Source organism: Marmota flaviventris, chromosome 3 (genome assembly GCF_047511675.1).
Source record: "Marmota flaviventris isolate mMarFla1 chromosome 3, mMarFla1.hap1, whole genome shotgun sequence".
In the NCBI taxonomy this organism is placed as follows: domain Eukaryota; kingdom Metazoa; phylum Chordata; class Mammalia; order Rodentia; family Sciuridae; genus Marmota; species Marmota flaviventris.
Window position 1 is genome coordinate 6,967,275 of NC_092500.1, and position 57,038 is coordinate 7,024,312.

At 43.9% G+C, this 57,038-nt stretch overlaps 4 protein-coding genes across 6 annotated transcripts; 2 read left to right on the forward strand and 2 right to left on the reverse strand.

Moving 5' to 3' along the window:
• Window positions 1-16,525: 16,525 nt before the first annotated feature.
• On the forward strand, window positions 16,526-23,322 carry Ndufa6 (NADH:ubiquinone oxidoreductase subunit A6). Its single transcript, XM_027935758.3, has 3 exons — window positions 16,526-16,715; window positions 22,182-22,297; window positions 23,118-23,322. The coding sequence occupies exons 1-3, from the start codon at window positions 16,577-16,579 to the stop codon at window positions 23,247-23,249; spliced, it is 387 nt and encodes a 128-aa protein (XP_027791559.1). The 5' UTR covers window positions 16,526-16,576; the 3' UTR covers window positions 23,250-23,322.
• Window positions 23,323-24,566: 1,244 nt separating this feature from the next.
• Smdt1 (single-pass membrane protein with aspartate rich tail 1) lies at window positions 24,567-28,103 on the reverse strand. The gene is made up of 3 exons (XM_027937884.3): window positions 27,801-28,103; window positions 26,074-26,214; window positions 24,567-24,815 (listed from the first exon to the last, which is right to left on the reverse strand). The coding sequence occupies exons 1-2, from the start codon at window positions 27,984-27,986 to the stop codon at window positions 26,077-26,079; spliced, it is 324 nt and encodes a 107-aa protein (XP_027793685.1). The 5' UTR covers window positions 27,987-28,103; the 3' UTR covers window positions 24,567-24,815; window positions 26,074-26,076.
• A 213-nt stretch (window positions 28,104-28,316) lies between these two features.
• Pheta2 (PH domain containing endocytic trafficking adaptor 2) lies at window positions 28,317-33,427 on the reverse strand. Of its 2 annotated transcripts, none has more exons than XM_027936789.3 (3): window positions 33,249-33,427; window positions 31,484-31,557; window positions 28,317-30,701 (listed from the first exon to the last, which is right to left on the reverse strand). In XM_027936789.3, exon 3 carries the CDS (start codon window positions 30,686-30,688, stop codon window positions 29,921-29,923), a length of 768 nt encoding a protein of 255 aa, XP_027792590.1. In that variant the 5' UTR covers window positions 30,689-30,701; window positions 31,484-31,557; window positions 33,249-33,427; the 3' UTR covers window positions 28,317-29,920. The 2 variants fall into 2 exon arrangements, with proteins under 2 accessions (XP_027792590.1, XP_071465535.1); XM_071609434.1 differs by lacking the exon at window positions 33,249-33,427 and adding an exon at window positions 32,929-33,030.
• A 1,672-nt stretch (window positions 33,428-35,099) lies between these two features.
• Window positions 35,100-42,711, forward strand: Naga (alpha-N-acetylgalactosaminidase). 2 transcript variants are annotated; one of them, XM_027939573.2, is made up of 10 exons: window positions 35,100-35,201; window positions 35,514-35,595; window positions 36,365-36,500; window positions 36,940-37,111; window positions 37,525-37,702; window positions 38,002-38,096; window positions 38,846-39,007; window positions 40,370-40,567; window positions 41,396-41,539; window positions 42,034-42,711. In XM_027939573.2, exons 2-10 carry the CDS (start codon window positions 35,580-35,582, stop codon window positions 42,202-42,204), a joined length of 1,272 nt encoding a protein of 423 aa, XP_027795374.1. In that variant the 5' UTR covers window positions 35,100-35,201; window positions 35,514-35,579; the 3' UTR covers window positions 42,205-42,711. The 2 variants fall into 2 exon arrangements, with proteins under 2 accessions (XP_027795374.1, XP_027796010.1); XM_027940209.2 differs by lacking the exon at window positions 35,100-35,201 and adding an exon at window positions 35,208-35,384.
• The last annotated feature ends 14,327 nt before the right edge of the window (window positions 42,712-57,038 follow it).

The following is a 57,038-nucleotide window of genomic DNA, read 5'->3' on the forward strand; positions in this document are numbered from 1 at the left end:
CCGTGGGTACGAGGTTCTCCCCGTGTTCTAGGCCCTAGAACCTACTCCACCAGGGCACATCCAGTCAACATTTGTAGGTGACCAGAACTCAACTGCAACAGGGCTCCGCTGGGAGCACACAAGGAACCCCTCACACCCTCCCTCCTTTCCCTCCGTCATTCTTTAGGGGATGCATCTGACTGAGCGGGTAAGCCCAACCAGGTGACAGGTCACAGACCGCTGGCCTCGCTGTGTGGTCACTGGCTCATTTGGTGCCGGATTATTAGCTCTTCTCCCCGCAGCTCTGCCTACTCTGAACTGACTCATCCCACAACACACTGGAATAATATTCCATGGCCCAGCTTCCTCTTCTGAGACCCGTCCCCTGCGACAAGCAGAGCATCTTGGCACTACCAGGACGGTGGCTCCCTGGCTGTGCACACACAGACACGTGCACACATGTGCAGGCATGTTCTTCCTGCCAGGCACAGGACCAGGCCCTCCACCCCGAGCTCCAGCTCCTTTCCTGGCCCTGAATCCTACAGACACAATAGTCAGGGGAAGGAGAACTGAGAACCTTATTCTCCCTTCCTCTCAGGCCCAAGTAGGGGGGGGTCCCATCTTTGGCCTTTGGGGAAAGATAACAGGGCCCACATAAACTTTACCCCTCTCTCTGGCAGCATAGACCAAACAACATTTTCAATCTAGGAAGAAAAAATGGGCAACAGTCAGTACACCACGTAGGCCCAGGATCCCAGTGCTTCCCTACCCTACTGCCAGCAGGGACGGCACACCCAGGCAGCGGGGGCAAGAGCAGGAATTCCACCCACAGGGCTTAGCCAGGGGATGGCTGGCCAGTCAGAGAGACCAAAGTCACTAGGCATTTGAAACATGCTCAGGAATTTCTCCCAAGACCTTAGAGCCCCCAAATAAAGCTCATCTTAATGCCCTCAGAGCTGGAGACATAGATCCCAGTGGATCAGGATGGGAAAAGGGGACTGGGATAGGACTACGGAAAAAAGGCACAGTTCTGACAATTGGTAAAAAATGATCCCAGGTGTCTGGGTCAGTGGCATATACCCATAATCCCAGTAACTGGGGAGGCTGAGGCAGGAGGATCACAAGTTTGAGACCAGCCTTGGCAACTTAGCAAGGCTTTAAGCAACTTAATGAGCTCCTGTCTCAAAATAAAAACCAAAAAGCGCTGGGACATGCTCAGTGGTTAAGCGCCCTGGGTTCAATCCCCAGTATAAAAAAAAAAAAGTCCCCAGGTATAGGTAGCTAATTATACTAATAAGTGAAATGGTTAAACACACTTTAAAGTGTTTTCTGTCTTATGCAGCATTTAAAAATAATTTTGGGAGTGGTGAGGGAGATTCCCTAACTTCCTCAAGGTAGCTCTTGTTTGAAATCCCACCGCGCATGTCAGAAGCCCACCCAGACTGACACCAGTGCAAAGTCAAGGTTTCCAGCGTGGGAGGCCCCTTGGCATGGCCCGCAAGCCTGTTTCCCCTATCACTCCCCACTGTCCACAGCGACTATTTCAGGTTCTCTTTAAATCTTCCACCCCACCTCTACCTCGCTCCCTCTCTGCTTGGCAGAGAGCACAAACAAGCCCCTCCCTGACTCACCCCCTGTTTCCCAGGCCCTCTCTGAGGCTTCCCTGCTCCTGTTCTGGGTTCCATCAGCCTTCTCACCGCCTGGGCATTCAGGGACCTCCGGTGTACTCTGCTGCCTCCATTTTTCTTGGATCCTTCCCACCAGCATTTAAACACATCCCTCATCTCTTCCATGAAAAAGGCCTTCCTTGAACCCTTATCCCTTCCCAGTTAGAGTCCTAACTGCCCCGACCTCTCACACCGTCTCTGCAAGAGCTGCCTGGGTGGATGTCTTCAACACTTTCCACCTTGCCCTCGCTCCACAACCCACTTCAATCTGTTTTTGGCCCCATATGCTTCTAAAACCCCTCTCACAAGGTCACCAATATGCTCCAAGTCACCAAATCCAGTGTGCGCTTTCCAGGCTTGGGCTCTCTTCTTCTCTGCTGGGTGCCGCTGTGCCTCCCTCTCATTGAGCCACCTTCTCTGGTCTCTCTCCCACCTCCTGTGCTCCTCTCCCTCTGCCTGGCCTAAGTGTCAGAGCTGCTCCTGGTCCTCCTGGACACTCCTCTCTTCTGGGGTAAGCCTCTCCCAGGGCTCTCATTCACACCCACTCAAGAGGCTGGTTATGACAAAGACTGAACTCCCACCTCACACACTCAGTTCCGGGCTTTTGCACATGCTCTTCTCCATCTAGAATGTGCTTCTCTGCTGTTTCAGGAAGGCTTCCCTGACTCCCTGAGTCAGGTGGAGCAGCTGGCCTTAGTGTTCTTAGAACATTTTACTGTCCCCCAACAAGGGGGCTCTCAGAGGGACCACATTAGGCCTGCCATTGTCAAATCTCTAGTAAATGGGCTCATGCCTGAGACATAGCAAGAGCTCAAGGACTACATGAGTGAAGGATCCTGGGATTCTGGGGCTCACTCCTATTGCTCAGAGCCCTAATCAGAGTCGGAAAGCAAACCTGCTGTATTCTCTTACTGAGAATACTGCTGGCGATGCACTCAGCGGTGAGCTCTGCTGGTCATTTATAACTTGAGTGTGAATAAAGTTATTAGGCTCTTTCTGAGGTTTAGAGGAAAGGAGAGAGAATGAGTCCTAAGGGAGAGCAGGAGGACAGGCAGAAGGGGCATGCCAAGCAGAAGGGGACACACAAAGGGCAGGCGAAACATCACAAAGAATTTCCACCTACTTGGGTGTGCTCAATGATTAAGGGCAGCCTTTCAGGCTTACTTACCAGACACACCAGCCTTGCTGATGTTTAGTGATTATGAAGAGAATCCTTTGACCATATCAGTGTCCAGGCAGCCTACCCACCTCCTCTAAGGCCCAAGGACACACCTGAGAAAAGCACTGTGGCCCAACTTCGTCTGGAGTCCAGTGCACAGGCCCCTCCTTTTTCAGGGAGAGTGGTATCTGTGTGTGACATCATGTCTTGGGAAGGCTTTGTGACAGGACAACCCCTCCATCCTTGGCCAGAGCAGCCTATCTATTGCTCAGGGTGGCTTTCAATTCCCACAAGTCAGAAGCAGCACCTTTGTAGGCATCTCTCTGGTTCAATTCAACATCATCACTGCAACTAAACAGCTACAATGTAGCAAGCTGGGTGAGGTCCTGGGGGGAAAGAAAGACACCAGGGGGTTAAGACTCAGTCTTGACCCCTAACACAAGAAGCACATTTTTTGAATCAAAAACCAAGAACACAGCCTAACAACTTCTAAGTGTCTCTCATTCACCATTCATTCAACCAGGGTCTGGGGCCGGGCAAAATGCCAAGGGGATATAGAAAGGTAAACAGGACACTGCCTGCCCTTGAGTAGCCCAGACATCAAATGGATACAATTCAAGACAGTAACTTCGACCTCCTCCAAATTACTGTAAATGTAACTAAATACTAATTACATATCTATGGATGGTTAAAACTGAGGAATGCCTTAGTTTTACATGCACCAGACATTTATCAAGATAGATCATATTTTGGACTTTAAAATAAGTCTCACTGGGCATGATGGCACGTCTGTAATCCCAGAGGATCAGGAGACTGAGGCAAGAGGATTATGAGTTCAAAGCCAGTCACAGCAAAAGCAAGGCACTAAGCAACTCAGACACTGTCTCTAAATAAAATACAAAATAGGGGTGGGGGATGTGGCTCAGTTGTTGAGTGCCCCTGAGTTCAATCCCCAGTACCCCCCCCCCAAAAAAAAAAGTCTCAATAAATTCTAGAAGATTAAATTCATTTCAAGTATGTTTTTTGATCACAGTGAAATTAAAAATTAAAAATCGTATACAGAAACATTATTTGAAAATCCCACCTAATTAGAATACGTTATATTCCATGTGTGTGTATAATATGTCAAAATACACTCAAGTATATCTACAAAGAATAAATTTTAAAAATTACAAAAAGAAAGAAAATCTCCAAATATTTTGAAAATCAACAACACAGAGAATTGGAATAACAATCAAAAGGAAAGTTAGAAAATATCTTGAACTGAATGAAATTTTAAAAATAAAAATTTATAGGCTGGGGCTGGAGTAGTGGCTCAGTGGTAAAGCACTTGTCTAGCATGTATGAGGCACTAGGTTTGATTCTTAGCACTGCAAATAAATAAATAAATAAATAAAGGTCCATTGACAAATAAAAAATATTTCAAAAAAATTATAGGCTGAAGCTAACATAATACACTAAGTACTATAAGAATGGCCTCAAATTGATGACTTCATTTTGTCCTTTAAGAAACTAGAAATAAAATTACAAGTAGAACCTAAAGTAAACACAAAAAAGGAAATTAAAAAAGTCTATAGTGGAAAAAATGAAATACAGAGCAAGAACAACAGAGAAAATCTCTAAAACCAAGAAAGAGTTTTATGACATCAACACAATGTGTACTTTTCTAGATAGAATGGATCAGGAAAAAAGAAATGACAAAAATGATCAGTATCAAGAACGATAAAAGTAACACTGATGCATATTCTAGAGATACTAAAGTGATAATTAGGAAATATTATGAACAACATTATGCCTCTAGGTTTGATAACACTAATGAAGTAGACAAACTTCCTAGGACGCAAAGTCACAAAGTTCATGCAGAAAGAAATACATAACCTGGATAGTTGAATATCTACTAAAGACATTATATTTGTTTAACTTTCCCACAAAGAAAACTTGAGGCTCCCATGGCTTCATTAATGAGTCCTACCAAACTTTTAAGGAGGAAATAATACCAATTCTATACAGACTCTCCTAGAAAGAGGAGGGACTACCTCACAACTCATTCTAGGAGAGGAGCAATGCTCTGATACCCAAACCAGATAAAGTTCCATATTTCACCCCATAACTGTCACTGCCACATAACAGATGCACCCTGCTTATTTATCCAAAAGTTGGCTTATAACCTTTCATCACTAATCATCACGTGGTATAATTCTGTTCTCACGATGTGTAAAAGGTAAATAGAGCTGCAACGCATTCACCAGTGGCATCTAGATACACAGTTGTCTTCTGGAGCCGCCAGCCTAGAATTCTCAGCACAGGTACTGTCGAACAGCTGCCTTGGGTGGTTTAGAGCACTGCGGTTCTAATGGTGAAACATCTTGAGTGGCGCTGAGCACGGCGAGCCAAATAACAACACATGCACAAAATCTTCAGATACATAAAATTAAATTTTGCAACACTGCAGTAAAATTTCTCAAGTATAATATAATATATAATATATAATGCACAAATCAGTAACAAGTAATGTATTATTTTTTCAGACCAGAAAGACGTTTGCTAAACTGTCAAGAAATGATATGCATCTATCTGAACTATGCAAGTTTAGCATACATTAATGAATATTCTGTGCACCCCAATCTTGCCTCAAGTCAGTTTAGTAAGAAATTATTTTTATGTAATGCTGGCAGATTTTTTTTTCTAAAATATTTTTTAGTTGTCAATGGACCTTTATTTTATTTATTTACATTCAGTGATGAGAATCGAACCCAGTGCCTCACACTTGCTAGGCAAGCACTCTACCACTGAGCCACAACCCCAGCACCCAACTGGCGGATTTAAAAAAAAAAAAAAAAAGTTTTGAGGGCTGGGATTGTGGCTCAGTGGTAGAGCGCTCACCTAGCATGGGCGGGACCCAGGTTCGATCCTCAGCACCACATAAAAATAAGGGCATTGTGTTGTGTCCATCTACACCTAAAAAAATAAATATTAAAAAAAAAATTTTGAGGGGCTGTGGCTGTGGCTCAGTGGTAGAGCCACATACATTTCTAACATGTATGAGGCACTGGATTTTATCCTCAGCACCACATAAAAATAAACAAATAGATTGGAGGCATTCTGTCCATCTACAATTAAAAAAAAAGTTTTGCATCATGGTCACACCCTACTTTTTTTGTTTAAAAAAAATTGGCATAAAATATGTGATGAGGTACCGGGGTTGTGGCTCAGTGGCAGAGTGCTTGTCTGGTATGCATGAGGCACTAGGTTCAATCCCCAGCATCACATAAAAATAAACAATAAAATAAAGGTGTTGTGTCCATCTACAACTAAATATATGTATACACACACATACACACACACAAATCTGTGACAAATATGCTGTGAATACAATTAATAAAAGAAAACTCCAACATCCCTCATAAACACAGGCACAAATATTATTAACCAAACCTTATCAAATTGGAAACAACAACATATGAAAAGGATAATGTACATTATCAATGGAGTTTACCCCCAGAAATGTAATTGATTTAACGTTCAAAAATCAATCATTGAAATTCACCATATTAATAGACTGAAAAAGAATCAAATGATCATCAACAGATGCACAATATATTTGACAAAATCAGTACCTATTCCTGGAAAAATAAAACCAAACCAAATAAAACCTCCCAGCAACTTAGGAGTAGATAGGAATATCTTCAACCTGATGAGTGGTATCTATGAGAAAGAAACCTATGGCTCCCAACACACTCACAGGTAAACTACCGACTGCTTCCCACCAAAGTTCAGGAATAAGAAAAGGCCATCTACCCTCATCAACAACCTAAGTCAAGAAAGAGAAGGAAATGGCAACCAAAATGGAAAGGAAGAATAAAACTATATTTCAGGCAACATAATAATGTGTAAAATCCTATGGTATCATCCAAAAAGTTACTAGTATTTAGCAAGTTTGAAGGATCACTATATAACAACCAGTTATAAATTGGGCGTAGTGGTGCACACCTATAAATCCAGCAGTTTGGGAGGCTGAGGCACATTAAAAAAAAAAAGGGCTGGGGATGTGGCTCAGTGGTTAATTGCTCCTGGGTTCAATCCCCAGTACCAAAAAATATATATATTTCTATATAGTAGCAATTAACGATTAGAAACCAAAAAGAATTTAAACCTCTTATAAAAGCACCCAAAATATAAAATAATAAGAAAAAAATTCTGACAAAAGGTGTGCAAAATCGTACAATAAAAACTACAAAATAGGGCTGGGGCTCAGTGGCAGAGCGCTTGCCTAGCATGTGTGAGGCACTGGGTTCAATCCTTAGCACCATATACAAATAAAATAAAGGAATTCTATCCATCTACAACTACAAAAAAATTTTTTTAAAAAACTACAAAATATTGCTGAGAGAAATTAAAGAAGACCCAAATATATGAAGAGATATACTATGTTGGGGAGGATATTGGCCAAATTATATTATTATATTATATCATAAATATGTACAAATATTTAAAAACAACTCCCATCATTATGTACAACTATAATGCACCAACAAAAAGAAAAAGTGATACACTATGGTATATGAATCAGAAGATTCAACCTTGTCAAGATGTCAGCTCCACCCTGATTAACATGTAAGTTCAGTGTAACTTCAGTCCAAATTCCAGCAAACTTTTTTCATATTGTTTCAAATATTCATATGGAAATGCAAAAGACATAGATAGCAATATTATTTTGAAAAAGAATAAATCAGGACAGGAGTCAAGATAGTATGAGACTGTTGATGTCAAGTCAGACAAATAGATCAGTGGAATAGAAGAGAGTCCAGACATTGACCCCTATATTGTAAGCCAACTTTAGATGGAGGTACAAATATGATGCAGTAGATGAAGTATAGTTCAGGAAGAATAAATGGTCCTAGAACAATTATATATTCATATGGAAAATTGATTTGGATAGATACTTCAAGCCACATACAAAAATTAACTCAAAATTGATCACAGACCTAGATGTGAAACATAAATCTATAAAACTTTTTAGAAAAAAACATAGTTGGGGCCTGGGGATATGGATAGCAGTAGAGCATTTGCTTAGTTCACACTAGGCCCTGAGTTCAATTCCCAAAGAAATTATAACACTTGAGTACCATGTACAAGGCTCATATACCATAGTATATCACTTTTTCTTTTGATCCCCAGTGTTTCAAAAGAAAAAAAGAAGAGCTGAGCGTGACCGCACATGCCTATAATCCTAAAGGCTCAGGAGGGTCGCAAGTTCAAAGCCAGATTCAGCAACTTATGGAGGCCCTAAGCAACTTAATGAGAGAGACCTTGTCCCTAAATAAAATCAAAAAGGGCTGGGGATGTGGCTCAGTGGTTAAGCCCCCCTGGTTCAATCCCTAGTACAAAAAAAAAAAAAAAAAAAGAAGAAGAAGAAGAAAACAAGAGAACATCTTTGTGACCATGAATTAGGTAAAGATATTTCAGCTATATCACCCAAATCATGGGCCCAAATAGAAAAGTATTGATAAACTAGATATAATAAAAATAAAAATCTCATGCTCTTTAAACACACTCAGAATAAAAATACAAGCCTCAGGCAAGTAGAAAACTCAGATTACATATCTAATAATTGTTGTCCAGAAAATTAAAGAACTCTCAAAACTCAGTAAGAAAGCAAACACCCTAATTTTTTAAATGGACATTTTATTTGAATATATCCTCAGTGAAGAAGATAAACAGATGGCAAATAAACACATGAAAATTAGCTTGATATCACTGGTCACTAGTGAGATGCAATTAAAACTATAATAAGAACTCAATATTGAACTGTCTCAAAATAAAAGGCCTAGTACAGTGGTACATGCCTATTAATCCTAGCAACAGGCTGAGGAGGATGGTAACTACAAGGGCAGCCTTGGCAACCTAGTGAGACCCTGACTCAAAATAAAAGATCCAAAGGTCTGGGAATGTAGCTCTGTAGTAAAGATCCCTGAGTTCAATTCCCAGTACTCCAAAACCAAAAACCTGCCCACATCAAGTGCTAATGAGAAGTACAGCAACTAAAACTCAGCCTCTGATAGAGGGAGTAGAAAATGATAAAACAACCACTTGTTAGGGTTTGGAAGTTTCATTTAAAATAACATAAAGCTACCATATTACCTGGCCATTTCACTCCTGAGAAATGAAAGTGTATTTCATACAAAGATTTGTACATAAATATACAGAACAAGTTCAGTTGTAATAGCCAGAAATTGAAAACAACATAAATGTCCATCAACATCAGTTAATAAACAAATGATGGTATACTAATACAGTGGAATATACTCAATAAAAGGAATTAATTACTGTTTTGCACAACATTATATGGATAAATTTTAAAATAATTTCCTGATGGAAAGAAGCCAAATGAAGAATACATACTGTATGATTCTATTTATATAAAATATTATAAAATGCAAATACCTTTGTAACTGATAGCTGATCAATGCTTGCCTGGGGCTGGGGGTGAAGTTAAGAAGAGATGAGAAAGAAAGATGATAAAGAGGACTGAAGAAACTTTTGGGGGTGATATGTTCTTTCTCTGAATTGTGACAAAGATCACAAGTTCAAGATTAGCCTGGGCAACTTAGCAAGACCCCATCTCAAAACAAAAAAATAAAAAGGGTTGGGGATGTAGCTCAGTGGTAAAAGGCCCCTGGGTTCAATCCCTGCTGTTGGAGAAAAAAAGAAAAGAGAATGGAAATGACAAAAAATATAGAGGATAAACCTAGGAGACTGAATAATCATATAATATGAATACCCAGAGGAAGAGAGCCAAGAAGCAATAATAAAAGAAATAGTCCTTGATTCCTTGAAGAAAAGAAAATTGTGACTCTTTAGGTCACATTTTTTGTTGTTGTTTTATGAACCCAAGTCCTAGAACATGTTAAGTAAGCCTTCTACAGCCCCTAGATCACACACTTTTAAATTAACATAATGAGACAAAAATAACACAAAGGATCTCATGTGTCTGTGTGTGTGTGTGTGTGTCCTGGAGAGATTTTTGAATTTTAAAAAGAAAGTATTAAGGCAGAAAAGAAAAAATAGGTTACTCAATGTCCTCTGACATTAAGTATTCTGGATTCATTATTATTTTGTAATAAAGTAGCAGTACAGTGAAGTAATATTCTACAGAGTTTTGAGAGAAAGTCATTGTGACTCAAGAAATCTATGCTGAGCCAAGCCAGCAGTGTCAGGAGCCAGGAAGGTTCTCAGGAGCCACTGAGTCCAGACATCAGTGTACACAGTCTCCTTCTCCTACTCCAAACCAGAGATACAAGAAAGCAGGTCTCAAATACAACTTATTTGGTTGTATTTCTCCCCTTGTTGAACCAGAAGCTCAAGGACTCTAAAAATGGAAGGCAAACAGGATAAGGTTGACAGAGGAAACCAAAGTACAAGACCCAGGCACAGGCAGGCCTCACAGAGAAGGGCAGAGCCTCTGACTATTCCTCAGAGAGCAAATGTGGGAAGAGAACACTATCAGGATGACTGGGTGGGGATTCATGTGAAACCAGAGGTAACTGGCTCTTCTCCCTCTCCCTCTGTGGCAAGCAGACAAAAAGAAGCCCCAGATGGGAGCAACTAGTGTGGGAATACCTGGCAAAAAAAGAGCTGGTGGCCGCGGACACCCAGCATGGAACCACCAGCACTCTGCCTAGCGGTGTTTTCTCGTGACCTACACAGACTGATGGCATGCCACAGTAACTAAAAGCATCATAGGAGGGTCTTTAAAAGAGAACCTCAAATACCGACCCAAGCATTTGTCAAAACTGGAAGAAAACTAACACCAGGAGAGAGAGGCCCAAACTGTATGTTTCAGTCGGCATTGCATCACTGTGACCAAAAGACCCGAAAAGAATGTTTTTGTTTGAGTTTATCTTGGCTCACAGTTTCAGAGATCAGTCTGTAGATGGCCAAGTCCATTGTTCTGGGCCTGAGGTGAGGCAAAGCACCATGGTGCAAGGGCTTAGTGGAGAAAAGCAGCTCCAGACATGGGAATCAGAAAGCAGAGAGCTTCCTGATTCCCCAGAGACCATACCCCATGACCTATAGGTATGGCCCAGGTAATCCATATCAGTAGTTTGATCCACTGATTAGGCTATACCTCTCATGTCTAATCATTTCACTTCTGAACATCTTTACACTGTCTCACCTTCAAGCTTTTGAGGCGGGGATAACTCATATCTAAACCATAACACTGTATAAACAAAAGAGCTAAGGACTAAAGGAAAGAATTAACAGAGCAAATAAAAGGAGGCATTAAATAAATATGATTGATGTTCCCCAAAAGATAAAAGGATATGGCACCAGTGAAATATGAATTAGCCATTTAGGGTGGAAATAAAAATATGGCTGATGAAATCTGAGTTCCACTTAGGCCCTGTGAGGGAGTTTCAGTCGTGAGGGAGTACCTGACTAGAGTTACCCTCTCACAACACACAGACATAAAATCAGGACAAAATATAATATAAAATATTATAAAATATAAATGACATAAATATAATATATATAAAATAACTATAAATGAAGAGCAACCAATGCAGGTTCTCTCTCTCTCTCTCTCTCTCTCTCTCTCTCTCTCTCTCTCTCTCTCTCTCTTTTTGGTACTGGGGGTTGAACTCAGGGGCACTTGGCCACTAAACTACATCTCCATCCCTTTCTTTATATTTTATTTAGAGACAGCGTCTCACTTCATTGCTTACGGCCTCACTAAGTTGCTGAGGCTGGCTTTGAACTCACAATCCTCCTGCCTCCACATCCCAAACTGGTGGGATTACAGGTGTGTGCCACTGTGCCCAGCCCAATGCAGGTTCTTCAGAGATGATCCCTACATTTACCTAGGTGTTTTTCTGAGAGCATTTTCTGAAGTATGGTCTGAGGAGGTAAAACCAAGACAGGGACCAGCAATCTTAATGGTCATGGGAGTCTGAAGGTCATAGCTGCTGATGTGACTGGAATTTGAGAAGAAAGCAAAATGGAGAAAGCCATAGGTCAGGAGCCTGAAAGTCTCCAGAAAAATGCTCCTGAAGTGTTTAGCCACCTGCTAGGCTGCACATGAGCAGCAAATAAGATGTTCTAGCAGATAACAGCTTCTAGAAGGTGAGAGCTGTCAGATAAATTCAGTTGCAAGTTCCGGGGAGGGGAGACATTGGGCCTGGCCAGAATGGAGAAGTCTCGAAGCATTCTCCAGTTATTCAGTGGAGACTCCAGAAAAGCATCATGTTAGGAATAAGGACTACACCTAAGAAGGACAAACGAAACTAAAACAGTTCAAGTGATAGAAGCCTAACTTCAAGCCTCAAAGCCTACTAAAAGTTAATATTCCTTAGAGAAAATAACATAATCTACAACATATTATCCATCTTGTCTAGCTTATAACGAAAAGCTCATAAATGTGAAAAGAAGCAGGAAAAACCGAATGACAATAAATAAAATAGTCAACAGAAGACCCAAGGATAATCCACAGAGTTAGCAGATAAGGACTTTAAAACAACTATGAATCATATGTTGAAGAAAACATTTAAAAGAGAGACAAGAATAAAGTGACTCTACAAGAGAATTATAATCTTTAAAAAAATTAAATAGACACTCTGATAGGCAACCTCTGCTATGGGTCCCTAATAATCCCCACTTCCTGTTTGATGCCCTTATGGAATCCCACCTTTTGAGTGTGGTATGCATTGACAGATTCACTTCAGCATAAAATGTGGCAGAAGTGAGATGTCACTTCCAAAATAACATTAAGACTGTGTTTCCATCTTGGGTGCTCATGCTTATTCTCTGAATGCCTGCCATTGAGTAAGAGGTGCCCTGTCATCAGGTAATTCTGTGGAGACCCACGAATTGTGACACCATGTGGTGAAAAGCAGGACCTGCCACCAATGATGTGGATAAGCTCAGAAGTGGATACCCTTACCACTCCTGCACATGTTCTCCTCCCCACCACAGCTGATCCTTCAATGATACCATGGTGCCAGCTGGCGGCAACTGAAGGACTCATGAGGGACCTTTCACCAGAGGAACCCAGTTAAGCCTCACCTGAGTTTCTGATAGGAACAGTGAGATATTTTTAAAAATTTTTAGTTGTAGATGGACACAATACCTTTACTTTTATGTGGTGCTAAGGATTGAATCCAGTGCCTCACAAGATGTAGGCAAGCAAGCACTCTACCACTGAGCTACAACACCATAATATTTGTTTTGACTGCTAAATTCTGAGGTTTTTTTGTTTAAAGAAATGGGTAATATAGACATTCCAGAACACAAAGCACAATAGCTGATGTTAACTCATTAGGTGGGTTTAACACAATGGACACAGCAGGAAGTAGAACTAATGTGAGGAACAGGTAAAAGATGCTATGGTGGTAATAAGTACTATTCCCTCATACAGAAGTCTTTTAATTTTTACCATTCCTACATACAGACACATGCTATGTATGAAATACACTACCTTGAAAGACTGTTTGAAAGACTCCAGAGTTTAAAGATGTCACTTCTTTTATTAGCACATTAAAGTTATATGTGGTCTTGGGTTCCTTTTGACAAAATCATGCCGCTTGGACTTATTTATTCCACTTTAGTCTCGGTTTCACCTTTTCCCTCTCCTCCACCCTCCCCATTCTCCTTCCTCTACTCTACTGTTCTTTCACTCATTTATTTTTGACTGGTGCTTTCTACATATAAAGGTGGAATTCCTTGTGGTATATTTATATATGCACATAATGTAACTTTGTTAAATTCATTCTGCATTTCCCCCCTTTCTAGTTCCTCCTCTCTCCCTATCTCCTTCTATTCCACTGATCTTTCCTATATCGTTATGATATCTCATCTCCCCCTCTTTTGCTCTGGCTTATTTTGATCCAGCCTCCACATGTGAGAGAAAACATCTGACCCTTGTTTCGGAGTCTGGCTTATTTCACTTAGCATATTCTCCATTTCCATCCACTTACCAGCAAATGCCATAATTTCATTCCCCCCCCCATTCTTCTTTATAGTTGAGTAAAATTCCATTGTGTGTGTGTGTGTGTGTGTGTGTATCACATTTCCTTAATTTGTTCATCTATTGACCTATTGATGGGCATCTGGATTGGTTCCATTATTTGACTATTGTGAATTATGTTGCTATAAACACCATGTGACTGTATCATTATATAGTATGTGATACTATAGTTCTTTTGGATAAATACAAAGGAGTGGGATAGTTGAGTCATATAGTAATTCCACTTGAATTTTTTTTAAGAATTTCCATACTGCTTTCCACCAATTTGTAGTTGTACTAATTTGTAGTTCCACCAACAATGTATGTGTAATTTCCCCCCACATCCTCACCAGCATTTATTATTACTTGTATTTTTGGTAATTGCCATTCTGACTGGAGTGACATGAAATCTTAGTGTAGTTTTGACTTGTTATTTCCCCGATTACTAAAGACAATGAAGATTTTTCATGTATTTGTTGGCCATTTGTGTTTCTTCTTTTGAAAAGTGTCTATTTAGTTGTTTTGCCCATTTTTTGACTGGGTTATTTGGCTTTTTTGTGTTAAGTTTTTGAGTTCTCTATATATTCTGGATATTAATCCCCTGTCAGAGGAGTAGCTGGCAAAGATTTTCTCCCATTCTGTAGGCTCTCTTAAAGATGTTATTTCTTTATTCAAAGTAATCTCAATCAAAATCTTTATAAAATTATTTTTTAAATCGACAAAAAAAAAGTGAATGGAATAGCTGGGGATGTAGCTCAATGTGGTACAGCACTTGCCTGGTATGAGCAAGGACCTTGGTTAGAGCCTCAGTACTGCATTAATAAATAAATAAATAAATAATTTTACTCACTGGGGATATAAAGCAGTGTATAAATCGGAGCTGGGGTTTGATAACAAGCATCAAAAAAGGAGAAAAAAGATTGCCAAAAATATTTGAAAAATAAGACTTGTTTAGGAATATCAAAACATACCTAAATCTTGAGCAATTAAAATTGTTGGTATAAACTAAAGGAGAGAACATCAATGGACAGAAATTGATGCTTGTGTTTATACTCCTTGAATATGATAGAGGTATACCATTTTGATTGTGTGATAAAAAAATTCTCAGTGATTAACATAAAATGGTAATTTTTTTAAAAGTATTAATAAAAAAGAACATATTTGTAATCTTGAGGTAGGAAAGATGTAAGATGTAAAATACTCAGTTTATTATTATTATTATTATTAATTATTATTATTATTATTATTTGCAGGGCTGGGGATCAAACCCAGGTCCTAGCATTCAGTAGGCAAGCACTCGATCACTGAGCTACAACCCCTTCCCCATATATTAATATATAAATTTCTATATTTCGCCAAGTACATTCATTCACTCCTGTAATCCCAGCTACTGAGAAGCCTGAGGCAAAAGAATCAGGAGTTCAAGTCCAGCCTGGGCAACTTAGCTAGATTCTGCCTCATAAACAAATAAATTTCTATAAAACAAAGCCATAAACAAAACTGAAAAGAAAAAAGAAACAGGATATATGAAAGCCGGGACAGTGGCACACGCCTATAATCCCAGCAACTCCAGCAACTCGGGAGCCTGAGGCACGCAGATCCCAAGTCAGCCTCAGCAATTTAGGAAGACCCTCAGTAACTTGGCAAGACCCTGTCTCAGAATAAAAAAGGGATGGGGATGTAGCTCAGGGGCAAAGCGCCCCTCAATTCCTGGTACAAAAATAATAATGAAAAAAAAAAAAAAACCTGAGAAAGATTGGGCGATGCAGGATCCTACCCAAGCCAGTTGGGGTCCCACAGCTAAACTCAGCCCTGTCCTTTCTCCCTTCCCCAGTACTTCCAAGGTGTCAGTTCACTGATTCTTCAGAAAGACGGAGAGACGCCTACCGGGGAGTCGGGCAGGGAGGCAACTTAATGTGGCAGGTGGAAAGTGCACCATCTGTTTCCTCACCAGTAAAATGGGGATGCTCACAGTACCTGTCTGGCCTATGAGGTTAAACTAACTAAAAAAATCCAGTGCACCGCCTGTCATGTTGTTAGCTGTTACTTTTTCCGTTACAGTTCGAGGTTCTCCTTGGTGTTCTGCGAGAAAATGCCAGCAGACAGCTTCCCAAAACGGATGTCTTAAGGTTCTTTCCAGGTTTCTTGCTCAGGTTCCTGGGTTGCTTCTGGGCGAGATCCACGGCTTGGGATGTCAAGTCCTTGTCTAAAATGGGGTGATGCTGTGACCTACCTCCCAGGGCTCAGAAGTGCCCAGAAGCTAAAGCCAGGAGGCGCTCTAACATCTACCGCGCTCCGGAAGAACTGATTTTTAGGAAAATAAATCGGCAAACAACCTGTTGCTGCAGAAAGCCGCCATGGTCCAGGCCAGGGCCACTCAGCCCGGGCGCCTGTATCTACCTCAGACGTCCCCTCACGGTCCTGCTACCCACGCCCAAGCAGTCGACGGGAAACCTGGAGCCCGCGCGCCTAGAAACGCTGCAACTAGGCTGCTGCACTCAGTTCCAGATCCCGAAGCAGTTTCCCGGCGCCCGAGGGCCCTTCGGAACAACAATTCAGCAGCCCAACTGCGGAGCCGCATTTCTGCCAATCAGCGTGCGCCGTTCTCCGAGCCTGGCTACTCCCGCTTAAACAGAGGCTCCCAGCCAATCGGAGAGCCCCGGAGCCGTCCTCCCGCCTACCAGCAGGGGGGCGTGGCGTCTCATTGTAGCCAATGAGGACGACATCCTTCCGGGAGCACGCGCGCGTTGGAGGCGGTGCCTCAGCAAGATGGCGGCGAGCAGCCTGCGCGGGGCTGTTGCAGCGGCCAGCACCTCCGTGAAGCCCATTTTCAGCCGGGACATGAACGAGGCCAAGCGGAGAGTGCGCGAGCTCTACCGCGCCTGGTATCGGGAGGTGCCAAACACTGGTGAGAGGCAGCGGCGCAGGCGGGGCCCCGGATGCAGCTGCCCAAGGTCTCACGACCGAGCCGAGGTCACTAGCTTGGGCAGAGGCGACTGTGGGTGCTTCAGGGGAAGAGGGTCACTCGAGCTAAGGTGGACCCGACCTGAAGGCAGCGCCGAGGTCAGACCAGTCGTTCCTAACATCCTACAGAGGTTCCAGACGCGCTCGGCGCTCTGGTGTCCTGTCTCCTAGTTCTTCCCGAGGCCTAGAGGGAGAGCAGGGACTGTCGGTGACAGACTCATTATGCAGGTGAGGCACCTGACGGCACCGAGAGGCGAAGCGAAGCGTGGCCCGGAACCCAGAGTCAATTCTAGTTCCAAAAGGCAGTTTCAGACACCCATTGGGTTTTATAAACAAAGTGGCCATAGGATTCGGGCAGTCATCCAGTTCCTGACACCACCAAAAAGTGAACCAGAGAAGGGAAGTGACTTTCCTAAGGTCGTCCTGTAAGCCAGCGACTCCTTTTCCAGTCTCTTCAGGCTAGATGGCTTCCTTGCCCTCCAGTCTCCCAAGATTTGCTGGTCTCCCCACTTCTACCGCAGAACCCCTTCCTTCGCCCAGATGGCAGAGATTCAGTCCGTTTAGCTGGAGGATTAGTATGTAAACTCCCTGTGTGCAGAGCTTGTTTTCTTATCTTGATTTTCCCGGCTGCCCACTGTATTGGATAAAATAAAGACTGGGGGAAATCCCACCTAAACTTTCAGAGGTAGTACAACTGTGAGACTGTCCATGCTTTGTTATCTTGTTGTTCTTAGTGTGTTTTAACTTGGACCTTCCCTGCTAGTCTGAGGGGTAAGGCATGTTTGAGTGAGTTGGGAGCATTGTAGCACCTCTCAGAGCTGACACTTCCCTATCTATGAGAAGCAGCAGAATGTGGAGATTAGAATAAGCCTGCACTCATCTCCAGGCTCTGCCCTTTAGTAGCTTTGTGACCTTGGGTAAGTTATTTCATCTATGTTTCAGTTTTCTCATCTATAAAATGGGGGTACTGATAGTATCTTCAGAGAGTTACTGTGTTAGGTAGGTTAATATATCCAAAGTGCTTAGAACAGGGCCTGACACTTGGTTAACACTTATTAAGTTATTGGCTACTGTTGTTTTTATAGGGCTTACCCTAGAAGGAGCTTCCATGTAGAGCCCAGTTCTTTAATGTGGGAACTGTGCTCCACAGTCCCTGTCCTCAGACTGACTTTTTGAGAGATTGCTAGTGACCTTAACTTAAACCCACCTGAAAGAGAGGAACTAAGGAGGACATGACATGGCTGAGTTGAAGATGGAACCCAGGTATTGCAAGTGTCAGGACCCAGCTCTTTCTAGATCATCCCTTCCCAGGATCTTCCTTCAAATGCTGTTTGGAGAGAGAATCCCAGAGTTAGAAGGGACCTGAGAGGGGAAAAAGAAGGTAGGGGTTACAGGAGCCTAGAAAGCAGGGTCAGAATGGGAGGCAGGGAGTGGTCAAGGGAGCAAAGGTCAGACCTATAGGGAAGGTCAGTAATCTGTAGCTGGTCAGTTACTTAGATGCTACACTGTCATGCATCACTGGAACTCCAGCTAAATAATCAAATCAAGGATTGGGAATAAGTAATAGAATTGATGATGATTAACATTTATTGAAATGTTTACATATGGCCCAGAACTATGCTAAAGGCTTTACATTGCCTTATTTTAAGTCAGGCTTTGTTTCCTGCCTTACAGATGAGAAAACTGAGGCACCCAGACTTGTCTGGGGTCACACTATCAATGAGTGGAAGAGCCAGTTTTCAGACCCTGATTATTCAACTCTAATATGTGGCTCTTGGCTCTAGTAGAGTGTGAGCTTAATATGTATGAGGCCCTGGGTTCAATCCCCAGCACCAAAAAAACTGGCTCTGAATGCCTACTGTCGTTTCTCTGAAGCTTCTGGGATCCACTTTGGCATGGGAGCACTAGGACAGAACTGCCTTTGAATCCCTTCTTTGGAAAAAAAAAAAAAACTATGCTGCTTGCTGGCCAGAAGATATCAGGAGGCTTTCTACAGAAAATTCATTGATTTATTCTACATTTCACTGGGCACCTTTTGTACTGTAGGGTCAATACTAGATACCTAGAATGAAACAAACGTGAATAAAACACTTTTTGTTCACCCACAAGGCCTTTAGGGTCTTGTGGTCAAGTGAGGAAGGTAGGCACATAACCAGATAATTTCCTGGTGTATCATGGAAGTGGCAGGGGAAATGCTGAAAAATTTTAACAGCCAACATTTGTTTCATGCTTTACTGTTTACAAAGTGCTGTTCCTTATTCTCTACCATATTCCTATATAGCAATTAGATTAGAGGTTATTTCCTTTCCTATAGAGAACACAGGCAAGAAGGTATACCCCAGACCAAAATTGGAATGTCTCTCTCTAGGAATGTTCATACTGATGTTGAGGCTTTACCCAGCCTGTTTGACCCCTGCCCTTGTGTTCTTTTCCCTTATACCATGCTGCCTCGCATCAAAGGATCACCTGGTGTGAATGATACCAGAATGAACTGCAGCAAAGGCTGACAACTGTATCAGTGTTATCCTCCCTGATCTGTCAGGAACCTCGGAAAAGCCTTATTAAGTTTGGGAAAGCAGACTGGAAAAGTCATCTTTCATCCAAAAGGGATTCTTACTTATCTTTTGAGCCTCTCAAATGGAAATGTTCAATATTTAAAGAATAAGCCAGGAGTCTGTGAGTTGAAAAAGAACAGTTGGAATTGATTTATAACAGGGCTTTCCAACATTTGCACTAGATAGTTTATTGTACAGGGCTGTACTGTGCATTGTAGGCTGTTGAACAATATCCCTGGCATCTACCTATTAGAAGCCAGTAGCATTCTCCCCTTAGTTGTGACAGTCAAAAATGCCTCCAGAAATTACCTACTGTTCTGGGGGGTAAGATCATCCCTGATTTGAGAACCACTGATTTAGACCAAGTTCAGCAGACTAGAGCTAGGCTGTTTTCATTTGATTTCCTTCAGCCTTTCTCACTGGTGAAGGGTTGTGTTCAGTTGGCTGAGATGTGAGGATGGCGCCTGGGACAAAATTGGAATGTCCCTTTCTAGGGAAGAGTTCCCTGGGGGGATGGGCACTGAGGAAGGGGAGCTGATGGGTACCAGCTCCCGTAAGTATCCCTGGAAGCATTGCCTCTTAAGGTTGGCAGGAATTTGATATAAAAGTGTAGGAAAGGCAAGCACTGATAGCAGAGGAAGATTCCTCATATTTCTCCTCTTAAATGAGCACAAGATTGTAAATGAAAAAACAAAGCAACAACAACAAAAAAAAACCACCTGGATTCTAGGCCCATATTTTCCAGGAACACTTGTATATGATTCCCATAGTGCTCGTGCCTGATTTTTCCTGAAAGAGAAATTCTGAATCCCAGGTCCCATACTAGTTTTCATTTGTTTTTGCAACTCTTTGTCATCCTATTGTACTTTTCTGTGCTTTTTTGTGAAATCTCTAATGTGATAAAGGGATGACCAGCTTTCTTGGGGGTGGAGGAGTGCAAAATTTATACACACTACAGTTTACCATTTCCTGTGGTATAAATATTCCCGCCATGGTTGATTATAAGCTACCAAACTGAAGGCAAATTTGGGAAGTGATTACAAAATTGGCTGTCCTTAAGGACCTGCTCCAGGACAACACTGGATACTTCAATGAGTGATCATCTCTGTCATTAACATTAACATTTATTCACCTGTCAAGCTGGGATGCCAGTTTTGTTAGATGTCTGCTATTGCTTATTCTATGGTCAAAGAAACCTTGTTTTCTTTGCAACATGGCATGTTATTTCCTTGGCAGAAGCTTTATTACTCCATGGCTGTCGCTAAGTTATGAGTATGGTGAGATAGCCCTCATAAGTTTTCAGAGTTAGTTGTGATAGTTCTGTAGATCAGGGTGGCCAAGCCCCAGTATTGGCCTCAACACAAGGCATCCTCACCCAGTGAGTATACAGTACTAGTTCTAGCCTGTCAGCCTTGCTTGCTGTCCCACCAACCTACTAGGCGCCTCACCCTGTGTGTATTCCACCTGGCTCACAGGGCCTATTCATACCTGTTATCAGCACTCCACGGAAATTGGCTGAGTGCCAGGGGGTGAGAATACAAGTGACTGAAACCTAATTATCAAAGGACATCCACATGCCTGTGTGCCATACAAACTTGAAGGTCTGTCACTATTTTAGGTGCTAACTTAAGGGATTGGGAATATTATGATTTTATGTTTGCAGTCATGGATGACTGTTCCTATAATCAGAATTTAATACCTAGAGAACTGGAACTATATCTTCTGTCCTTCCAAGAAACCTGCTTGTTGGATTAAAGCCTTCCCTACCTGCAGAAACCCTTAAGCAATCTCTCTCAACTCCCAAGTTCATGTGGTACTAAAGCCCATGCCATATTATTTTACATAAATTTCAACCCTGTCACCATATTGTAAGATTGTTCCATATAAAAATAATGCTAATTCTCAGGTGTGGCTCAGTAGTAGAGCACTTGCCCAGCATGAACAAGGCTCTGAGTTCAACTGTCTGCACCACAAAAAAGAAAGGAAAAGCTGGGTATGGTGGCAGGTGCCTCTAGTCCCAGCTACTCAGGAAGCTGAGGCAAGAGGATCACAGGTTTGAGGGCAGCGTGGGCAATTTAGTGAGACCCTGTAATTAATAATTTTTGTATTTATTTTTTTTAATATTTTTTAGTTTTAGGTGGACACAATATCTTTATTTTATTTTTATGTGGTGCTGAGAATCGAACCCAGTGCCTCACGCATGCTAGGCAAGCTCGCTACCACTTGAGCCACATCCCCAGCCCCTGTATTAATAATTTTAAAAAATATATTTTTTTAGTTATACATGGACACAATATCTTTATTTTGTTTATTTATATTTACTTGGTGCTGAGGATTGAACCCACCGTCTCACACATGCGAGGTGAGTGCTCTACCGCTGAGCCACAATCCCAGCCCTGTATTAATAATTTTGCGAACATTTATTAGGAGTCAACTCCATGTTAGGCACTGCTGTAAACATTTTGTATCTCACAGCATCACAACTCTAGAGTTATGCATCTTATTGTCTTGTTGTCTCACTTCACTGACTCAAGCACAAAGTTGTTAACTTACACAGAATCACGTAGCTGACAACAGCAGCTGGGATTTGAACCCAGGTTGATCACACTCTTCAACTGTGCTACATACTGTTTCTTCAAATGCTGTGGTCTTATCTCCTGAAACAAAATGTAAACTCACTGAACCATGTCTCACACATCCTCACGTCCTCAAGCAACTAGCTGAGGGTTAGGCTGACATTTGGTGCACGGAATGAATGCACAATCTGTGTGTTTTCAGTGAACATCCACTGACTTAAGTTTTTAAAAACTATTTTAGCTGTGTAATTTCTATCCCAAATCTTGTTTTCTCTTTAGTGCACTTATTCCAGCTAGACATCACTGTGAAACAGGGACGGGATAAAGTCCGAGAAATGTTTATGAAGAATGCCCACGTCACAGACCCCAGGGTGGTTGATCTTCTGGTCATTAAGGTAACTGACCTTCCCAGACCAGCTTAAAGGACCGGCCAACTTGTCCCAGGCGTTTTCAGTTTCCCCAGATGAACATTTTGCCTCCAAGTTAAAAAAGTAACTACTGGTTCAGCAACTATTGCTGTTTCAGAGGAGTACTTGAACTTGGAGGTTATCCCCTGATTAAATAGACTAAGATTGATGAAGGGAAAATCTACTGGGGGGTTCCATTTTAAAACCAAGAATCACCATGTAGGAGGCTGAAGCAGGAGAATCACAAATTGAAGGCTGCCTGGGCAACTAAATGAGCTGTCTCAAAAATTTTAAGAAGTGCTGGGGACGTAGCTTAGTGGTAGAGCACCCCTGGGTTCAATTCCAGTACTGCAAAAGCCAACCAACCAAACAAAAAATATATATAGGAGGGAGGTTTGAGCTCTTGTTAACCACCATCCCTGGAAGTTACTGCTTTACCTGGACACCAGCTTAACAGCTGGACAAGGCAGACAAGCTGGGTGTGAGTCCTGTGTAAATGGTAGTCAAATTCTGGGCCTGATTCTATCTTCCTGTTCAGTTATATTGGTATCAATAGGAGCTTCAGTGTGGATCAATAAGTCACCCAGGAGAGATGTTAAGCAGAAACGTAAAGCAGTCAGTTGTAGAGGTGACTATCTGAAAGTCCTCCAAAATTATTTAGTCCCATTTCAGTTTCCACATACAAAAACTACCTCACAGGGTATATATTTGTCCAAGGTCATTCAGGTCAGTGCCAAGCACAGAATAGAATCCAGGACTTCGGAACTGTGTTCCTTCACCTTAACCACCTCTCCTCTTACTTGTGCAGGGAAAGATGGAATTGGAAGAAACAATAAAAGTGTGGAAGCAGCGGACACATGTTATGCGGTTCTTCCATGAAACAGAAGAACCCAGGCCAAAGGATTTCCTGTCCAAATTCTATGTTGGCCACGACCCATGAAGCTACTCAGTGGAAAGGTGCATATTGATATATTTAATTACTATATACAAATAAACATATACAGTTAAACTCATGGTAGAATTCTCTTGGTGAACCAATTTCCTACAGTCTCTCTCACCAAGCCTGAAGAAGTAGGGTGTTGGTACACATACCCCTGTCATTCCCTTTGCTTCAGTTGTGTAGTGTGCTATAAATTAGATTGGATTCTTCCTCAGAGTCTAACATGTCAGTAAACAGGAAGAGATGAAGCCATCTCTTCAGAAACTCACACTGGATATGAGGCTGGATGACTGTAAATTTAGTCATGTTTCCATAGCCTACACAATTGGATGCCTTGGTATTAGGGCACAGATAATCCAAAATTAGCCATTTCTGGCTGTTAGAGAAGGGTCAGAGCAACACTAACGGGCATGGAAAAAGACCTGACACGATGGGCCATTTTCCTCTCTGGTTGCGAAGAAAATTGATGGCCAGAGGCTTAACCCCTGTCTTTCAACAAGCACCAGTCCTCATAGTGAAATTCAGTTCCTACTCTTCAGGCAGGCTGCTAGTGCCCCGCCTATTGGATGCATACACAGAGAACAGAAATGTTCCTGTTGATTTTGCACACTGGTGTAGCTCTAAATATAAGGAGAATAAACATCAGTGGAGGTTAAAGAACTGATTCCTATTTGTTTTGGATGGTATTCTCTGTTCATTCCCTGGAGAGTCCAAATGCTGGAGAAAGGAGTTCAGTATCTATAGGTATAATCACTCAGAGGATTCTTACACTTTTCAGCATAAAGGATTCCTTTATTTTTGCCTAAGGAACCCAAGTTTTAAAAGGTCATTCTTATGAGCTGGGTGTGATGGCACACCTGTAACCCCAGCGGCTCAGGAGACTGAGGCAAGAGGATCACGAGTTCAAAGCCAGCCTCAGCAATGGTGAGGCACTGAGCAACTCAGTGAGACCCTGTCTCTAAATAAAAATACAAAATAGGGCTGGGGATGTGGCTTAGTGGTTGAGTGCCCTGAGTTCATCCCTAGTACCCCCCCCCCAAAAAAAAGATTCTTATGACACTAAACTAGCTGTAAAATAATAAAGCTCCTAATAGGCGCATAGCTAGCCAATGTTACTAACAGACCAAAAAAGCTTGAGGCTTTAGTTAGCCTGTGCAGCTTTGAAGGAAAACTGTTTCTATTGAGCTTTTGTAAATTTAAAAAATAGGTCTCAGGCCTCCTTAATTACCTTTGTGGATCCATAAAGGCCTGGCTATCCTGGGCTACTTCGCAGATAGAGAAAGAAAAGACCAAAATATTGCAACAACTAGAGCCTGCTTTCAGTCACACACAGCTGATATTTATTAATATTATTCATAATTTGACAGCTTGCTTTTTCCGGCGTTCAGTGGACAGCACAACTTGGGGAACCTCCCAGAATGTGGGGATCTGGGCTGTGTTCACAGACCATGCAGGAGGCAGGACTGGGGGGCTTCCCCTGAGCCCTTCTGCTGGTAGGGGAGGAGGGCTGAGCACATCACCATTCCTTCAGCTATGATTTTGTCCTTTCCATACCTCTTCCGTGCCCTGTAAGAAAGGAGAGCAATAGTGAAACTTAAGGCTCTGGTAGAATTTTGGTGTGGATGTGGGTGTTTAAGCACATAATACTGAAATTTTTTAAATTGGTTTTTATTTTTTTGATACTGGGTATTGAACTAAAGGGTATTTCACCGCCACATCCCCATTTCCACCCCAGGATATCACTAAGTTGGTGAGGCAGGCCTCAAACTTGTGATCTTCCAGGGACTGGGGATATAGCTCAGTTGGTGGAACGCTTGCCTAGCATGCACAGGGCCCTGGGTTCAATCCCTGGCACTACCAAAAAAACCCCCACAAAAAACAAACTTGTGATCTTCCAGCCTCAGCTTCCCAAGTTTTCTGGTATTATAGGCGTGTGCCACTCCACTCAAAAATACTGAATGTTGTGAGAAAGGTGAGGGTCACTCAGACAAAGCAGAAGTCACTCTCAGATGAAGGGATAAAGGGAAACTTTATCAAAGACACTGAAGAATGGGTGGAACTAAGACAAAGAGCAGTCTGAGTGACAAGCCAATGCTTGGGGCTAAGAAGGTACTTGAAAAATGATGAATCCTGGGGATAGCTCACCAGAGTAGAACAGAAGGCCTGGTCCTCTCAAGGGCATTTCCTCTTGTGGTTGGGAATATGGAAGATGAGCATGGGATAAGAGGTGTGACTAGATAGATCATGGAAAGTCTTAAATGCAGGCTGAGTCAGGAGTGTCCTTATTTATGACAGCTGTGCTGCCAGAAAAGGACATATCAGAACACAGGAAATCAACACAAGAATGCTGAATGAGAAGAAGGCTGGCACACCTTGGGGAGGGTCTGTGAACAGTATGAACCAGGCAGTTATGCCCATGCTTAGACTGTACTGGTGCAGAGCTGACATGGTGAGGACTTGCCAGTTTCCAAATTTCAGTATGGAGCAGCTGAAATTAAGCTGTTGGTGGTGGGTGTATAAGGCATATTAAATTGACAGGAAATGTATGAGTTGATGAATTAAGAGTACCTCAAGGGCAACTGAATAGATGCCTAAGATCTAGACCTAGTTGAAGAGACAGCAGTGAATTTGTAAGTCAACTGTTATCCCTGTCCAATATAAGAAAAAGGCAAAATAAAATCACTAATCACGAAGTGGATTAATTCATAGAAGTTTCTGACCTGAATGTCAAAATGTTGCTACTGGGCCAAACTGCATCACAGATCACATCAAATGCTCCACCCACTTCCTGCTACTGCCCATTTAAGGGAATAGCAAGTCTTACCTGTTAGTCATCGTCGTCATCATCCTCTGGGACAAAAATGTCATGCTCCTCAAGTAGAGCAGCAAAGTTCTTGCTAATAAGCGTCCCAACATACAGAAAGGGGATCACAATGGAGAACACACGGAGAAGGCCAAAGGACATCTGCAGAGGGTCAGAAGGGTGGCTGTGAGCTCCAGAGCCCAATTTGACAGGAGCATTTGCTCCTGTGGACCTCAACCCCATCCTAAACAACCTGATTTTAATCCCTTGGAAAAACTCGGAGCAAGAAAAATAAAAGAAGATAAAAAAGTGATTGTTGTGATCATGAAAAAAGATACTAGAAAGAAAAGTACACGGCAGTCAGACATCTAAAAACTAGGCACAACCTGCTAATTATTTGTAGATACCCTACAATCAGGTGAGAAAGTACTAAGAGGACTGAACTACGGTCAACACTTCTTAAAGAAGACACTACACACGTGAAAATTAATTACAAGACAATGTATGGCTATGGGATATTCTATACAATCCAGATAACAGGCTCTCTGATACCTAACAAAGTTGATTTCACCACATAAAATTTTAGAAACAGCTTGTTTGAAAAATGGGCAAGTCTTTACAATGGAATAGATGGATCCCAGAAGATCACCAACATTTCCTCTCCTATTTTCCTGGAGTTAAAATCACTTTGAGAAGCTGGAAGCTGTGGCATGCTCCTGTAATCCCAGCTATTCAGGAGGCTAAGGCAGGAAGACAACAATTCAAGGCCAGCCTGGGCAACTTAGACCCCGCCTCAAAATAAAAAAATGTAGATCAGTGATAAGGTGCCCCTCGGATCAATCCCCTATATTGGGGGTGGGGTGGGGTGATGAGGGTGGAGGTGTGCTGGAGATGTAACTCAGTGATACGGCGATTGCCCTGTTGCCAGAGGCCCTGGGTTTGAGCCTCAACCTGAGAGTGCGGTTGGGTGGTGTTCAATTGTCAATTATACCTCTTTGTAAGACAGCAGCACCTTTCTGGTCTTGCTGTGAAACCAGTCTATGGTTAATTGTGTGAATTAGCATGGGCCAGACCAGCTTTCAAGAACTATTTTTTAACTCACACAGCCCTGCAGTCAGAAAGCAAACTTTTGTTTGGTATAAATGGCTACTTCTATTATGCTTAGAAAGACCCAAGGATACTACTAACTCACAGCACTCGGTGGTGGGGAAAAAAAAAAAAAAAAAAAGGATCTGGTCGGGGCTGTACTAAGCAAAAAACATGGACGCGAGGACTTAACTCGGCTGTCAGCCTAGGATATTGGCCACCACCCTGGTTCTTCATATACTAGGTCACGACTAATCGGTCCCGCCCCACGTTCCCCTGATGCAAAACTCCTTCACGACTCGCTCTTTCACCCCATCAACTGCGCGCAGAGACTGCATAATCCGCCTGAACTCGATGCACAAAGCTGTCTTCCGGCCCAGAAAAACGGGCACCGTACTTCTCCCGATAAACTAGTGCAAAATACAGCTTTCACCCTTCAACCTCAGTCTCCAATACCCGATTCAACATGGGGTTTTAAACAACATCTCCCAGCCCCAAACAAAACCGGCAACCCCTCAGCGCAAAAATTTGTCCTTAGCCGCCTTCCAGTCTATAGCGATCCTTTGATTGGCCTCTGTTCCTGCCGATCAGCGTCGGCCCGCACGCACTCCCCACAACGATTGGCTTCAGCCCCTTCGCCCCGCCTCCAGGCAGACACTCACTTTCACAGGTTTGGGCAAAATGGCGCCGCTGCGGGTAACGATGACTGACCTCGACGGTACCAGGCTCCGACCTGAGCTGCCCCGTGTGGCGTAGACATCGCCACCTTTCTTCAAGATCGGCCCACTCCGGGGAACACCGCATCGGACAGGTGCTAACGCCAGCCAGCGAGCTGCTCCGGACGCCATCTCCCAGCCCCGCCTCTTGCCCGGGCACCAGTACCCCACAGTCGGGCCTCGGTGCCGCCCTCACGCAGAACGCCACCCCAATCTCGCGACACTTGAAGAAGAACGCGAGAAGCCCAGCCCTGACACTTGCGCAGTGCCCCCAGTTCCTGTTGCGGTGGAAAGAGGCGTTTGTCTCCCGCCCGACGTGGTGACGTCACGAGAACGATACAGAAGTCCCCCTTTGCCCCTCCCGCGGGGCCCTGGTCGGCTGCAGTGAGTTCTGTGACTTTCTTTGTTCCCGGAGGGGTCAGCCGAGAGTGTGTTGAAATAAGCTTCAGGAACCAAAATGAGTAATAATGAAAAAACTTTACTCATTGAATCTTATAAAAAACACTAACAACGGGCGGGAGTGGGCTGAGGGTCTGGGACACGGGGCTGGGAAACAGGCGGGGCCAAAGTGGACCTGGTGGGAGTTATGCCAGCAACAAACCCGAGTCTCTAACCTAACTCAGCTTCTGCCATCAGATACTGGCTTCGCAACTCCAGCCCTGATTCTTCGTTTCTAAAAACATTGTAATAACCAAAATGAGTAATAACCTTTAAAAAAAACTTTAGTGTTTTAATTGTGTGTATATATATATATATATTTATATTTTTTAAAAAACAGTAACAAAGATAACAAAGGCCTGTAGTATCTGTGTATAAAATAAAGTGCAGGTGGGCCGTAGGGCTCCCGTACAGGGCTGGGAACAAAGCAGGGCAGCAGTGGTCCTGGGCCTAGGGCAGCATCTCAGCCTCCTGAAGTCTGTCTTCGGCCCACTTGGGCTTAGTCCAGCCAAGTGAAAGAGGGAAGCAAGGAAGGGGGTGTCTGTCACCAGGCCCTGCATCTTCCCACCAGTCACTGCCACTATACCTTTAAGGTGACAGGCTGGGCTGGCCTTTGGCTCTGTAGTCCCAGCAGTTTTGCCTTCCAGACAAATAGAAAAACATTTTGCACCACTGCTGGGAAGAGCAGCAATGAGGATTCCTGAAGGTAAAGTCCTGGGAACTGTCACAGAGTTCCCTGGTGGCTTTAGGAGGAGGAGTACCTTTATGGGAGCCCAGCCAGGAGAGTGGGATTTATCACATGGTACTGAGAATCCTAAGCTTCTAGAATACCCAGGACTGAGGACCAAAGAAACAAACTGGCCTTCCCCAGGGGCCACCCTGCCTCCCTGCCTCTTCTTTACTTCCTGCTTGGCAGTACCAAGAGCTAGCTGGCTGCTGAGGACGGAACTCAGGAAAGTTTTTTGCTGACATAAAAGCCCCTCCCAAGGCAAATTTCAGCATTATCTGTGGTGGTTTGGTAGAGGAGGAGTAAGAAGTCACTCTATTTAGCTAAAGGCTGTTTCCTCCAAAGGACCCTGCCCAAACTATGGGGGGAAAGGGGCCCCGTGCCCAGTCTTCCTATCCCTCTCAAGAAAAGCTGGGCCCAGAAATCCCTATAACACAATAAATTCATTTTCACTGACAATGTTAGCCCCTAAGCTGATCTGCAGTCAGCCTCTGGCATTTAAGTGCACATGAGACTCCTGTGTTGGAAATTATGGCTAGAGTCTGGTGTGTAGGTCAAAGGTAGGGCAGCCCCTCTTCCTGCATTTCATTAATATCCCCTGAGAGAGGGGCAGTCCTGTCAGAGTCAGGAGACAGGTTTGCTCTGGGGCTATAGTAAACCACCTTTCCTTTCTGGGTTTCAAAAAGTCAGGGGATTGGAAGCCATAATTCCTCAGTCCCCTCTAGGCACAGGGAGAATGTATAACTTGGAAGGCCTAAAAAAATCAGGAGGGAAGGAACTCCCCTCCCCCCAAAAGCAACCTTGGAAGTGAGTAAACATTTAACTCCTTGAAAAGCACTGGCTGCAGTGTCCTGACCAGCAGGACAGGGCCAGGACTAAAGGCCCAGGCTACGGGCCTATCCTATGGCTTGCATTCTGGCTGGCTCCCCAGGACCCTCTGCTGCCACCCCCGCCTCAGTTCCACAATCTCCTGACCATACCAGTCGTGGAGGGTAGAGAAGCAGGAAGTCTCAGGGGACACAGGGCTCTGCCCCTTGCCTAGGAGGAAGCTGGCAGGGCCCTGCAACTCCCACTCAGCCAAATCCCGCCCTGCTGGCCTGCTGCCCCCTTCTTCACTGGAACCCATGGGGCTGCAGTCGCTGGGGAGAAAGTGTCCATTCTCTGGACTTGGAGACGAGTGGTTGGGAGTCTGTGGCTTACAGCGGCTGCCAGCCACCTTCCGGGTGGCACAGCGGTGCAAGGCCAGGCTCTGGCGGGCTTCCTGCAACTGGCTTTCCAGCTCACGGACCACTAGGCGCATGTAGCCAAAGCTGGCCCTGGACAGCGCCTTTACCCAGGCCTCTTGGGCCGCTTGCCCATCTGCTGCCAGCAGGTGTGGGCGCACTCCTGGGGCGTCAAAGCGGATGGCAAAGGCGAACTCCTCAGGCACCGGAGCCTCGGCCAGTTCCACGGTGCAGCCCTCCAGCACAACCAGGCTCAGCGGGACCCGGCCCTCGCGGCTTTCAAAGGAGAATAGCAGATTGCCCTTAAGGACAAACCAGCATCTTCGGCCCGTGCCACTGGGGGTGGGTGGAGTCCCTGGACCCCCCCAAGTGCGCAAGAAGCCTGTGTGGTCTGCGGGGGAGTCACTCAGTGCGTAGTGGGTCACACTCCTCTTGTTAAGCTTCATGGCTCCACAAAAACTGAGGAGAGGGAGATGGTTGCAGATTAGAGAGGGAGGCAGCCCCAGGGGGAAGGACCTGGCCCTGCCTTGTGGCCCTGCTCACTCACTGCATCCCAAGGCTCTTAGTCTTCATACATGAACTGGGCCGGTCTTCCCTACCTTTCTCTCAAAGGGATGTTGTGAGAGGCCAAAAAGTGGACATCCAATGACTCAGGAGAAAGGATATTGCAATTGTAGAGCAGAGGTGTGGTGGGACATTGACATGGTTTTTTAAAACCCAAAGAAATAGGCCCTAGTGTGGCTGAAACAGACGCCAAGCCCATAGAAACAATTCTGCTTCAGTCACCCCATGACTTGCAGGCCTCTCAACTCCAGTTCTGTGGACAGCCCTCCAGAGTCCCCATTGACTCTCCTGGGCTCTCCTGGCCTCTCACTGTATGAGGTGTATGGCACAGTTGTCCTTCACCGGGAATCTGCAGCCTTCGGGGCCAGATAGGTGCAGGGGGCGGGGAGGCAGGCCTGCTTCACAGTGAAGTTCAGAGAAGATCTATTCTGTAAGCAGGAGTGTGGCCCAAACTCAGGGTCTGGCTGAGAAGGGCCTGCCACAGGGGCTGAATGCTTTTGCCCAAGGATCATATAAGGCACTTAATCCCAGTGCCCTCCTTATTCATGGAAAACTGTGACAGCATTGAAGAGGAACTGACCAAAATCACATGACCAGTGAGAAGCAGCCCTTGCTTTGCCTATTCTCTCACACCTTCTTGGGGGGGGGGGGGGAGTCTCAGGTGGTGATGCACTTACCAAAATAACTCACAAGGGGAGGGCAGTCCCTTCCTGTCTGGCCACACAGCTCAGCCACCTGGTTCCCAGGGGGCCTGCAAAACAGTTCTCAAATGATGAGAATTCCTACTGTGAACTGGGGCAAAGCAAAATGACCATATCCACCAAGAAGCCCTCCCTGCCCCTTGGTAATCCCCACCCATTGACCCAGACCTGGCACACTCAAGGGTCTGGGTCCCACAGTCTTGACCTTCACTGTTCAGACCTCAACTCCCTGCCCTCTGAGACTAGGTCAGAGGTAAGTACCCCCATAGCTTCTTGCTTTCCCTTCTGACACATAGTTTGTGGCCTTTAATTTATGTCACCTAATTAGAGAAGCTTTGCTGGATCACCATACCCAAGGAGGTCCTGATCACCAAGGTGTCTGATAGAAGATTTCCTTCATCCCATAAAGATCCCATTTGCAGGGCTGGCCTTGTGACTCAGTGGGCACTGGGTTCTTTCCCCAGCACCACATAAACAAAAAAACTAAATGCAGCGATTTAAAAAAAAAGTTCCATTTGCATTTTCAGCACTGTCCCCAACCCTAGAATGTCCAGGGCGTATCCAGTGTGGCTCCACTGATGAGCACTGTGCCTGGCTCCTGAAGCCCTGAAGAAGTGGGTTATTTCCAGGCGGGGCAGTGCCCACCTGTAATCCTGCAATCCCAACAACCCGGGAGACTGAAGCAGGAGTGCAGTTTAGCGAGACCCTCAGCAACTAAGCGAGACACTATCTCTAAACAAATTAATTAATTAATTAATTAAAAAGAGGTGGGCAGTAGCTCAATGGTAAAGCGCTCCTGGGTTCGATTTCCAGTAAGGAAAAAAAAGAGGAGGAGGAGGAGGAAGAAGAAAAATGCGTGTTAGATTCAGGGGACTACACCAGTAGGCAAAGCAAAGTCCCCACATTCCAGTGGGGGAGATCCACTGTGAGCAAACAAAAATGAATAATAGCATTATCATTATCATCATCATTATTAAATGGATAATTAAATTATAGTCAATGGGCTAATAAACAAGGGCGGAGTGATAAGGGCTAAGGAGAGAAAGGCCGCCGGGCTGAGGAGGGGCATTTCCAGTCGGGGTGGCCCCGGAAAGGGGAGGAGACCACAGAAGTTGGCCCGAGGAGTGGCCTCAGCGCCCGTCCAGGCCCCAGCGCCGAGCACGGGGAGGGGTCTGCAGCCCGCGGCTCTGGCCACCGCTCGGGCTGCGGACCGGACCCCGCGCCGGCTCTCGGCTGAGGCACCGCGGCATCCCGGTTGCCGGGGCTTGGCCGCTGAAACGGGGGTCGCCGCGATCGGGACCTCCCCGGCGCGGGCCGCAGCCCGGGCTTCCCGATCCGCGCGGCGCGGCCGTTCCCGCCGCGTCCCGCGACCGCACCTTCCCCGCGCCGCCGCTTCCCGCGCCCGCGGGGCCCGCTCTCACCTCCCGCGCTGAGCGCGCGGCCCACTCGGTGGGCTGCGGCCGCGTCCCGGGCGCTCGGGCGCCGGTCCCGCGCCTCCGCCGGGCTGCGAACGTGGCCGCGGGAGCCGGGGACCCCGCCCGGGCGGCTCGGATTACCGCCCTCGCCCCTCCCTGCCCAGAACGCTCCGGGATCCGCCGAGTCGCCTCGGGATCCAGAACGGCGGGAAACTGAGGTCCCGGAGGGTGGGCACCTGCCCGAACCATAGAGCTGGTCAGTGGAACCGCGGCCGCCAAGCCAGGGCTGCCCCTCGGGCTGTCCGCGGGCCTCCCGCCCAGCTCACCCGCTGGGAGAATTCAGAATCCACTTCCCCACGAGGTCCCGCTCGGTCCTCCGGTCCTGCTGAGCCAAGCCGGGCAAGGCCTCCCCGGTGTCTGCTAAAGGCGAACCCCTGCACAGCCTGCCAAGCCCCGCAGGGCTACACCAGGCCCCTGGGGTCTGCTATCTCTGCCTCTGCAGATTATCCATTTCTGCTTCCACCCTCCAGGAGGGTCCCTCCCCTAAACTCCACCCTGAATTGGCCAACGCCTAGGCCTGCAGTGAAGATCGCTGGAACACACAAAGACCGAGGCTGGGGGTTCCCAGAGGCCCTTCCTGGGAGCCGGTGTACTCAAATATCTAACCATGAACTTGAGAGTTCCCACCTCAAAGCCTTTGCATTTGCAGTTCCTGTAGCCTAGGCAGCCCTCCCTTCTCACCCCCACCCTCCCAGCCCTAACCCCAGGACCCCTTCACAGCACTTTTGTCTCAGGTCAGATGTCCCCTCCCTGGCCACACACTACACAGTAGCCTACCCTGAGGTTTTGAGCACATCCCTGGGTGTGTTTTCATTATAGCATGAGCCACTACAGTAATTCCCTATACTCATGCTTTTATTTCTTATTTATAGTGTCTCCCTAAATAAATTTTATTCAATCAATAGTATAAACTATAATAAATGTATAAAAGGTGATAACTGTGTGGAAAAGATAGACTAAGGGAGATTGGGAGTTGGGGTAAGAAGGCAGGGTAGGCCTCACTGAGAAGATGCCATTTGACAAACACTTGAAGGAAATGAGGGTGCCAGCTAGGCCGATATCTAAAGGAAGAGATTTCCAGGCAGAAGTGACAGCTAGTGCAAGGGCCCTGCCCGCTGTTGTGCCTGAGGGACTGCAAGGAGGCCAGTGTGATTGGAACATCCTGAGGAAGGGGCCAGCAAGCACTCGAAAATCTGGGAGGGCCCTAAGGGCACACGGAGGTGAGTAGCCATCACAGGGTTTAGAGGGAGGCTTGACTGGTTTTCAGGGGTTACTCTGGTTGCTGGTGGATGGAAGCAGGAGACTACTGAGAGGCTGCTGAAATACCAGGTAAGATGTGGTTGAGGGCACCAGAACAGTGAGAGATGGCTGGATGTGAGGTGGATTTTAAAGGTAGAGAGTGCAGAATTTACCAAGAGATTGCATGTCAGGGGCAAGGAGATAAGACTGTATGGAGAACACCAGGTTTTGGCTTGAGTAATCAGAAGTGGAGTTGCCACTATCTGAGATGGTGGCGGGTATTGGGGAACCATAATATTTGAAATCCAGTGGCCATCCAAGTGAAGGTGCCCAGAACAGTATTGAGCACTAAGTAGTTGCTCAATAAATTTAACTGAATGAAGGAGACAAGGAATTTTCAGAGTATCTGGCTGAGCAGTCCCAGAGAGTCTCCTGATTACATGAGCTGTGTCCTCCACCGCCTTTGCTCTCTCTCTAACCCATCCTCCCATAGTAGTGCCCATTCATTTTCACTACTTTTAAGCGTCTTACTATCAGCCATGCTTCAGGACATTTCCTCTAAACAACGCTCTTAGAGGGTTTTCACAGCACCGCCACTTCCTGAGAGCCTACCGTGTGGGGGACACTCTACGCCCTCTTGGGTCCCCTAGAAATGACAGAATTGGCTTCGCTGCAAACCTGGTCACCCACGCGCCCGGACCCTAAGCCGCTGTCGGGAGCGCGCAGGGCTGGAACTCAACGGGGCGGGGCATAGGGAGCGCGTGGGGGCGGGGCATGGGGAGCGCGTGGGGGCGGGGCGTCGGGTGGGTGGGGGCCCACAGAGGGCGGGGTACGTTGCTAGGGGGGGTTCTGATAGGTTGTGCCAGAAGGGTAGCCGAGCAGGGGCCCGCCCACTGGAACGCTGGGAGCCAATCAGGCGAGTGGATCTGTCAGAGGCTCGGGAGGCCGAGGTCGGCAGTGGGTCTGAGCGCCTCGGAGGGGTGAGTGAGGCCGCCGGGACGTTGGGAACCGAAGGCTGGAAGCCGAGGATGGAAGTCGGGAGCCCGGACTGGGCTCAGCGCCTCCGTTCTTTCTGGGCGTCCTGAGCCCGTTGCTGCCGTTGTCTGGCCCCAGCCTGGCCTACGGCTGCCCGTAGGCGCCCGGTTTCCCAGCACCGCGGGCGGGTGAGGTCTCAAGTCCGGGGCAGCCTGTCTGATATTTCTTACGGAAGAGCTTAGGCTCGGGGAAGTAAAGGGGTGGCAAGGGGAAGTGGTCGTGAACCCAGAGCTTCTCTACCGTGTCGTGTCTTTCAGAGCCCAAAATATAAAGCTGAAAAGAGCAGAGATTTGGCCCGGTTCTGAGACGCCGAGTCCAAAGCCATGTTACTGAAGACAGGTACCTACACCGACCCCGGGAGCGACAGCACGGGTGGGGGAGGACTGCATGGAGAAAGTTCCAGCCCTCTGGTTTCTGCCCTTCTTCCTTGACGGGTGTGTGGGGAGACGTGTTCCTCCCATTCATGGGGCTGGGCTAGGAAAGGTGAAGAGGATGCTCCCCACCCAAGAATCGATGCCCCCTCCAAAGAAGTCCTTTCCTTTCTCACCCCCTTTCCCCCAAGTGCAGAGGTCCCATCTTATGCGATGTGCCATTGCTGAGAGCAGTCTGTGAAGTGGGAACAGTAACTCCCTCTGACACCTAAAGAAATAAGCCTGAGAGGGAAAGGGCTCACCTTGTGGGCAGGCTGGGCCAGGTCCTTCCTAGGCAAGCTGTAAACCTTTCGGAAACCTTTTGTCTGTGGTTGAGAGCAGAGTTCTGGATTGGGACTTAACAGACCTGGCCTCTGGCCACATTGTACTGTCAAGTTCTATATATGAGGTGGAGAGGGCTGGTCAAGGGATATAGGAAGGACATGATTTAAAAGTGTCAGTTTTGCTAAGTCCAGTCCTACTGTGGCAACAGCAAGTGGGGAGCCAGATTTCAAACCCATTATCTTGCCCAAAGGACCTCCCCTGCCAACCTCTGCAGGAAGAGCCAATTCTACCCTAAACCCAGGAGTCTGATTCCTCTAATGTGCAAGCAGTGAGAGCAGCATGTGGATGGGGTGGGAGGAGGGTCTGGACTGTGAGAGCCAGTCACAGTCACTATTCTCACCCCCCACTCCCAGTGCTCCTGCTGACCCTGGTGGCCCAGGTGCTGGTGTTAGAGAATGGGCTCCTTCGGACACCACCCATGGGCTGGCTGGCCTGGGAACGCTTCCGCTGCAACATTGACTGTGATGAGGACCCAAAGAATTGCATCAGGTGAGTGAGGTCCACAGCCACCAGACAAGCCTTGCCCAAGGCCTGCAGAGTGCAGGCAGGGAGAGGAGGACCAGCTAACAAAAAGGGCACAGTCAGAACCCCTGATCCCAGAACAAGTACAGGCAGAAGTGGCTTAGAGGATATCTGATATTTAGTCTCATGACCTGCTTGGGGCCTCTGTGCGGCAGGGACATTGCACTGGACTTGGCCCCTGAGGTAATTCAAAAGAGATAATGTGGAAGGCCAAGCAGACCTGCCCCTCATCCTGGAAGCCAGACCCCTCATTTCATCCCACCTAGTTTGTTGTTCCCAACATAGTGGCTTAGTCCGCAGCTGAAAGTAGAGTCATGATTTTTACAGCCCAGATTCAGAGCTGAGGAAGGAAGGGATAGGATGAGGGTCAGGCTGGGCGATCGAGCAGCCCCATGCCCCTTGCTAGTGAGCGGCTCTTCATGGAGATGGCTGACCTGATGGCACAGGATGGGTGGCGGGACCTGGGCTACGTCTACCTCAACATCGATGACTGCTGGATTGGTGAGCGAGATGACAGAGGCCGCCTGGTGCCTGATTCCAAGCGCTTCCCCCATGGCATCACTTTCTTGGCTGACTATGTGAGTTCCACCCCAGCCCTCCCCTGTAGGGGGCTCTTCCTCCCCTATCACCCCACCTGCTTGAGTCTCATGGGGAAACTGATGAATGATCACCACTATGGAGAGAGGCAGAAAGGGCATCCTACTCAGCCTGGGACTCTAGGAAGACCCTTGGAGGAGACAAGTTAGTTCTTGAGCAACCCCAGAGGGGTGGCCTTTGAGGCAGACATGAAGGCCTTGAGGCAAGAAATAGCCAGAAGCAGTGTGATGGAGGGAGGAGAGGCTGGAGCTGGCAGAGGCCAGCCAGCAAGCTGGGACCTCTCCTCTGGTCAATGGGAGCCAGTGAAGGTTTGAATGGGCCCTAGTCAGATGTGCTGATGAGGAGGCTTCCTGAGGGTCCCATCTGAGCCCTCTGTGTTCTCAACCCCCTACAGGCTCATTCCCTGGGCCTGAAGCTGGGCATCTATGCGGACATGGGCAACTTAACGTGCATGGGCTTCCCTGGCACCACACTAGACAAGGTGGAGCTGGATGCGCAAACATTTGCTGAGTGGAAGGTGGACATGCTGAAGCTGGATGGCTGCTTCTCCACCCGCGAGGAACGGGTTGAGGGTGAGTTCCACAGCTGCCAGGGGCCATCAAGTAAAGAGGAAAAGATGGCCACAGGAGCTTGGTCTGTGTGTAGCCCCTAGCAGTGGTTTTGCCAGTTCCCCTTACCCCGGGGCTGAAGGGATGTTCAGGTTCCTAAAAGATGGGGTAGACCATAGCCACCTCATTCTTGGTATGTGGGAGGTACTTCCTGTTTGGAGCCTGTTTGTTACCTCCTGTTTGGTTGGAAAACATTTGAGTGGAGGCCCCAGGCTGCCTCTGCGCCTGCTCAATCCTCTAGTGGGGGTTGGGCCTTTCTTTAGGATATCCCAAGATGTCTGCTGCCCTGAATGCCACAGGCCGTTCCATTGCCTTCTCCTGCAGCTGGCCAGCCTACGAAGGGGGCCTTCCCCCTGAGGTAAGCCATTCTGTGTACCCACCTGCTAAGGCTCCCATACCCTAGGGTCTCCCTTGTCCTCTGTGTGCCAGGCCACAGGGAGGTAGCTACCAGAGCCAGGGCTGCTCTCAGCACAGTTGCCCATGTGCTTATTTGTGTAGAGAGAGGGCCATAGAGTTTTAAAGAGAGGGCCACAGCCAGCCCAGGGTGTTAGAGAAATGGAGCCCTCATCAACTGAGCTGACGTGTTGGTATCCAAGGCTCATGTCAGCACTGACCACCCAGCAAGTGGGGTCAGTATGCTGGGTGGTAGGTACTGAGTGGGCTAGGAAGTCCAGAAAGTGGTGAGCCAAGCCTCAGAAGGGCCCATGGGCACCTTGATAGCCCCCACCCCCAGCACATCTGACCCTAGGAAGGATGGGCTCAGACCTCCAGACCTGAGGGAGATGGCTGGCAGAAGTGTAAGTGTGAAGTATGGGGAATGCACAGTGGGGAGGGTTGTGGGTGCACCAGCCTAAGCCCACCCTGGGCTCAGCTCCAGCAGGCATGAGAAGATAGGGTAAGCTCCATACTGGTGCCAGCCTGTTTGGAAGGGAAGCCTAGGTAGGCCCATAGCAGGCCCACCCTCTCAGAGGGCTTCCTGGTCCTGAATAAGCTTGTGGACCTGTCCTTTTACCCCTTCCCACTGTTGCCTGCTGAGCCTCCCCAGTCCCTGGATGGCTCCAGGCAGCAGGGCATGACCATGCTGGACTCTGCCTCCCTGGCATCCAGGTGAACTACACTCTGCTGGCTAACATCTGCAACCTCTGGCGCAACTATGATGATATCCAGGACTCCTGGAGGAGTGTGCTCTTCATCCTGGACTGGTTCGTGAAACACCAGGACATTCTACAGCCAGTGGCCGGCCCTGGGCACTGGAATGACCCGGACATGGTACCAGCATGGAAGGGAATGTCCCTAGACCCGCAGTCCATGAAAGCCCCACTGCCCGTGCTCTCTTCCTTCCCTGAGGCTCACTCCCAGGTTCTAGATCAGCTTTTCTGAAATGTGCCCCTGAACTGGGTGTGACATGTTGTGTCAGACTCACCTTCAGAGCTTGTTTACAGTGCCTGACCATGGTCCCTCCCCCACCTTTTGCATCAGAATGTTCAGGGAAAGGTTGCAGGAATGTCCATTGTTTCTAGAACTCCAGTCTGTAGCAACCAACTCTCCAGTAAAGATGATGTCTGTTCCTTGCTGTGTTGCCGGTCCTAGCACCTAGACTGTCCTCCTGAGCCTCTGGAAGCTCTTCAACACCCTCTACCCTGCTGTCCTACAAACCCTGCCCTCCCCACCCTCTAGGCCACAGCTTCTGGCGCTTTGGTGCTATCTCCATCATAGCCCTGCTGATTTTTTAAAATAGTTTTATGGTTATCTGTTCATTTAGCCAACAAGTATTTACTACCAATGACAGTTATAATTGTGACTACTAAGCCAGATGGAGGGGCCGGCCTGCTTTGGAGTAAAGCTTACCTGTTTTGGAATTGTAGCTCCAGCTCTACCACTTACCTCCAGCAAGTAACCCAGTTTTTTCTGTGCTTTTGAGAGTCAAATTTTTAACTCTAAAATGCATATGCCAGACACTGTTTAAATTGCGATCACCAAGTACCATATTGAATTAGCAATAATGGTTTATGTCCTGTGGATTGGTTGTTTGCTCTGGGGTCAGGAGTTCCCGTGAGTTCATTCAGCTCTGGCTAGGGCAGGTGGATGGCAAGTGGTAGGTGCAGAGGGACTTTATCCAAGTCTGGTTTCCTACCACTGCTGCCTGCAGTATATTTCTTGATTCACTATCCCCATTTACAAACTTTTTTTAAAAAATATTTTTAGTTGTAGATGGACACAATACCTTTATTTTACTTATTTACTTTTAGGTGGTGCTGAGGATCGAACCCAGTGCCTCACATGTGCGAGGCAAGCGCTCTACCACTGAGCCCCAGCCCCAGCCCTCCCATTTATAAACCACTAGACACTGTCTCAAAATAAGTAAAAAGGGCTGGGGAGAGCTCAATGGTGGAGCATTACCCAGCATGTACCAGGGCCCTGTGATGCAGCAGAGAATATCATCCTCCCATGCTCCTGATGAGGGAAAAAAAAAAACCCAAAACTGATGTGCAGATGGAAGGGGATTTATTTGCCCCATGGCCACATAGCTGCACTAAGCCAGGTCCACACAAGTGACTCTCATTCCCCAGTCTAGCCCATGCCTGTCTCCCTGAGGAGCACAAGATGATTGTTCCTTTCTTCTGTTACCAGCTGCTCATTGGGAACTTTGGCCTCAGCTATGAGCAAGCCCGGGCACAGATGGCCCTGTGGACTGTGCTGGCAGCCCCCCTCTTCATGTCCACAGACCTGCGTACCATTTCCCCTCAGAACGTGAACATTCTGCAGAATCCACTCATGATCAAAATCAACCAGGATCCCTTAGGCATCCAGGGACGCATGATTCTCAAGGTACTAGGGTGTGTGGGGAGGGCTGAGAACTGGGCTGTCCTGAAAGCAAGGCTGTCAACCTGGAGGACAACTGGGGGTGGGAACAGGAGTGGGGCTGGGTCTCTGAAATCCCTTCCTGGTTGCATGCAGTGGAGAACTGCTGGGAACTGCTCCAACTGCCCTCTTTTTGCCTGGGTGAGAGCAGGGCAGAGCAGGACAGCTCATGGGCATGAGGTAGGGGCACATCACTACACAATTCCTCAGGGGAACAGTGAGGCATAGGGCCACTGCATACAGGTAATGTTCTCCAGAGAGCTAGGGCTTTCTTCTAGAGTTTAAGAAATTGTTTTAGCCAAGACCTAACATTAGTTTCTACTATTTATTGAGCACCTACTGTGGCTCAGTACATTTTAGATATTTTCTTAGCAAGGTGGATACTCTTCCCTGTTTTACAAATGAGAAAACTGAAGCTTCCAAAATCTAAGTAACTTTTTATCTTAAGGTTTCATAATTGGTACAAATAAGACTTGAGCAATCTTGTGAGCTTGTGAGGTAGGGCCTCATGCATTATTGTGTCCTAGCATGAGGGCTGGCACAAAGTAGACGTTGGTGTGCATCTGCTAAGTCAGAGAAGGAAGATAGGGCTAGATAAGTTGGGGAGGCTGTGACATCATCCCCAAGCCTCTATATGACACAGAGGGACGTCTGGGACGTCTGACAGGCTGTGGTGGCCCCACTGAGCCTTGATCATAGCCTGAGGGGCTCAGAGCTCAAGGGAGGGCCAGGAGGGAATTTCAAAACCAGAGTCTCTGAGCAGAGACCTCAGTCATAACTATCTTTTATGCCCAGGAAAAATCCTTAATTCAAGTGTTCAAGCGGCCCCTGTCTGGTGACACCAATGTCGTGGTCTTCTTCAGCCGTAGGACGGACATGCCTTTCCGCTACCACTCCTCCCTGGCAAAGCTTAACTTCTCCAGCTCCAGAATCTATGAGGTGAGTCCCCTGCCCCTGCAGCCCCTGGCCTTGCCTCCTGGAGTCTGGTTTCCAGTTTCCTGGGGGGGTGTCTACTGGGGCTGACCCTCACTCACACATGGCCTCCCTGTGCCATGGGCTTCAGGGCCTCTGGCAGGTGCTTGTGCAGCTACTGCAGGCACTGAGGGCTGGGGCTGTTCTCTGCACTGGTTTTCAAGCAAAGCAGACAGAACCAAGAGTCCCCTTAACCTCTCAGGTTGCTGCTGTTCACTGGGCAGCCCTGGCTGCTACAGCCCTCGTGGCGTTTCCCAGGCTGGGGCTTTCTCTGCTACCCTTGTTTGGACATCTGTGAGCTTTGCTGGTGGAAAAGTGAAGGGAGGTTCAGGGCTCCCACTTCCATAGGGCATACTGGAGGCCTGCACAGACAAGCCAAGGTCCTGGCACTTCTCCACACTCTGAGGGGCTTTCTGTGCAGTTCTAATTGCCGCCATTGGTGATGTCCCTCCCCACTGCAGGCCCAGGACGTCTTCTCGGGTGAAATCATCAGTGGCCTCCGGGATGATACCAGCTTCACAGTGGTCATCAACCCTTCAGGGGTAGTGATGTGGTACCTGTATCCCATCCAGAAGATGCAGAAAACTGTGCAGAAGTCCCAGGTCCCACTAATGAGGATCTGGGATGTCTGACAGGCTGTGGTGGCCCCACTGAGCCTTGACCATGGAGCCTTGGTATGCCAAGTGCAAGCAGGTGGGGCTCTCTCCTCTCCAGGCCCACTCAGCAACCTGACCTCATCCTACTCAAAGTGCAATTGCAGGGTCAGGTTCCATGTCCTACCCAAGTGTGGATCCTATTGGAAACTTCTCTTGGGGCAATTTCTTGTGGCCTTCCTGGCCTCTATCTCATCTCTACAGCCCCACAGATATTGCTGAACAATTTGCCAACCTCCTGAGCCACAGGCGGGGCACTGATGCCCATCAGGACTCTAGCCTCCAGCCTTGTTGTTGACTGTGAAATCAGGATTTGGAATTTTTCTAATTGGGAATAGAGATCTGACCTCTTGCTAGAACTCTCATGAATTGTGTGACTGGCTTTCCTAGCCTGAGAAGGCCTTGCAGACTAAAACTACCTGGAAGTGGGGCCAGAAAGGGGACCTTGGCTCCCTGAGGTCACCAATAAAGCTTTTCTTTAGTCAAGTAGTTGTTACGTGGACTTGGGATAGGGCATGGACACCTTCAGTTGGAGACTCTGGGTGGCAATGCACAGGATGAAGGTTTCAAATCTCATCTCGTGTCCGATGTGTGGCATCTTGTGGCCCCTCATTTTCTAGAGTAACCTACAGATTATACTCCTTAGAAATGCCAGACTTGCCTCACCGCAGGGACCCTTCTCTGCTCTGCATGACACTCTGGTGGCCATGGTGGCAACAAAATGAGGCAGAGTAGTGTTGTTCCCAGGGCCTATTGGTTATGCTTGGGGCACAGCAGTGTCTCCTGCCTCCACACCTCAACCTGCTTTCTTTTGGTGACCCCACCTCACCCTAAATTCTCTCTCTTCATTATTTCTCTCCCAACCTGGCTACAAAGGAAGTTCAAATTTCTCAGCTATTTCCATTTAAAAAAACAGAAACAAAAACCATTTTCTATTGTCTGATCAAAAGAATGGCAGGTTCTTGCCTGCCTCCCCAAACCTACCTCCTTCAGCTCAGACCACAGGGTGCCTCTCTCCCATGGTGGCCCTCTTTCCCATTTGGAAAGCTGATGGCATAGCAGGTTGGCTAGGTCCTCTTTGGGCCTTAAATTGGGAGCTGCAACCCCACACTGCCCTGCCTTATGGGTCCTCTGCTGGGCAGACCTCTCCTACTCCCTGCCTCACGATCTTGAAGTCCTTGCATCTAGAGTAAGGTATAAAGAATTTACAAGTGCACATTTTATATAGTTTAATATTACTGGAGTTTTACGATTAAGTCACTAGATCTGATAGTTGAGTCCCCAGGGAAGGTTCCCTGTCCCCAGCTGATGTCTTGAGGCTATGGAGTCACTCAGGAAGACAGAGTCTACCCTGTCCTGGCCTCTGTCCTTGAAGGCCCATTGCTCTGTTCATAGTTCCATCCTTGGGTCTTGGCCAAAGTGCTGTTCAAGACAAATGGAACGTGTTGGTGGAAACACCTCTTCTCTTGCCAGTTCTGGGAAAGAAGCTAGAGATGGGATGTGAATATAGAATATAGGGATTGAAACCACAGACAGGGACTGGGGCCAGGGTTCAGCTGAATTTGACGAATCAGCACCCTTGACTTTCAGACTCAGAAGTGGTCACACATCTGTGCTTGCTTTAAAACATGTCCTTTCATCCCGGGGTTGCCTGAGTAGTTCTCCTATTTCCATACATGCTGCCTGTCTTCCAGGACACTGTTCTCTATTCTGCCCAAGGTCAGTGAGGAACTCAATTACTTTTTTCCAGTTCAAGGTAGCCTTACTTGGACTCCAAGGGTAGCCCTTCTCTTTTGGAAACTGTATTATAGAAATTTTCAAACACAAAAAAGTAGTACAATAAATCTCCATGTACCCATCACACAGCTCTAAGAGCTTGTGCCAATATTTCATTTCTCCCCACATACACTTTTCCAGGGTGTGAACCAGAATACTGAAAGCCAATCTCAGAAACCCAAGGTACCACTATATAATCTCTATCAGGGTCTTTAAAATATAAGTCTGACTTTAATACAATCTCCCTATGTAAGGAAGCAGAATTCTATAATAATATATGTCCAGTTTTTGCCATTGGTATAAAAATATCTTTCTTTAGTTTGTTTGAATCAAAATCAAAAAAAGGGGTCAGCAAAAATGGCCCAGTCAGAACCACTGAAAGTTTGCATGCTCCATAAAAGCAATGAAAAACCTGCCACACAAGTCAGAATCATCTTACAGAATTCTGGAAATTATTCAAAGACTTCTAACAGCCCAGTTGAGTTTCAGTAATAACAGAAAGCTTAATGGCATTTTAACTTTCTTTAGTACTAGATTTTAACAATTATTTTAAATATGTTCCAAGAGCCAAGGGAAATTATGTCTGATGAATTAAAGCAAAGAATAAAACATTTCAAAAAATAGAAGGAAGATATAGAAATTATAAAAAAGAACCAAGTATGAATTCTCAAGCTGGAAAATATAGTATCTGAGATAAAAAATTCACTACCGAGATTCAATAACAGATTTGAGTTCAGAGTAAAAGAATCAGCAAGTTTGAAAATAGTATGTTGAAATTAATACAAGGAACAGAAATACTAATGATCAATGAACAAAGCCTCAGTGTCCTTTGGGATACCATCAAGTGTACCAACATACACATACAAAAGAGGGAAGGGCTGGGGCTGTAGCTGAGTGGCAGAGCACTTGCCTGCTCACGTGTGAGGCACTGGGTTCCATCCTTAGCACCACATCAAAAAATAAAATAAAGACGTGCTGTTCATCTACAACTACAAAATTTTTAAAAAATAAAAAGATGAAAGGGGCAGAATATTTGAAGAAATATAGGAGTTAAGAGTTCCTATATTTGATGAAAATATCAATCTGTATTTCCAAGAAGTTTAACAAACTCAAAATAGGATAAACTTAAAAAGTTCCATACCCAGGGGCTGGGGTTGTACCTCAGTGGTTGAGCGCTTGCCTCGCGTGCGTGAGGCACTGGGTTCAATCTTCAGCACCACATAAATAAATACAGATATTGCGTCCATCTACAACTAAAAAAAAAAAAAAAGAAAGAAAGAAAAAAGGTCCATACCTAGACACATCATAAAAAGAGAAAGAATTCTGAAAGCAAGGCAAAGATGACAAGGGAGGCTCAGCAAGCTACCAGAAACTACAGAAGCTGGAAGGTTGATATATTCAATAGAAAATGACTGTCAATGAGAAATTCCATATTTGTCCAAACTTCCAAAAATGAAGGAAATATGAAGATGTTCCCAGGTAAAAAAAAATGAAGAAAGTTCATCTATAACTGACCTGTCTTGCATGAAGCACTGAATAGAGTTCTTCAGGCTGAAATAAAAGAACCCTGGATAGTAATCCATATGAAGAAATAAAGAGCACCAGTAAAAACAAACATTGAAAAACAACATAAATGTATTTTTTGTTTGTAACTCCCTTTTGGTCCCTGATTTAAAAGACAACTTTACAATGCAATAATTATAAATCTAAAATGGACAAACAATGTACACAGATGTAATTTGTAACAATATCAGCAAAATGGAAAAGAACAGAGCTATCTAGAAGCAAAGTTTTTGTGTTCAATTGACATAAATTGTTATTAATATGAACTAAACTGTTATAAACTAGCCATCAGTGGTAATTCCCTGAAAAGCATAGTAAAAATGACAGCTGGATGAGGAGGTCCTATAGCCCAACTGACTGGAGGCTGAAGCAGGAGGATTAGGTTCAAGACCAGCCTGGGCAATTTAGCAAGCCCCTGTCTCAGAAAATAAAAAAGGCTGGGGATACAGCTCGGTGGTAGAGTGTCCCTGGTACTCTACCACTTCCCAGTACTGAAAAGAAAAACTGATAGATTAAAATGGTACAAAATAAGATGTTATAATAAATAATAAAAAAGGCAGTAATACAGGAAATAAGATAACTAAAGGAAATGCCAAATGGCAGGGGTAAATCCTGTCTTATCTATAATTACATGTAAATAGATTAAACAGATTAAAAGAATGTATTTAAAGCATTTTCTCACACACGCACAATCCAAAAATAGTCTTCTAAATATGATCAGTCAAAAACTTTCAACATCTCTAGCAATTAGAGAAATGTAAATTAAAACTACATTAAGATTTCATCTCACTTCAGTCAGAATGGCAATTATCAAACATATAAGTAATAATAAATGTTGGCAAGGATGTGGGGGAGAGGTTCACTCATACATTGCTGGTGGGAATATACACTGCTCTGGAAAGTAGTATCAAGATTCTTAAGAAAATATGGAATGGAACTACCATTTGACCCAGTTATCCCACTCCTTGGTATATATCCAAAGGACTTAAAAATCAGCATACTATAGTGATGCTGTCACATCCATGTTTATAGCAGCTCAATTATAACAGCTAAACTATGAAACAAGCTTAGGTGCCCTTCAACAGATGAATGGATAAAGGAAACATGGTATAATAATATACAATGGAATATTACTTAGCCATAAAAAGAAATGAAATTATGGCATTTGCCAATAAACAGATGGAACTGGAGACTACCAGGCTAAGTGAAATAAGCCAGTCCCAAAAAACCAAAGGCCAGAAATTCTCTCTGATATGTGGATGCTAAAGGGTGATGGGTAGGGAAGCCTAGAAGTACTCTGGATCAGACAAAGGAGAATGAAGAAAAGGAAGGGGGAATGGGAATAGGAAAGATAGCAGAATGAATCAGATATTACTTTCTTATGTTTGGGTATGAGTACACAAGCAATGTAATTCCACATCATGTATAACAGAAAAACAGGAAGTTGTACTCCATGTATGTATACTTTTTTTGTCATGTACAACTAAAAAGAACAAATTAAAAAATCATTAAAAAAAACAAATATACAGTCTTCTAAAGAGACGTGCTTTCAAGTCAAATGAAAGAGATTGAAACTTAAAAGAATGGAAAAATTACAATAAATACAATAACCAAAAGAAACTAGAAAGGACTACATTAATGTCAGAAAAGGACTTTAAGACAAAAGTTGTTAGAAACAAAAAATGCCAGGGGCTGGGGTTGTGGCTCAGGGGTAGAGGCACTGGGTTTGATTCTTAGCACCACATATTAAATAAAATAAAGGTCCATCAACAACTAAATATATACATATGTATGTGTATATATGTATATATTGCAAGTTCAAAGCCAGCCTTAGCAAAAGCGAGGCACTAAGCAACTTAGTGAGACCCTGCCTCTACATAAAATCCAAAAAGGGCTGGGAATGTGGCTCAGTAGTTGAGTGCCCCTAAGTTCAATCCCTAGTACAAAAAAAAAAAAAAAAAAAAAAAAAATCTGTAAAGTTAAAAAGGTAAATCCATCAAAAAGACAGAATGATTATAAATGTGGATGTACCTAACAAAATAACCCAAAGATATGTAAACAAAACCTGAGAGAATTGAAGAGAGAAATGGATAATTCAACAATAATAATTGTAGAAGAGAACAGAGAGCCAAGAAGTAAACCCACATACCTGCAACAAACTGATTTCTGATAAGTGTGCTAAGAACACAAACTTCAACCAATGATACTGGGGAAACTGGATATCCACATGCAGAAAAATGAAAAGACCCCCTAACCAGTTACAAAACTCAAAATGGATTAAAAATTTATATGTAAACTGGGTATGGTGCCATACACCTGTAATCCCAGCAGTTCAGGAGGCTAAGACAGGAGGATCATAAGTTCCAGACTAGCCTCAGCAATTTATCACGACCCAATGCAACTTAGTGAGCCCCTGTCTCAAAAAAATAAAAAGAACTGGGATGCAGCTCAGTGGTAAAGTGCCCCTGGCTTCAATTCCCTGTACAAAAACACAAAAAACAAAAAACTGAAACTACAAGAAGAAAACAGGGCACATGCTTTGGGACATTGGAATGGGCAAGGATTTTTTTGAGAAGACCTCAAAAAGCAGAGACATGAAAGCAAAAATAATAGTAAAAAAATATATATACACACACACACACACACATATATATACAAATATACATGGCATATTTATGTAGATAAATGGGATTACATTAAACTAAAATCTTCTGCACATCAAAGTGAAGAGACGATTTTTGGATGGTAGAAAATATTTCCAAACTGTACATCTGACAAGGGGTTAATGTCCAGAATATATAAGAAACTCAAAAAACTTAATAGTAAAGAACCAAATAACCCAATTAAAAAGTGGGCAATAGACATTTCTCAAAAGACATAATCAACATCCCTAATCCGAAAATTGCAAATTGAAATCACAATGACATATCATCTCACTCCAGTAAGAATGACAGCTTTTCAAAAAGAAAAAGTGTTGGAAGAAATGTGGAGAAAAGGGAAACTTGTACACTATTGGTGAGAATATAAATTAGCACAGCTATTAGGGAAATCAGTATGGATATTGCTCAAAAAGTTAAAAATAGAACTATCATATGATTCATCAATCCCACTACTCTGTATTTATCCAAAGGAAATGAGATCAATATGTTGAAGAGACATTAGCACTCCCATGTTCATTTAGCTAAGAAATGGAAACAAGTGTCCATCAACTGATAAATAGATAAAGGAAAAGAAAAGGAAATTCTGTCATTTGTGACATGCATGGAATTGAGGCCATTATATTAAATGAAATAAGCCACAGAAAGACAAGAACGTCATAGTCTCACTAATCTGTGGAATACAAAAATGTTGATCTACAGAAATTGAGAGTAAAATGGTGGTTACCAGGGACTGGGGAGAGTAGGGGGCTGAAAAGTCAGAAGAGGTTGATCAATGGGTACTAAGTTATAGTTAGGAAGGAGTAAGAAATTCTGGTAGGGCTGAAGTTGTAGCTCAGTGGTAGAGTGCTTGCCTAGCATGTGTGAGGCACTGGGTTTGATCCTCAGCACCACATAAAAATAAAAATAAATAAAATAAAGGTATTGTGTCTACCAACAACTAAAAAAAGATTTTAAAAAAATAAAAATAATTTTTAAAAAGTTCTGGTGTGCTATTGCACAGTAGTGTGACTAGAGATAATTTGCACTTCACAGAGCCAGAAAAAGGAATTTGAATGTTTTGAAGAAATATGTTTAATTTGATTTAAACATTATACAATGTATACATGTATCAAAACATTATGCAGTATCTCACAAATACATTCAATTTTTAAGTTTTTATGTATCAGTTAAAATAAATTTAAATACTTCCACAAAACCACAATAATTGTTCAAGGCCATGCTGCTATCAATAATGCCTAGAACTAGACAGAAGTTCAGCAAGAGAAGATTTAACACTATAAATCATCTATCCCTAGCAGACACCTACAGAACATTTCACCCAACAACAGCAGAATACAGTAACTTCTCAAGTGCAAACATTCTCCATGACAGACCATATGTTAAATCATAAAATAAGAATCAATACATTTTAAAAGCCTGAAATTATACAAACGTGTTCTTTCACCACAATGGCATGAAAATAGAGATCAATAACAAAGACATTTTAGGAATTCACAAATATGTAGAAATTGAACAACACTCCCAGATAACCAATGAATCAAAGCAAAAATGTAAGGGAAATTAGAAATCATATAAATTTGAAGATGTATACAAGTGAGTATATAACATACTAAAATAATGTATCAGAACATGGATGTAGCTAAAGCAGTGATCAGAGGAAAATTTATAACTGTAAATGCCTAGAAAGAGAAAGAATGGAAAAACAACCCTCAAAATGGGAGAAAATGTCTACAATTCATATATCTGTTAAGGAACTTTTATCTAAAATACATTAAAAACTCACAACTCAATAATAAAAGGCAAATAACCCTATTTAAAATGATCAGGGGCTGGGGTGTAGCTCAGTGGTAAAAGTGCTTGCTGATCATGCATAAGGCCCTGGGTCCAATCTGTGCACTGGGAAAAAAAAAAAAAAAGCAAAGGATCTGAATGGATCTTCCTCAAAGGAAGACATGTAAATGGACAATGTTCAACTCAGAAAATTCAACATCACTAGCCATTAGGGAAAGGCAAATAGAACCCACAATGAGATACCACTGCACACACAAAAAGGTCACTAGAATTTAAAAAGTAAGGGTTGGAGAAAATTGGAGAAATTTGAACTATCATAGACTGCTGCTAGGAATATGAAATGGGGCAGCTGCTGTGGAAAATGGTCTGGCAGCTCCTCAAATGATAAATAATTAAACACTTGTCCCAGCGATTCCATTGCTAAAGAAATGAAAACAGTCCAGGCTTGGCGGCGCATGCCTATAATCCCAGCAACTGGAGAGGCTGCAGCAGGAAGATTACAAGTTTGAGATCAGCCTGGGAAACTCAGTGAGACCCTGTATCAAAATTTAAAAGGGCTGGGGATGCTGCTCAGTAGAATGTCTCAAGGTTCAATCCCAGTAACAAAACAGAAAAAAAAAAAAAAAACCATATGTACTGTGAATCTTAAGTAGCATTATTCATAAATATTCAAAAGGTGGGAAACAAATATTTACCAATTGATGAATGGATTATTTTAAATGTAAGGATTAGGAGTATAGCTTAATGGTAGAGAGCTTGCCTGGCATGTGTGTGGGCTGGGTTTCTTCCCCCAGACCAAGAAGAAAAAATGTGTTGTATCCATACAATGGGATATTATTCAGGGACAAAAAGAAGTGAAACAATAATAATACCTCATGGATGCATGATGCCACCAAAACGTGATAGCACACACCTGTATCCAGCTACCCTGAGGCTGAGGCTGAGGGTCCCCTTGAGCCCAGGAGTTTGAGCCAGCCTAGGCTACACAGTGAAACACCATCTCCTAAACTAACAAAGAAAAACCCATTGTGTTAAGTGAAAAAAAGCCAGCCACAAAAGGTCATATATTATTTCATTTATAGGAAAGTCTCAGAGAAATTTTTAGAGAGAGCAAATTAGTGGTTGCTCAGAGCTGGGTGGGGAGGATCGGGATGAGCAATGACAGACAAAATAGACAAAGTAGGTTTCTTTCTGAGGTGGAGGAAATGTTCTAGAATTAATGGTTGCACATATCTTTCCATATCCTAAAAACCAATGAATTGTACATATTAAATGGGTGAACTGTATGGTATGTGAATTATATCTCAACAAGTTGGTTTAAAAAAAGAGATCTTGGGGCTGGGGTTGTGGCTCAGTAGTAGAGCGCTTGTCTAGCATGTGTGAGGCGCTGGGTTCGATCCTCAACACCACATAAAAATAAATAAAATAAAGGCATTGTGTCCAATAAAAATACATTTAAAAAAAGAGATCTTTCACTTATGTTATTACAGCATTACAATAGCCAAGAGATGGAAACAATCCAAATGCCACTCGTGGAGGACTGCCTGAAGAAAATGTGGTATATATGCCCAGTACCCCCATCCATGATTTCACTTTTTTGCAGTTTCAGTTACTTACAGTCAATGGTGATTCAAAAATATTAAATGGAAAATTCCTAAAATAAACATTTTATAAGTTTTAAATAATTATATACAGGATATTGTTATATTTTTCTCTTCTATAGTTGGTTATTATTTTTAATTTATTACTATGCCTAATTTCTGAAGTTTAATTTAGAAATTATAAATATGTATGAATAGGAAAAACATAGTATACATAGGGTTGGTACTATCCGTACTTTCAGACATCCACAAGGATCAACAGAACATTATTCAGCCTTTATAAAAAAGGAAATAATGCCACATATAATAATATTGATAAGCTTGGAGGACATTATCATAAATGGAATGAGCTAGTTACATGATTGCATTTTTATAAGGTATCTAAAATACTCAAACTCATACAAAAAGAAAAGTAGAATGATAGTTTCCAGGGCCTGGAGGGAAAGATGAATGGGGAGTCACTGAATAAGTACCAAGTTTCAGTTTTGTTAAATGAAAAGGTTCTAGAGATTTGTTACACAACAATGTGGATATAGTAAACACTATTGAACTGTAAACTTAAAACACTTAAGAGGGCACATTTTATATGATTTTTACTACAAATTTTATATATATATATATATATATATATATATGTGTGTGTGTGTGTGTGTGTGTGTATGTGTGTGTGTGTATGTATGTATGTATAGGGAAAACATAGTATACATAGGGTTTGATACTATACATACACACATATTAAAATATATTCATATATATTTCCCATCCCTAACCCAAAACGGAATCAGAAGATGCCCAACATTTTAGTGATGGTGGCTGTGGAAAGGCCATCAGATAAATAGGTCAATAGAATTTAATATGTCCAACAAAAAATCAACATGCCAGGAAGTAGTATATAGTCTCAAAGACATTATGCTCAGTCTCAATCACAATAGGACAGCAACATTCCCCAGAAATGCAAAAAGACACACAAAGTAAAAGGTGAATCTAATTCAGCTGTGCACATTTTCAACCTAAGAAGTGGAATGAAGAAGGATGAAACTGGGTGTTATTAAGAATGTCTACTGCGATTGTGCCTGTCAGTTAAATGTCTACTACATACAAGTAGTTCTTGTTCTACTTCCTTCTTTTTTCCAGACTTAATGCAAAATAATGTAATATTAATACCTTTTCTCTTATTCAGTGTTATCCAAACTTTTCCACCATCTTTACCTAAATAATCACTTGGCTAGAGTGATAAAAAAAAAAAAAAAAGATAATAAAGAGGGCTGGGGCTGGGGCTCAGTGGTAGGGCACTTGCCTAGTATGTATGAGGCACTGGGTTTGATTCTCAGCACCACATAAAAATAAATTAATAAACAATAGGTATTGTGTCCAACTACAACAAAAAATAAAATTTTAAAAAAGATAATAAAGAGATCTTAATAAAAAAAGAGATCTTGGAGTGAGTCATCCTCACTCTTCCCTAGATCATCCATATCCATAAAGGACTGAATACAAAGAGAGAGGAGAAAAATATCTGTCATGTGGACATTCAAGGTAAGGAGCAAGAATAATAAAGGTCTTTGTTCATTGCCAAAAAATGTTCAAATCAGTAACTGAACATTCCACCTGAAGAAATCAGAAAGAGCCAGGTGTTGTGGTGCATGCCTGTAATCCCAGCAACTTGGGAGGGTGAGACAGGAGGATCATAAGTTCAAGGCCAATTTAGGGAAACCCTGTCTCAAAATAAAAAGGGCTGGGGACATAGCTCAGTAATAAAGTGCCCTTAAATTCTGTCCCCAGTACCAAAAACAAAAACAGAGAGAGAAAATGAAGTTTCATATTTCCAAAATGAAAAGTGAAAGAGGTGGTGTTATTTCTGACTTTACAGAAATAGAAAGGATTATGAAAGAGCACTATGAACAATTGTATTTCAACAAATAAGATAACCTAGATGGAAAAAACTCCTAGAAACAACCAGCTACCAAATCTGATTCAAGAAGAAATAGAAAATCCTAAATCAATAAAGAGATTAAGTAACCAAAAAGTTACTACAAACGGCACAGTGGCACAGGCCTGTAATCCCAGCAACTTTGGAGGCTGAGGCAGAAGGATCACAAGTTCCAGACCCAACCTCAGTAACTTAGTGAGAGGGACTGTGGATGTAAGTCCATGGTTAAGCACCCCTGGGTTCAATCACCACTACCAAAAAAAAAAAAAAAAAATCACTACAAAGAAAAGCCCAGGAACAAATGGCTTCACTTGTGAATTCTATTCAATGTGTTTTCCCAAGTGTTTTGTTGGCTTGTGGTACTGGGGATGAAACCCAGGGCCTTACACATGGTAGGCAAGTGCTCTACCACTGAGATACATTCTCAGCCCTTTTAAATTTTTAAGTTAGGGTCTCCCTGAATTGCTGAATCTGGCATTGAACTTCCAATCCTCCTGCCTCAGCCTCTTAAGTAGTTGGGATTACAAGTACACTAATGTGCCTGGTTTCTATCCAACGTTTACAGAATAATTAACCCAATCCTTCACAAATGCTTCCCAAAAAATAGAAGCGAAGGGAACATTTCCTAAATCATCATGAGGCAAGTATTGTCTCAATACCAAAATCAGAAAAAGACATTATAAGAAAGCTGCATACCAGTACGCCTTATGAATACGGACACCAAACTTAAAAGTACCAACATACAAAAAAGGATTATACATCATGCTCAAGTGGGATTTATCATAGGATTTTAAAATTCATTCAACATATGAAAATGTAATACATCATATTAAGAAAATAAATAGCTGGGTGAAGTGGCCCACGCTGCCGTCCCAGTGACTCAGGAGGTTGAGGCAGGAGGATTGCAAGTTCAAGGCTAGCCTCAGCAACTGAGGGAGGTCTGTCTCAAAAAATAAAAAGGATATAGTTCAGTGATAGAGTGCTCCTGAGTTCAATCCCCAATACCACCAAAATAAATTAATTGATTAATTAATAAAATAAAGGAGAAACTGCATGTGATCATTTCAATATACAGAAAAATCATTTGACAAAATTCAATGTGCTTTCATGATTAAAAAAAGAAAGAAAACTCAACAAACTAGGAGTAGAAAGGAATTTCCTCAACCTAATAAAGGGCATCTATGAAAAGCCCACAGCTAACATCATACTTAACAGTCAAGCATTAAAACTTTCTCCTCAAAATCAAGAATAAAACAAGAATGACTGCTCCTGACATTCCTATTCTGTATCACACTGGAGGTTCTAGCCAGGACAATTGAGTCAAAAGAGAAATAAAAGGCATTCTTCCTTAGAAAGGAAGAAGTGAAATTACCTTTATTAGCTTATAAATAGAAAGCCCTAAAAGAATACACACACGAAGCTATTAGAACTAATAAATGAGTTCAGCAAGACTTCAGGACACAAGATCAGCATGGAAAATCAGTTGCATTACTATGTAGCAATGAATAACCCCCAAAAGAAATGAAATCAACTTCACTATCAATAAAATAGAGCAGTCAGGCATAGTGGTGCACATCTCTCCTCCCAGCAACTTTGGAGGCTGGGGCAAGATGATCACAAATTTGAGGCCAGCTTCAGCAATTTAGTGAGACCCTAAAAAACTAAGTGAGACCCTGTCTCAAAATAAAAAATAAAAGGACTAGGGGTGTTGCTCAATAGTAAGTTTCCTGGGGTTCAATTCCCAGTGCCAATACATAAACAAACAAAAAGGATAAAACAGGAATAAAATTATAACCAAAGACATAAATTTTCTTTTTGTTTTTATTTGGAGACAGGGTCTCACTTTGTTACCCAGACTGCACTCAAACTCTTTGGCTCAAGTGATCTTCCCATCTAAGCCTCCTGAGTAACTGGAACCAGAAGAACATGCCATTAAGTCCAGCTAAGACTTAGATATTTAAAACTATAAAACATTCCTGGAATAAACTAAATGTCTGAATATGTCAGAAAACATCCCATTTCATTCATGCATTGAAAGTTTAATATTGTCAAGAGGGCTCCCGCAATTAATCTACAGATTCAATACCAACCCCTATCAAAGCTCTAACAGCTGATGCCAAAATTTATGTGGACTAGGCAAGGGACCCAAGATAGCTAAAACAATCTAGAAAAAGATGAACAAAGCTGGAGAACACATTCTTCCACTTCCAAACCCTCCCCAAAAGCTATAGTAATAAAAACAGTGTGGTATGAGCATAAGAGAGATAAAGATGAACAGAATATAATTGAGAGTCTAGAGATAAGCCCCTATGTCTATAGTCAACTGGTTTTTTACATAGGTACTAAGACCAGTCAATGAGGAAACAGTCTTTTGACTAAATGGTGCTGGGACTACGGATATCCATAAGTAAAAGAATGAATTTGGCACCTAACAGAGTCAAATTTGCATTTCTGATCTTCCCCCATTCCAAAATTTTTAGCTCCCACAGTCCTATTTGTATGATTAAAAAGCTCAATATTTTTCTATTTGTTCAGTTAAAATAAGTCAGTTATTTTCTCTCTCTAAATACTCTACCTACTTTTGCACCTTAATTTCTCTGTTATGATACTTATGTTATACTTATGATACTTCAACATATAAATTGCATGTCTATCACTGTCCTAACCATGTATTTATCTCCTAAAATCTTATATGAAGGCATATTAAATGAAAGGTGTACTACTAAAATGCTTGAACTTGGTGGACATTAATATATTAAGCTAACACTGAAATGGGGAAAAATACCTAAGCCTTCTTATGACTGTAACTTTTTCAAAGTCAATCCTAAATAAATCATCTGTGTCAGACTAATGTGCAATGAACAGAGTAAAAAATAAGCTTAAATAATTTAAAAAAGAATAAATTTTGAAGCTTACTTCACACCAGATACAAAATTTTAATTCAAAATGGATCAAAGACCTAAATGTAAGACTAAAAATCATTAAATTCTTAGAAGAAAACATCAATATAAATCTTAGTAACCGGATTAGGCAATATTTTCTTAAATGTGATGCTAAAATCATAAGCAACAACAAAAAAATAGGTCACACTTTATCAAAATTAAAAACTTTTGTTTTTAATCAAGAAGGTTCTCTATCAAGAAAGTTAAAAAGACAACCCACCAAATGGGAGACAATATTTGCAAATCATAATATCCGATAAGGGTCTCATATCCATAATATACAAGGATTCTTACAAATCAACAATAAAAAGATAAAAGGCCCAATTAAAAATGGGCAAAGCTGGGGCTGCAACTCAATGGTAGAGCACTTGCCTTGCGCAAGATGTGTGAGGCACTGGGATCCATCCTCAGCACAACATAAAAATAAACAAATAAAATAAAGGCATTCTATCTATCTAAAACTACAAAAAAATTTTTTTTAATGGGCAAAGGACTTGAACGGGTATATTCCTAAGGAGATATATAAATGGCCAATAAGCTCATGAAAAGA

Bases quoted from the DNA above. Each gene is read 5' to 3' on its own strand.
- Ndufa6 (XM_027935758.3), top strand. From the start codon at position 16,577: ATGGCGGCGAGCAGCCTGCGCGGGGCTGTTGCAGCGGCCAGCACCTCC. The intron at 16,716-22,181 runs GTGAGAGGCAGC...TTTTCTCTTTAG, and splicing joins TCGGGAGGTGCCAAACACTG to TGCACTTATTCCAGCTAGAC. The intron at 22,298-23,117 runs GTAACTGACCTT...TTACTTGTGCAG, and splicing joins TTGATCTTCTGGTCATTAAG to GGAAAGATGGAATTGGAAGA.
- Smdt1 (XM_027937884.3), bottom strand. From the start codon at position 27,986: ATGGCGTCCGGAGCAGCTCGCTGGCTGGCGTTAGCACCTGTCCGATGC. The intron at 26,215-27,800 runs GTGAGTGTCTGC...GACCCTCTGCAG, and splicing joins TTTTGCCCAAACCTGTGAAA to ATGTCCTTTGGCCTTCTCCG.
- Pheta2 (XM_027936789.3), bottom strand. From the start codon at position 30,688: ATGAAGCTTAACAAGAGGAGTGTGACCCACTACGCACTGAGTGACTCC.
- Naga (XM_027939573.2), top strand. The intron at 37,112-37,524 runs GTGAGTTCCACC...AACCCCCTACAG, and splicing joins TCACTTTCTTGGCTGACTAT to GCTCATTCCCTGGGCCTGAA. The intron at 39,008-40,369 runs GTACCAGCATGG...TTCTGTTACCAG, and splicing joins ACTGGAATGACCCGGACATG to CTGCTCATTGGGAACTTTGG.